This window comes from Engystomops pustulosus, chromosome 4 (assembly GCF_040894005.1).
Source record: "Engystomops pustulosus chromosome 4, aEngPut4.maternal, whole genome shotgun sequence".
Lineage (NCBI taxonomy): Eukaryota > Metazoa > Chordata > Amphibia > Anura > Leptodactylidae > Engystomops > Engystomops pustulosus.
This window is the reverse complement of record NC_092414.1, coordinates 44,706,791-44,778,879: the sequence shown is the minus strand read 5'-3', so window position 1 is coordinate 44,778,879 and position 72,089 is coordinate 44,706,791.

The following is a 72,089-nucleotide window of genomic DNA, read 5'->3' as shown; positions in this document are numbered from 1 at the left end:
TCCTCATTTCTTGCTAAAAGAGCTAAGATCGTGATTGTCTCTGTTGCTGAATGAGCTAGGACGCTATTCAACTCTAATCTAAGAGAGACTCACTAACTTCATGTAGGGACACCGTTACTTTGTCTCCTAACTCATTTTCCTAACAAGGCAACCTCAATGATAAGACGCACACTATTTTCAATGCATTTCTTGCTAAAAGAGCTAAGATCGTGATTGTCTCTGTTGCTGAATGAGCTAGGACGCTATGCAACTCTAATCTAAGAGAGACTCACTAACTTCATGTAGGAACACCGTTATTTTGTCTCCTAACTCATTTTCCTAACAAGACAACCTCAATGATAAGACGCACACTGTTTTCAATGCATTTCTTGCTAAAAGAGCTAAGATCGTGATTGTCGCTGTTGCTGAATGAGCTAGGACGCTATTCAACTTTAATCTAGGAGAGACTCACTAACTTCATGTAGGAACACCGTTACTTTGTCTCCTAACTCATTTTCCTCATTTCTTGCTAAAAGAGCTAAGATCGTGATTGTCTCTGTTGCTGAATGAGCTAGGACGCTATTCAACTCTAATCTAAGAGAGACTCACTAACTTCATGTAGGAACACCGTTACTTTGTCTCCTAACTCATTTTCCTAACAAGACAACCTCAATGATAAGACGCACACTGTTTTCAATGCATTTCTTGCTAAAAGAGCTAAGATCGTGATTGTCTCTGTTGCTGAATGAGCTAGGACGCTATTTAACTCTAATCTAAGAGAGACTCACTAACTTCATGTAGGAACACCGTTACTTTGTCTCCTAACTCATTTTCCTAACAAGACAACCTCAATGATAAGACGCACACTGTTTTCAATGCATTTCTTGCTAAAAGAGCTAAGATCGTGATTGTCTCTGTTGCTGAATGAGCTAGGACGCTATTCAACTTTAATCTAGGAGAGACTCACTAACTTCATGTAGGAACACCGTTACTTTGTCTCCTAACTCATTTTCCTCATTTCTTGCTAAAAGAGCTAAGATCGTGATTGTCTCTGTTGCTGAATGAGCTAGGACGCTATTCAACTCTAATCTAAGAGAGACTCACTAACTTCATGTAGGAACACCGTTACTTTGTCTCCTAACTCATTTTCCTAACAAGACAACCTCAATGATAAGACGCACACTGTTTTCAATGCATTTCTTGCTAAAAGAGCTAAGATCGTGATTGTCTCTGTTGCTGAATGAGCTAGGACGCTATTCAACTCTAATCTAAGAGAGACTCACTAACTTCATGTAGGAACACCGTTACTTTGTCTCCTAACTCATTTTCCTAACAAGACAACCTCAATGATAAGACGCACACTGTTTTCAATGCATTTCTTGCTAAAAGAGCTAAGATCGTGATTGTCTCTGTTGCTGAATGAGCTAGGACGCTATTCAACTTTAATCTAGGAGAGACTCACTAACTTCATGTAGGAACACCGTTACTTTGTCTCCTAACTCATTTTCCTCATTTCTTGCTAAAAGAGCTAAGATCGTGATTGTCTCTGTTGCTGAATGAGCTAGGACGCTATTCAACTCTAATCTAAGAGAGACTCACTAACTTCATGTAGGAACACCGTTACTTTGTCTCCTAACTCATTTTCCTAACAAGACAACCTCAATGATAAGACGCACACTGTTTTCAATGCATTTCTTGCTAAAAGAGCTAAGATCGTGATTGTCTCTGTTGCTGAATGAGCTAGGACGCTATTCAACTTTAATCTAGGAGAGACTCACTAACTTCATGTAGGAACACCGTTACTTTGTCTCCTAACTCATTTTCCTCATTTTTTGCTAAAAGAGCTAAGATCGTGATTGTCTCTGTTGCTGAATGAGCTAGGACGCTATTCAACTCTAATCTAAGAGAGACTCACTAACTTCATGTAGGAACACCGTTACTTTGTCTCCTAACTCATTTTCCTAACAAGACAACCTCAATGATAAGACGCACACCGTTTTCAATGCATTTCTTGCTAAAAGAGCTAAGATCGTGATTGTCTCTGTTGCTGAATGAGCTAGGACGCTATTTAACTCTAATCTAAGAGAGACTCACTAACTTCATGTAGGAACACCGTTACTTTGTCTCCTAACTCATTTTCCTAACAAGACAACCTCAATGATAAGACGCACACTGTTTTCAATGCATTTCTTGCTAAAAGAGCTAAGATCGTGATTGTCTCTGTTGCTGAATGAGCTAGGACGCTATTCAACTTTAATCTAGGAGAGACTCACTAACTTCATGTAGGAACACCGTTACTTTGTCTCCTAACTCATTTTCCTCATTTCTTGCTAAAAGAGCTAAGATCGTGATTGTCTCTGTTGCTGAATGAGCTAGGACGCTATTCAACTCTAATCTAAGAGAGACTCACTAACTTCATGTAGGAACACCGTTACTTTGTCTCCTAACTCATTTTCCTAACAAGACAACCTCAATGATAAGACGCACACTGTTTTCAATGCATTTCTTGCTAAAAGAGCTAAGATCGTGATTGTCTCTGTTGCTGAATGAGCTAGGACGCTATTCAACTTTAATCTAGGAGAGACTCACTAACTTCATGTAGGAACACCGTTACTTTGTCTCCTAACTCATTTTCCTCATTTCTTGCTAAAAGAGCTAAGATCGTGATTGTCTCTGTTGCTGAATGAGCTAGGACGCTATTCAACTCTAATCTAAGAGAGACTCACTAACTTCATGTAGGAACACCGTTACTTTGTCTCCTAACTCATTTTCCTAACAAGACAACCTCAATGATAAGACGCACACTGTTTTCAATGCATTTCTTGCTAAAAGAGCTAAGATCGTGATTGTCTCTGTTGTTGAATGAGCTAGGACGCTATTCAACTCTAATCTAGGAGAGACTCACTAACTTCATGTAGGAACACCGTTACTTTGTCTCCTAACTCATTTTCCTCATTTCTTGCTAAAAGAGCTAAGATCGTGATTGTCTCTGTTGCTGAATGAGCTAGGACGCTATTCAACTCTAATCTAAGAGAGACTCACTAACTTCATGTAGGAACACCGATACTTTGTCTCCTAACTCATTTTCCTAACAAGACAACCTCAATGATAAGACGCACACTGTTTTCAAAGCATTTCTTGCTAAAAGAGCTAAGATCGTGATTGTCTCTGTTGCTGAATGAGCTAGGACGCTATTCAACTTTAATCTAGGAGAGACTCACTAACTTCATGTAGGAACACCGTTACTTTGTCTCCTAACTCATTTTCCTCATTTCTTGCTATAGGAGCTAAGATCGTGATTGTCTCTGTTGCTGAATGAGCTAGGACGCTATTCAACTCTAATCTAAGAGAGACTCACTAACTTCATGTAGGAACACCGTTACTTTGTCTCCTAACTCATTTTCCTAACAAGACAACCTCAATGATAAGACGCACACTGTTTTCAATGCATTTCTTGCTAAAAGAGCTAAGATCGTGATTGTCTCTGTTGCTGAATGAGCTAGGACGCTATTCAACTCTAATCTAAGAGAGACTCACTAACTTCATGTAGGAACACCGTTACTTTGTCTCCTAACTCATTTTCCTCATTTCTTGCTAAAAGAGCTAAGATCGTGATTGTCTCTGTTGCTGAATGAGCTAGGACGCTATTCAACTCTAATCTAAGAGAGACTTACTAACTTCATGTAGGGACACCGTTACTTTGTCTCCTAACTCATTTTCCTAACAAGACAACCTCAATGATAAGACGCACACTGTTTTCAATGCATTTCTTGCTAAAAGAGCTAAGATCGTGATTGTCTCTGTTGCTGAATGAGCTAGGACGCTATTCAACTCTAATCTAAGAGAGACTCACTAACTTCATGTAGGAACACCGTTACTTTGTCTCCTAACTCATTTTCCTAACAAGACAACCTCAATGATAAGACGCACACTGTTTTCAATGCATTTCTTGCTAAAAGAGCTAAGATCGTGATTGTCTCTGTTGCTGAATGAGCTAGGACGCTATTCAACTCTAATCTAAGAGAGACTCACTAACTTCATGTAGGAACACCGTTACTTTGTCTCCTAACTCATTTTCCTCATTTCTTGCTAAAAGAGCTAAGATCGTGATTGTCTCTGTTGCTGAATGAGCTAGGACGCTATTCAACTCTAATCTAAGAGAGACTTACTAACTTCATGTAGGGACACCGTTACTTTGTCTCCTAACTCATTTTCCTAACAAGGCAACCTCAATGATAAGACGCACACTGTTTTCAATGCATTTCTTGCTAAAAGAGCTAAGATCGTGATTGTCTCTGTTGCTGAATGAGCTAGGACGCTATGCAACTCTTATCTAAGAGAGACTCACTAACTTCATGTAGGAACACCGTTATTTTGTCTCCTAACTCATTTTCCTAACAAGACAACCTCAATGATAAGACGCACACTGTTTTCAATGCATTTCTTGCTAAAAGAGCTAAGATCGTGATTGTCGCTGTTGCTGAATGAGCTAGGACGCTATTCAACTTTAATCTAGGAGAGACTCACTAACTTCATGTAGGAACACCGTTACTTTGTCTCCTAACTCATTTTCCTCATTTCTTGCTAAAAGAGCTAAGATCGTGATTGTCTCTGTTGCTGAATGAGCTAGGACGCTATTCAACTCTAATCTAAGAGAGACTCACTAACTTCATGTAGGAACACCGTTACTTTGTCTCCTAACTCATTTTCCTAACAAGACAACCTCAATGATAAGACGCACACTGTTTTCAATGCATTTCTTGCTAAAAGAGCTAAGATCGTGATTGTCTCTGTTGCTGAATGAGCTAGGACGCTATTTAACTCTAATCTAAGAGAGACTCACTAACTTCATGTAGGAACACCGTTACTTTGTCTCCTAACTCATTTTCCTAACAAGACAACCTCAATGATAAGACGCACACTGTTTTCAATGCATTTCTTGCTAAAAGAGCTAAGATCGTGATTGTCTCTGTTGCTGAATGAGCTAGGACGCTATTCAACTTTAATCTAGGAGAGACTCACTAACTTCATGTAGGAACACCGTTACTTTGTCTCCTAACTCATTTTCCTCATTTCTTGCTAAAAGAGCTAAGATCGTGATTGTCTCTGTTGCTGAATGAGCTAGGACGCTATTCAACTCTAATCTAAGAGAGACTCACTAACTTCATGTAGGAACACCGTTACTTTGTCTCCTAACTCATTTTCCTAACAAGACAACCTCAATGATAAGACGCACACTGTTTTCAATGCATTTCTTGCTAAAAGAGCTAAGATCGTGATTGTCTCTGTTGCTGAATGAGCTAGGACGCTATTCAACTTTAATCTAGGAGAGACTCACTAACTTCATGTAGGAACACCGTTACTTTGTCTCCTAACTCATTTTCCTCATTTCTTGCTAAAAGAGCTAAGATCGTGATTGTCTCTGTTGCTGAATGAGCTAGGACGCTATTCAACTCTAATCTAAGAGAGACTCACTAACTTCATGTAGGAACACCGATACTTTGTCTCCTAACTCATTTTCCTAACAAGACAACCTCAATGATAAGACGCACACTGTTTTCAAAGCATTTCTTGCTAAAAGAGCTAAGATCGTGATTGTCTCTGTTGCTGAATGAGCTAGGACGCTATTCAACTTTAATCTAGGAGAGACTCACTAACTTCATGTAGGAACACCGTTACTTTGTCTCCTAACTCATTTTCCACATTTCTTGCTAAAAGAGCTAAGATCGTGATTGTCTCTGTTGCTGAATGAGCTAGGACGCTATTCAACTCTAATCTAAGAGAGACTCACTAACTTCATGTAGGGACACCGTTACTTTGTCTCCTAACTCATTTTCCTAACAAGGCAACCTCAATGATAAGACGCACACTGTTTTCAATGCATTTCTTGCTAAAAGAGCTAAGATCGTGATTGTCTCTGTTGCTGAATGAGCTAGGACGCTATGCAACTCTAATCTAAGAGAGACTCACTAACTTCATGTAGGAACACCGTTAATTTGTCTCCTAACTCATTTTCCTAACAAGACAACCTCAATGATAAGGCGCACACTGTTTTCAATGCATTTCTTGCTAAAAGAGCTAAGATCGTGATTGTCTCTGTTGCTGAATGAGCTAGGACGCTATTCAACTTTAATCTAGGAGAGACTCACTAACTTCATGTAGGAACACCGTTACTTTGTCTCCTAACTCATTTTCCTCATTTCTTGCTAAAAGAGCTAAGATCGTGATTGTCTCTGTTGCTGAATGAGCTAGGACGCTATTCAACTCTAATCTAAGAGAGACTCACTAACGTCATGTAGGAACACCGTTACTTTGTCTCCTAACTCATTTTCCTAACAAGACAACCTCAATGATAAGACGCACACTGTTTTCAATGCATTTCTTGCTAAAAGAGCTAAGATCGTGATTGTCTCTGTTGCTGAATGAGCTAGGACGCTATTTAACTCTAATCTAAGAGAGACTCACTAACTTCATGTAGGAACACCGTTACTTTGTCTCCTAACTCATTTTCCTAACAAGACAACCTCAATGATAAGACGCACACTGTTTTCAATGCATTTCTTGCTAAAAGAGCTAAGATCGTGATTGTCTCTGTTGCTGAATGAGCTAGGACGCTATTCAACTTTAATCTAGGAGAGACTCACTAACTTCATGTAGGAACACCGTTACTTTGTCTCCTAACTCATTTTCCTCATTTCTTGCTAAAAGAGCTAAGATCGTGATTGTCTCTGTTGCTGAATGAGCTAGGACGCTATTCAACTCTAATCTAAGAGAGACTCACTAACTTCATGTAGGAACACCGTTACTTTGTCTCCTAACTCATTTTCCTAACAAGACAACCTCAATGATAAGACGCACACTGTTTTCAATGCATTTCTTGCTAAAAGAGCTAAGATCGTGATTGTCTCTGTTGCTGAATGAGCTAGGACGCTATTCAACTTTAATCTAGGAGAGACTCACTAACTTCATGTAGGAACACCGTTACTTTGTCTCCTAACTCATTTTCCTCATTTCTTGCTAAAAGAGCTAAGATCGTGATTGTCTCTGTTGCTGAATGAGCTAGGACGCTATTCAACTCTAATCTAAGAGAGACTCACTAACTTCATGTAGGAACACCGTTACTTTGTCTCCTAACTCATTTTCCTAACAAGACAACCTCAATGATAAGACGCACACTGTTTTCAATGCATTTCTTGCTAAAAGAGCTAAGATCGTGATTGTCTCTGTTGTTGAATGAGCTAGGACGCTATTCAACTCTAATCTAGGAGAGACTCACTAACTTCATGTAGGAACACCGTTACTTTGTCTCCTAACTCATTTTCCTCATTTCTTGCTAAAAGAGCTAAGATCGTGATTGTCTCTGTTGCTGAATGAGCTAGGACGCTATTCAACTCTAATCTAAGAGAGACTCACTAACTTCATGTAGGAACACCGTTACTTTGTCTCCTAACTCATTTTCCTAACAAGACAACCTCAATGATAAGACGCACACTGTTTTCAATGCATTTCTTGCTAAAAGAGCTAAGATCGTGATTGTCTCTGTTGCTGAATGAGCTAGGACGCTATTCAACTCTAATCTAAGAGAGACTCACTAACTTCATGTAGGAACACCGTTACTTTGTCTCCTAACTCATTTTCCTCATTTCTTGCTAAAAGAGCTAAGATCGTGATTGTCTCTGTTGCTGAATGAGCTAGGACGCTATTCAACTCTAATCTAAGAGAGACTCACTAACTTCATGTAGGGACACCGTTACTTTGTCTCCTAACTCATTTTCCTAACAAGGCAACCTCAATGATAAGACGCACACTGTTTTCAATGCATTTCTTGCTAAAAGAGCTAAGATCGTGATTGTCTCTGTTGCTGAATGAGCTAGGACGCTATGCAACTGTAATCTAAGAGAGACTCACTAACTTCATGTAGGAACACCGTTATTTTGTCTCCTAACTCATTTTCCTAACAAGACAACCTCAATGATAAGACGCACACTGTTTTCAATGCATTTCTTGCTAAAAGAGCTAAGATCGTGATTGTCTCTGTTGCTGAATGAGCTAGGACGCTATTCAACTCTAATCTAAGAGAGACTCACTAACTTCATGTAGGGACACCGTTACTTTGTCTCCTAACTCATTTTCCTAACAAGGCAACCTCAATGATAAGACGCACACTGTTTTCAATGCATTTCTTGCTAAAAGAGCTAAGATCGTGATTGTCTCTGTTGCTGAATGAGCTAGGACGCTATTCAACTCTAATCTAAGAGAGACTCACTAACTTCATGTAGGAACACCGTTACTTTGTCTCCTAACTCATTTTCCTAACAAGACAACCTCAATGATAAGACGCACACTGTTTTCAATGCATTTCTTGCTAAAAGAGCTAAGATCGTGATTGTCTCTGTTGCTGAATGAGCTATGACGCTATTCAACTTTAATCTAGGAGAGACTCACTAACTTCATGTAGGAACACCGTTACTTTGTCTCCTAACTCATTTTCCTCATTTCTTGCTAAAAGAGCTAAGATCGTGATTGTCTCTGTTGCTGAATGAGCTAGGACGCTATTCAACTCTAATCTAAGAGAGACTCACTAACTTCATGTAGGAACACCGATACTTTGTCTCCTAACTCATTTTCCTAACAAGACAACCTCAATGATAAGACGCACACTGTTTTCAAAGCATTTATTGCTAAAAGAGCTAAGATCGTGATTGTCTCTGTTGCTGAATGAGCTAGGACGCTATTCAACTTTAATCTAGGAGAGACTCACTAACTTCATGTAGGAACACCGTTACTTTGTCTCCTAACTCATTTTCCTCATTTCTTGCTATAGGAGCTAAGATCGTGATTGTCTCTGTTGCTGAATGAGCTAGGACGCTATTCAACTCTAATCTAAGAGAGACTCACTAACTTCATGTAGGAACACCGTTACTTTGTCTCCTAACTCATTTTCCTAACAAGACAACCTCAATGATAAGACGCACACTGTTTTCAATGCATTTCTTGCTAAAAGAGCTAAGATCGTGATTGTCTCTGTTGCTGAATGAGCTAGGACGCTATTCAACTTTAATCTAGGAGAGACTCACTAACTTCATGTAGGAACACCGTTACTTTGTCTCCTAACTCATTTTCCTCATTTCTTGCTAAAAGAGCTAAGATCGTGATTGTCTCTGTTGCTGAATGAGCTAGGACGCTATTCAACTCTAATCTAAGAGAGACTCACTAACTTCATGTAGGAACACCGTTACTTTGTCTCCTAACTCATTTTCCACATTTCTTGCTAAAAGAGCTAAGATCGTGATTGTCTCTGTTGCTGAATGAGCTAGGACGCTATTCAACTCTAATCTAAGAGAGACTCACTAACTTCATGTAGGGACACCGTTACTTTGTCTCCTAACTCATTTTCCTAACAAGGCAACCTCAATGATAAGACGCACACTGTTTTCAATGCATTTCTTGCTAAAAGAGCTAAGATCGTGATTGTCTCTGTTGCTGAATGAGCTAGGACGCTATGCAACTCTAATCTAAGAGAGACTCACTAACTTCATGTAGGAACACCGTTAATTTGTCTCCTAACTCATTTTCCTAACAAGACAACCTCAATGATAAGACGCACACTGTTTTCAATGCATTTCTTGCTAAAAGAGCTAAGATCGTGATTGTCTCTGTTGCTGAATGAGCTAGGACGCTATTCAACTTTAATCTAGGAGAGACTCACTAACTTCATGTAGGAACACCGTTACTTTGTCTCCTAACTCATTTTCCTCATTTCTTGCTAAAAGAGCTAAGATCGTGATTGTCTCTGTTGCTGAATGAGCTAGGACGCTATTCAACTCTAATCTAAGAGAGACTCACTAACGTCATGTAGGAACACCGTTACTTTGTCTCCTAACTCATTTTCCTAACAAGACAACCTCAATGATAAGACGCACACTGTTTTCAATGCATTTCTTGCTAAAAGAGCTAAGATCGTGATTGTCTCTGTTGCTGAATGAGCTAGGACGCTATTTAACTCTAATCTAAGAGAGACTCACTAACTTCATGTAGGAACACCGTTACTTTGTCTCCTAACTCATTTTCCTAACAAGACAACCTCAATGATAAGACGCACACTGTTTTCAATGCATTTCTTGCTAAAAGAGCTAAGATCGTGATTGTCTCTGTTGCTGAATGAGCTAGGACGCTATTCAACTTTAATCTAGGAGAGACTCACTAACTTCATGTAGGAACACCGTTACTTTGTCTCCTAACTCATTTTCCTCATTTCTTGCTAAAAGAGCTAAGATCGTGATTGTCTCTGTTGCTGAATGAGCTAGGACGCTATTCAACTCTAATCTAAGAGAGACTCACTAACTTCATGTAGGAACACCGTTACTTTGTCTCCTAACTCATTTTCCTAACAAGACAACCTCAATGATAAGACGCACACTGTTTTCAATGCATTTCTTGCTAAAAGAGCTAAGATCGTGATTGTCTCTGTTGCTGAATGAGCTAGGACGCTATTCAACTTTAATCTAGGAGAGACTCACTAACTTCATGTAGGAACACCGTTACTTTGTCTCCTAACTCATTTTCCTCATTTCTTGCTAAAAGAGCTAAGATCGTGATTGTCTCTGTTGCTGAATGAGCTAGGACGCTATTCAACTCTAATCTAAGAGAGACTCACTAACTTCATGTAGGAACACCGTTACTTTGTCTCCTAACTCATTTTCCTAACAAGACAACCTCAATGATAAGACGCACACTGTTTTCAATGCATTTCTTGCTAAAAGAGCTAAGATCGTGATTGTCTCTGTTGCTGAATGAGCTAGGACGCTATTTAACTCTAATCTAAGAGAGACTCACTAACTTCATGTAGGAACACCGTTACTTTGTCTCCTAACTCATTTTCCTAACAAGACAACCTCAATGATAAGACGCACACTGTTTTCAATGCATTTCTTGCTAAAAGAGCTATAAGATCGTGATTGTCTCTGTTGCTGAATGAGCTAGGACGCTATTTAACTCTAATCTAAGAGAGACTCACTAACTTCATGTAGGAACACCGTTACTTTGTCTCCTAACTCATTTTCCTAACAAGACAACCTCAATGATAAGACGCACACTGTTTTCAATGCATTTCTTGCTAAAAGAGCTAAGATCGTGATTGTCTCTGTTGCTGAATGAGCTAGGACGCTATTCAACTTTAATCTAGGAGAGACTCACTAACTTCATGTAGGAACACCGTTACTTTGTCTCCTAACTCATTTTCCTCATTTCTTGCTAAAAGAGCTAAGATCGTGATTGTCTCTGTTGCTGAATGAGCTAGGACGCTATTCAACTCTAATCTAAGAGAGACTCACTAACTTCATGTAGGAACACCGTTACTTTGTCTCCTAACTCATTTTCCTAACAAGACAACCTCAATGATAAGACGCACACTGTTTTCAATGCATTTCTTGCTAAAAGAGCTAAGATCGTGATTGTCTCTGTTGCTGAATGAGCTAGGACGCTATTCAACTCTAATCTAAGAGAGACTCACTAACTTCATGTAGGGACACCGTTACTTTGTCTCCTAACTCATTTTCCTAACAAGGCAACCTCAATGATAAGACGCACACTGTTTTCAATGCATTTCTTGCTAAAAGAGCTAAGATGGTGATTGTCTCTGTTGCTGAATGAGCTAGGACGCTATTCAACTCTAATCTAAGAGAGACTCACTAACTTCATGTAGGAACACCGTTACTTTGTCTCCTAACTCATTTTCCTAACAAGACAACCTCAATGATAAGACGCACACTGTTTTCAATGCATTTCTTGCTAAAAGAGCTAAGATCGTGATTGTCTCTGTTGCTGAATGAGCTAGGACGCTATTCAACTTTAATCTAGGAGAGACTCACTAACTTCATGTAGGAACACCGTTACTTTGTCTCCTAACTCATTTTCCTCATTTCTTGCTAAAAGAGCTAAGATCGTGATTGTCTCTGTTGCTGAATGAGCTAGGACGCTATTCAACTCTAATCTAAGAGAGACTCACTAACTTCATGTAGGGACACCGTTACTTTGTCTCCTAACTCATTTTCCTAACAAGACAACCTCAATGATAAGACGCACACTGTTTTCAATGCATTTCTTGCTAAAAGAGCTAAGATCGTGATTGTCTCTGTTGCTGAATGAGCTAGGACGCTATTCAACTTTAATCTAGGAGAGACTCACTAACTTCATGTAGGAACACCGTTACTTTGTCTCCTAACTCATTTTCCTCATTTCTTGCTAAAAGAGCTAAGATCGTGATTGTCTCTGTTGCTGAATGAGCTAGGACGCTATTCAACTCTAATCTAAGAGAGACTCACTAACTTCATGTAGGAACACCGTTCCTTTGTCTCCTAACTCATTTTCCTAACAAGACAACCTCAATGATAAGACGCACACTGTTTTCAATGCATTTCTTGCTAAAAGAGCTAAGATCGTGATTGTCTCTGTTGCTGAATGAGCTAGGACGCTATTCAACTCTAATCTAGGAGAGACTCACTAACTTCATGTAGGAACACCGTTACTTTGTCTCCTAACTCATTTTCCTCATTTCTTGCTAAAAGAGCTAAGATCGTGATTGTCTCTGTTGCTGAATGAGCTAGGACGCTATTCAACTCTAATCTAAGAGAGACTCACTAACTTCATGTAGGAACACCGTTACTTTGTCTCCTAACTCATTTTCCTAACAAGACAACCTCAATGATAAGACGCACACTGTTTTCAATGCATTTCTTGCTAAAAGAGCTAAGATCGTGATTGTCTCTGTTGCTGAATGAGCTAGGACGCTATTCAACTCTAATCTAGGAGAGACTCACTAACTTCATGTAGGAACACCGTTACTTTGTCTCCTAACTCATTTTCCTCATTTCTTGCTAAAAGAGCTAAGATCGTGATTGTCTCTGTTGCTGAATGAGCTAGGACGCTATTCAACTCTAATCTAAGAGAGACTCACTAACTTCATGTAGGGACACCGTTACTTTGTCTCCTAACTCATTTTCCTAACAAGACAACCTCAATGATAAGACGCACACTGTTTTCAATGCATTTCTTGCTAAAAGAGCTAAGATCGTGATTGTCTCTGTTGCTGAATGAGCTAGGACGCTATTCAACTTTAATCTAGGAGAGACTCACTAACTTCATGTAGGAACACCGTTACTTTGTCTCCTAACTCATTTTCCTCATTTCTTGCTAAAAGAGCTAAGATCGTGATTGTCTCTGTTGCTGAATGAGCTAGGACGCTATTCAACTCTAATCTAAGAGAGACTCACTAACTTCATGTAGGAACACCGTTACTTTGTCTCCTAACTCATTTTCCTAACAAGACAACCTCAATGATAAGACGCACACTGTTTTCAATGCATTTCTTGCTAAAAGAGCTAAGATCGTGATTGTCTCTGTTGCTGAATGAGCTAGGACGCTATTCAACTTTAATCTAGGAGAGACTCACTAACTTCATGTAGGAACACCGTTACTTTGTCTCCTAACTCATTTTCCTCATTTCTTGCTAAAAGAGCTAAGATCGTGATTGTCTCTGTTGCTGAATGAGCTAGGACGCTATTCAACTCTAATCTAAGAGAGACTCACTAACTTCATGTAGGAACACCGTTCCTTTGTCTCCTAACTCATTTTCCTAACAAGACAACCTCAATGATAAGACGCACACTGTTTTCAATGCATTTCTTGCTAAAAGAGCTAAGATCGTGATTGTCTCTGTTGCTGAATGAGCTAGGACGCTATTCAACTCTAATCTAGGAGAGACTCACTAACTTCATGTAGGAACACCGTTACTTTGTCTCCTAACTCATTTTCCTCATTTCTTGCTAAAAGAGCTAAGATCGTGATTGTCTCTGTTGCTGAATGAGCTAGGACGCTATTCAACTCTAATCTAAGAGAGACTCACTAACTTCATGTAGGAACACCGTTACTTTGTCTCCTAACTCATTTTCCTAACAAGACAACCTCAATGATAAGACGCACACTGTTTTCAATGCATTTCTTGCTAAAAGAGCTAAGATCGTGATTGTCTCTGTTGCTGAATGAGCTAGGACGCTATTCAACTCTAATCTAGGAGAGACTCACTAACTTCATGTAGGAACACCGTTACTTTGTCTCCTAACTCATTTTCCTCATTTCTTGCTAAAAGAGCTAAGATCGTGATTGTCTCTGTTGCTGAATGAGCTAGGACGCTATTCAACTCTAATCTAAGAGAGACTCACTAACTTCATGTAGGGACACCGTTACTTTGTCTCCTAACTCATTTTCCTAACAAGACAACCTCAATGATAAGACGCACACTGTTTTCAATGCATTTCTTGCTAAAAGAGCTAAGATCGTGATTGTCTCTGTTGCTGAATGAGCTAGGACGCTATTCAACTTTAATCTAGGAGAGACTCACTAACTTCATGTAGGAACACCGTTACTTTGTCTCCTAACTCATTTTCCTCATTTCTTGCTGTAGGAGCTAAGATCGTGATTGTCTCTGTTGCTGAATGAGCTAGGACGCTATTCAACTCCAATCTAAGAGAGACTCACTAACTTCATGTAGGAACACCGTTACTTTGTCTCCTAACTCATTATCCTAACAAGACAACCTCAATGATAAGACGCACACTGTTTTCAATGCATTTCTTGCTAAAAGAGCTAAGATCGTGATTGTCTCTGTTGCTGAATGAGCTAGGACGCTATTCAACTCTAATCTAAGAGAGACTCACTAACTTCATGTAGGAACACCGTTACTTTTTCTCCTAACTCATTTTCCTAACAAGACAACCTCAATGATAAGACGCACACTGTTTTCAATGCATTTCTTGCTAAAAGAGCTAAGATCGTGATTGTCTCTGTTGCTGAATGAGCTAGGACGCTATTCAACTTTAATCTAGGAGAGACTCACTAACTTCATGTAGGAACACCGTTACTTTGTCTCCTAACTCATTTTCCTCATTTCTTGCTAAAAGAGCTAAGATCGTGATTGTCTCTGTTGCTGAATGAGCTAGGACGCTATTCAACTCTAATCTAAGAGAGACTCACTAACTTCATGTAGGAACACCGTTACTTTGTCTCCTAACTCATTTTCCTAACAAGACAAACTCAATGATAAGACGCACACTGTTTTCAATGCATTTCTTGCTAAAAGAGCTAAGATCGTGATTGTCTCTGTTGCTGAATGAGCTAGGACGCTATTCAACTCTAATCTAGGAGAGACTCACTAACTTCATGTAGGAACACCGTTACTTTGTCTCCTAACTCATTTTCCTCATTTCTTGCTGTAGGAGCTAAGATCGTGATTGTCTCTGTTGCTGAATGAGCTAGGACGCTATTCAACTCTAATCTAAGAGAGACTCACTAACTTCATGTAGGAACACCGTTACTTTGTCTCCTAACTCATTATCCTAACAAGACAACCTCAATGATAAGACGCACACTGTTTTCAATGCATTTCTTGCTAAAAGAGCTAAGATCGTGATTGTCTCTGTTGCTGAATGAGCTAGGACGCTATTCAACTCTAATCTAAGAGAGACTCACTAACTTCATGTAGGGACACCGTTACTTTGTCTCCTAACTCATTTACCTAACAAGGCAACCTCAATGATAAGACGCACACTGTTTTCAATGCATTTCTTGCTAAAAGAGCTAAGATCGTGATTGTCTCTGTTGCTGAATGAGCTAGGACGCTATGCAACTCTAATCTAAGAGAGACTCACTAACTTCATGTAGGAACACCGTTAATTTGTCTCCTAACTCATTTTCCTAACAAGACAACCTCAATGATAAGACGCACACTGTTTTCAATGCATTTCTTGCTAAAAGAGCTAAGATCGTGATTGTCTCTGTTGCTGAATGAGCTAGGACGCTATTCAACTTTAATCTAGGAGAGACTCACTAACTTCATGTAGGAACACCGTTACTTTGTCTCCTAACTCATTTTCCTCATTTCTTGCTAAAAGAGCTAAGATCGTGATTGTCTCTGTTGCTGAATGAGCTAGGACGCTATTCAACTCTAATCTAAGAGAGACTCACTAACGTCATGTAGGAACACCGTTACTTTGTCTCCTAACTCATTTTCCTAACAAGACAACCTCAATGATAAGACGCACACTGTTTTCAATGCATTTCTTGCTAAAAGAGCTAAGATCGTGATTGTCTCTGTTGCTGAATGAGCTAGGACGCTATTTAACTCTAATCTAAGAGAGACTCACTAACTTCATGTAGGAACACCGTTACTTTGTCTCCTAACTCATTTTCCTAACAAGACAACCTCAATGATAAGACGCACACTGTTTTCAATGCATTTCTTGCTAAAAGAGCTAAGATCGTGATTGTCTCTGTTGCTGAATGAGCTAGGACGCTATTCAACTTTAATCTAGGAGAGACTCACTAACTTCATGTAGGAACACCGTTACTTTGTCTCCTAACTCATTTTCCTCATTTCTTGCTAAAAGAGCTAAGATCGTGATTGTCTCTGTTGCTGAATGAGCTAGGACGCTATTCAACTCTAATCTAAGAGAGACTCACTAACTTCATGTAGGAACACCGTTACTTTGTCTCCTAACTCATTTTCCTAACAAGACAACCTCAATGATAAGACGCACACTGTTTTCAATGCATTTCTTGCTAAAAGAGCTAAGATCGTGATTGTCTCTGTTGCTGAATGAGCTAGGACGCTATTCAACTTTAATCTAGGAGAGACTCACTAACTTCATGTAGGAACACCGTTACTTTGTCTCCTAACTCATTTTCCTCATTTCTTGCTAAAAGAGCTAAGATCGTGATTGTCTCTGTTGCTGAATGAGCTAGGACGCTATTCAACTCTAATCTAAGAGAGACTCACTAACTTCATGTAGGAACACCGTTACTTTGTCTCCTAACTCATTTTCCTAACAAGACAACCTCAATGATAAGACGCACACTGTTTTCAATGCATTTCTTGCTAAAAGAGCTAAGATCGTGATTGTCTCTGTTGCTGAATGAGCTAGGACGCTATTTAACTCTAATCTAAGAGAGACTCACTAACTTCATGTAGGAACACCGTTACTTTGTCTCCTAACTCATTTTCCTAACAAGACAACCTCAATGATAAGACGCACACTGTTTTCAATGCATTTCTTGCTAAAAGAGCTAAGATCGTGATTGTCTCTGTTGCTGAATGAGCTAGGACGCTATTTAACTCTAATCTAAGAGAGACTCACTAACTTCATGTAGGAACACCGTTACTTTGTCTCCTAACTCATTTTCCTAACAAGACAACCTCAATGATAAGACGCACACTGTTTTCAATGCATTTCTTGCTAAAAGAGCTAAGATCGTGATTGTCTCTGTTGCTGAATGAGCTAGGACGCTATTCAACTTTAATCTAGGAGAGACTCACTAACTTCATGTAGGAACACCGTTACTTTGTCTCCTAACTCATTTTCCTCATTTCTTGCTAAAAGAGCTAAGATCGTGATTGTCTCTGTTGCTGAATGAGCTAGGACGCTATTCAACTCTAATCTAAGAGAGACTCACTAACTTCATGTAGGAACACCGTTACTTTGTCTCCTAACTCATTTTCCTAACAAGACAACCTCAATGATAAGACGCACACTGTTTTCAATGCATTTCTTGCTAAAAGAGCTAAGATCGTGATTGTCTCTGTTGCTGAATGAGCTAGGACGCTATTCAACTCTAATCTAAGAGAGACTCACTAACTTCATGTAGGGACACCGTTACTTTGTCTCCTAACTCATTTTCCTAACAAGGCAACCTCAATGATAAGACGCACACTGTTTTCAATGCATTTCTTGCTAAAAGAGCTAAGATCGTGATTGTCTCTGTTGCTGAATGAGCTAGGACGCTATTCAACTCTAATCTAAGAGAGACTCACTAACTTCATGTAGGAACACCGTTACTTTGTCTCCTAACTCATTTTCCTCATTTCTTGCTAAAAGAGCTAAGATCGTGATTGTCTCTGTTGCTGAATGAGCTAGGACGCTATTCAACTCTAATCTAAGAGAGACTCACTAACTTCATGTAGGAACACCGTTACTTTGTCTCCTAACTCATTTTCCTAACAAGACAACCTCAATGATAAGACGCACACTGTTTTCAATGCATTTCTTGCTAAAAGAGCTAAGATCGTGATTGTCTCTGTTGCTGAATGAGCTAGGACGCTATTCAACTCTAATCTAGGAGAGACTCACTAACTTCATGTAGGAACACCGTTACTTTGTCTCCTAACTCATTTTCCTCATTTCTTGCTAAAAGAGCTAAGATCGTGATTGTCTCTGTTGCTGAATGAGCTAGGACGCTATTCAACTCTAATCTAAGAGAGACTCACTAACTTCATGTAGGGACACCGTTACTTTGTCTCCTAACTCATTTTCCTAACAAGACAACCTCAATGATAAGACGCACACTGTTTTCAATGCATTTCTTGCTAAAAGAGCTAAGATCGTGATTGTCTCTGTTGCTGAATGAGCTAGGACGCTATTCAACTTTAATCTAGGAGAGACTCACTAACTTCATGTAGGAACACCGTTACTTTGTCTCCTAACTCATTTTCCTCATTTCTTGCTAAAAGAGCTAAGATCGTGATTGTCTCTGTTGCTGAATGAGCTAGGACGCTATTCAACTCTATTCTAAGAGAGACTCACTAACTTCATGTAGGAACACCGTTACTTTGTCTCCTAACTCATTTTCCTAACAAGACAACCTCAATGATAAGACGCACACTGTTTTCAATGCATTTCTTGCTAAAAGAGCTAAGATCGTGATTGTCTCTGTTGCTGAATGAGCTAGGACGCTATTCAACTTTAATCTAGGAGAGACTCACTAACTTCATGTAGGAACACCGTTACTTTGTCTCCTAACTCATTTTCCTCATTTCTTGCTAAAAGAGCTAAGATCGTGATTGTCTCTGTTGCTGAATGAGCTAGGACGCTATTCAACTCTAATCTAAGAGAGACTCACTAACTTCATGTAGGAACACCGTTCCTTTGTCTCCTAACTCATTTTCCTAACAAGACAACCTCAATGATAAGACGCACACTGTTTTCAATGCATTTCTTGCTAAAAGAGCTAAGATCGTGATTGTCTCTGTTGCTGAATGAGCTAGGACGCTATTCAACTCTAATCTAGGAGAGACTCACTAACTTCATGTAGGAACACCGTTACTTTGTCTCCTAACTCATTTTCCTCATTTCTTGCTAAAAGAGCTAAGATCGTGATTGTCTCTGTTGCTGAATGAGCTAGGACGCTATTCAACTCTAATCTAAGAGAGACTCACTAACTTCATGTAGGAACACCGTTACTTTGTCTCCTAACTCATTTTCCTAACAAGACAACCTCAATGATAAGACGCACACTGTTTTCAATGCATTTCTTGCTAAAAGAGCTAAGATCGTGATTGTCTCTGTTGCTGAATGAGCTAGGACGCTATTCAACTCTAATCTAAGAGAGACTCACTAACTTCATGTAGGAACACCGTTACTTTGTCTCCTAACTCATTTTCCTAACAAGACAACCTCAATGATAAGACGCACACTGTTTTCAATGCATTTCTTGCTAAAAGAGCTAAGATCGTGATTGTCTCTGTTGCTGAATGAGCTAGGACGCTATTCAACTCTAATCTAGGAGAGACTCACTAACTTCATGTAGGAACACCGTTACTTTGTCTCCTAACTCATTTTCCTCATTTCTTGCTAAAACAGCTAAGACCGTGATTGTCTCTGTTGCTGAATGAACTAGGACGCTATTCAACTCTAATCTAAGAGAGACTCACTAACTTCATGTAGGAACACCGTTACTTTGTCTCCTAACTCATTTTCCTAACAAGACAACCTCAATGATAAGACGTACACCGTTTTCAATGCATTTCTTGCTAAAAGAGCTAAGATCGTGATTGTCTCTGTTGCTGAATGAGCTAGGACGCTATTCAACTTTAATCTAGGAGAGACTCACTAACTTCATGTAGGAACACCGTTACTTTGTCTCCTAACTCATTTTCCTCATTTCTTGCTAAAAGAGCTAAGATCGTGATTGTCTCTGTTGCTGAATGAGCTAGGACGCTATTCAACTCTAATCGAAGAGAGACTCACTAACTTCATGTAGGAACACCGTTACTTTGTCTCCTAACTCATTTTCCTAACAAGACAACCTCAATGATAAGACGCACACTGTTTTCAATGCATTTCTTGCTAAAAGAGCTAAGATCGTGATTGTCTCTGTTGCTGAATGAGCTAGGACGCTATTCAACTCTAATCTAAGAGAGACTCACTAACTTCATGTAGGGACACCGTTACTTTGTCTCCTAACTCATTTTCCTAACAAGGCAACCTCAATGATAAGACGCACACTGTTTTCAATGCATTTCTTGCTAAAAGAGCTAAGATCGTGATTGTCTCTGTTGCTGAATGAGCTAGGACGCTATTCAACTCTAATCTAAGAGAGACTCACTAACTTCATGTAGGAACACCGTTACTTTGTCTCCTAACTCATTTTCCTAACAAGACAACCTCAATGATAAGACGCACACTGTTTTCAATGCATTTCTTGCTAAAAGAGCTAAGATCGTGATTGTCTCTGTTGCTGAATGAGCTAGGACGCTATTCAACTTTAATCTAGGAGAGACTCACTAACTTCATGTAGGAACACCGTTACTTTGTCTCCTAACTCATTTTCCTCATTTCTTGCTAAAAGAGCTAAGATCGTGATTGTCTCTGTTGCTGAATGAGCTAGGACGCTATTCAACTCTAATCTAAGAGAGACTCACTAACTTCATGTAGGGACACCGTTACTTTGTCTCCTAAATCATTTTCCTAACAAGGCAACCTCAATGATAAGACGCACACTGTTTTCAATGCATTTCTTGCTAAAAGAGCTAAGATCGTGATTGTCTCTGTTGCTGAATGAGCTAGGACGCTATTCAACTCTAATCTAAGAGAGACTCACTAACTTCATGTAGGAACACCGTTACTTTGTCTCCTAACTCATTTTCCTAACAAGACAACCTCAATGATAAGACGCACACTGTTTTCAATGCATTTCTTGCTAAAAGAGCTAAGATCGTGATTGTCTCTGGTACTGAATGAGCTAGGACGCTATTCAACTTTAATCTAGGAGAGACTCACTAACTTCATGTAGGAACACCGTTACTTTGTCTCCTAACTCATTTTCCTCATTTCTTGCTAAAAGAGCTAAGATCGTGATTGTCTCTGTTGCTGAATGAGCTAGGACGCTATTCAACTCTAATCTAAGAGAGACTCACTAACTTCATGTAGGAACACCGTTACTTTGTCTCCTAACTCATTTTCCTAACAAGACAACCTCAATGATAAGACGCACACTGTTTTCAATGCATTTCTTGCTAAAAGAGCTAAGATCGTCATTGTCTCTGTTGCTGAATGAGCTAGGACGCTATTCAACTTTAATCTAGGAGAGACTCACTAACTTCATGTAGGAACACCGTTACTTTGTCTCCTAACTCATTTTCCTCATTTCTTGCTAAAAGAGCTAAGATCGTGATTGTCTCTGTTGCTGAATGAGCTAGGACGCTATTCAACTCTAATCTAAGAGAGACTCACTAACTTCATGTAGGAACACCGTTACTTTGTCTCCTAACTCATTTTCCTAACAAGACAACCTCAATGATAAGACGCACACTGTTTTCAATGCATTTCTTGCTAAAAGAGCTGAGATCGTGATTGTCTCTGTTGTTGAATGAGCTAGGACGCTATTCAACTCTAATCTAGGAGAGACTCACTAACTTCATGTAGGAACACCGTTACTTTGTCTCCTAACTCATTTTCCTCATTTCTTGCTAAAAGAGCTAAGATCGTGATTGTCTCTGTTGCTGAATGAGCTAGGACGCTATTCAACTCTAATCTAAGAGAGACTCACTAACTTCATGTAGGAACACCGTTACTTTGTCTCCTAACTCATTTTCCTAACAAGACAACCTCAATGATAAGACGCACACTGTTTTCAATGCATTTCTTGCTAAAAGAGCTAAGATCGTGATTGTCTCTGTTGCTGAATGAGCTAGGACGCTATTCAACTTTAATCTAGGAGAGACTCACTAACTTCATGTAGGAACACCGTTACTTTGTCTCCTAACTCATTTTCCTCATTTTTTGCTAAAAGAGCTAAGATCGTGATTGTCTCTGTTGCTGAATGAGCTAGGACGCTATTCAACTCTAATCTAAGAGAGACTCACTAACTTCATGTAGGAACACCGTTACTTTGTCTCCTAACTCATTTTCCTAACAAGACAACCTCAATGATAAGACGCACACCGTTTTCAATGCATTTCTTGCTAAAAGAGCTAAGATCGTGATTGTCTCTGTTGCTGAATGAGCTAGGACGCTATTTAACTCTAATCTAAGAGAGACTCACTAACTTCATGTAGGAACACCGTTACTTTGTCTCCTAACTCATTTTCCTAACAAGACAACCTCAATGATAAGACGCACACTGTTTTCAATGCATTTCTTGCTAAAAGAGCTAAGATCGTGATTGTCTCTGTTGCTGAATGAGCTAGGACGCTATTCAACTTTAATCTAGGAGAGACTCACTAACTTCATGTAGGAACACCGTTACTTTGTCTCCTAACTCATTTTCCTCATTTCTTGCTAAAAGAGCTAAGATCGTGATTGTCTCTGTTGCTGAATGAGCTAGGACGCTATTCAACTCTAATCTAAGAGAGACTCACTAACTTCATGTAGGAACACCGTTACTTTGTCTCCTAACTCATTTTCCTAACAAGACAACGTCAATGATAAGACGCACACTGTTTTCAATGCATTTCTTGCTAAAAGAGCTAAGATCGTGATTGTCTCTGTTGCTGAATGAGCTAGGACGCTATTCAACTTTAATCTAGGAGAGACTCACTAACTTCATGTAGGAACACCGTTACTTTGTCTCCTAACTCATTTTCCTCATTTCTTGCTAAAAGAGCTAAGATCGTGATTGTCTCTGTTGCTGAATGAGCTAGGACGCTATTCAACTCTAATCTAAGAGAGACTCACTAACTTCATGTAGGAACACCGTTACTTTGTCTCCTAACTCATTTTCCTAACAAGACAACCTCAATGATAAGACGCACACTGTTTTCAATGCATTTCTTGCTAAAAGAGCTAAGATCGTGATTGTCTCTGTTGTTGAATGAGCTAGGACGCTATTCAACTCTAATCTAGGAGAGACTCACTAACTTCATGTAGGAACACCGTTACTTTGTCTCCTAACTCATTTTCCTCATTTCTTGCTAAAAGAGCTAAGATCGTGATTGTCTCTGTTGCTGAATGAGCTAGGACGCTATTCAACTCTAATCTAAGAGAGACTCACTAACTTCATGTAGGAACACCGTTACTTTGTCTCCTAACTCATTTTCCTAACAAGACAACCTCAATGATAAGACGCACACTGTTTTCAATGCATTTCTTGCTAAAAGAGCTAAGATCGTGATTGTCTCTGTTGCTGAATGAGCTAGGACGCTATTCAACTCTAATCTAAGAGAGACTCACTAACTTCATGTAGGAACACCGTTACTTTGTCTCCTAACTCATTTTCCTAACAAGACAACCTCAATGATAAGACGCACACTGTTTTCAATGCATTTCTTGCTAAAAGAGCTAAGATCGTGATTGTCTCTGTTGCTGAATGAGCTAGGACGCTATTCAACTCTAATCTAGGAGAGACTCACTAACTTCATGTAGGAACACCGTTACTTTGTCTCCTAACTCATTTTCCTCATTTCTTGCTAAAAGAGCTAAGATCGTGATTGTCTCTGTTGCTGAATGAGCTAGGACGCTATTCAACTCTAATCTAAGAGAGACTCAATAACTTCATGTAGGGACACCGTTACTTTGTCTCCTAACTCATTTTCCTAAAAAGGCAACCTCAATGATAAGACGCACACTGTTTTCAATGCATTTCTTGCTAAAAGAGCTAAGATCGTGATTGTCTCTGTTGCTGAATGAGCTAGGACGCTATTTAACTCTAATCTAAGAGAGACTCACTAATTTCATGTAGGAACACCGTTACTTTGTCTCCTAACTCATTTTCCTAACAAGACAACCTCAATGATAAGACGCACACTGTTTTCAATGCATTTCTTGCTAAAAGAGCTAAGATCGTGATTGTCTCTGTTGCTGAATGAGCTAGGACGCTATTCAACTTTAATCTAGGAGAGACTCACTAACTTCATGTAGGAACACCGTTACTTTGTCTCCTAACTCATTTTCCTCATTTCTTGCTAAAAGAGCTAAGATCGTGATTGTCTCTGTTGCTGAATGAGCTAGGACGCTATTCAACTCTAATCTAAGAGAGACTCACTAACTTCATGTAGGAACACCGTTACTTTGTCTCCTAACTCATTTTCCTAACAAGACAACCTCAATGATAAGACGCACACTGTTTTCAATGCATTTCTTGCTAAAAAAACTAAGATCGTGATTGTCTCTGTTGCTGAATGAGCTAGGACGCTATTCAACTTTAATCTAGGAGAGACTCACTAACTTCATGTAGGAACACCGTTACTTTGTCTCCTAACTCATTTTCCTCATTTCTTGCTAAAAGAGCTAAGATCGTGATTGTCTCTGTTGCTGAATGAGCTAGGACGCTATTCAACTCTAATCTAAGAGAGACTCACTAACTTCATGTAGGGACACCGTTACTTTGTCTCCTAACTCATTTTCCTAACAAGGCAACCTCAATGATAAGACGCACACTGTTTTCAATGCATTTCTTGCTAAAAGAGCTAAGATCGTGATTGTCTCTGTTGCTGAATGAGCTAGGACGCTATTCAACTCTAATCTAAGAGAGACTCACTAACTTCATGTAGGAACACCGTTACTTTGTCTCCTAACTCATTTTCCTAACAAGACAACCTCAATGATAAGACGCACACTGTTTTCAATGCATTTCTTGCTAAAAGAGCTAAGATCGTGATTGTCTCTGTTGCTGAATGAGCTAGGACGCTATTCAACTCTAATCTAGGAGAGACTCACTAACTTCATGTAGGAACACCGTTACTTTGTCTCCTAACTCATTTTCCTCATTTCTTGCTAAAAGAGCTAAGATCGTGATTGTCTCTGTTGCTGAATGAGCTAGGACGCTATTCAACTCTAATCTAAGAGAGACTCAATAACTTCATGTAGGGACACCGTTACTTTGTCTCCTAACTCATTTTCCTAAAAAGGCAACCTCAATGATAAGACGCACACTGTTTTCAATGCATTTCTTGCTAAAAGAGCTAAGATCGTGATTGTCTCTGTTGCTGAATGAGCTAGGACGCTATTTAACTCTAATCTAGGAGAGACTCACTAACTTCATGTAGGAACACCGTTACTTTGTCTCCTAACTCATTTTCCTCATTTCTTGCTAAAAGAGCTAAGATCGTGATTGTCTCTGTTGCTGAATGAGCTAGGACGCTATTCAACTCTAATCTAAGAGAGACTCACTAACTTCATGTAGGGACACCGTTACTTTGTCTCCTAACTCATTTTCCTAACAAGGCAACCTCAATGATAAGACGCACACTGTTTTCAATGCATTTCTTGCTAAAAGAGCTAAGATCGTGATTGTCTCTGTTGCTGAATGAGCTAGGACGCTATTCAACTTTAATCTAGGAGAGACTCACTAACTTCATGTAGGAACACCGTTACTTTGTCTCCTAACTCATTTTCCTCATTTCTTGCTAAAAGAGCTAAGATCGTGATTGTCTCTGTTGCTGAATGAGCTAGGACGCTATTCAACTCTAATCTAAGAGAGACTCACTAACTTCATGTAGGAACACCTTTACTTTGTCTCCTAACTCATTTTCCTAACAAGACAACCTCAATGATAAGACGCACACTGTTTTCAATGCATTTCTTGCTAAAAGAGCTAAGATCGTGATTGTCTCTGTTGCTGAATGAGCTAGGACGCTATTTAACTCTAATCTAAGAGAGACTCACTAACTTCATGTAGGAACACCGTTACTTTGTCTCCAACTCATTTTCCTAACAAGACAACCTCAATGATAAGACGCACACTGTTTTCAATGCATTTCTTGCTAAAAGAGCTAAGATCGTGATTGTCTCTGTTGCTGAATGAGCTAGGACGCTATTCAACTTTAATCTAAGAGAGACTCACTAACTTCATGTAGGAACACCGTTACTTTGTCTCCTAACTCATTTTCCTCATTTCTTGCTAAAAGAGCTAAGATCGTGATTGTCTCTGTTGCTGAATGAGCTAGGACGCTATTCAACTCTAATCGAAGAGAGACTCACTAACTTCATGTAGGAACACCGTTACTTTGTCTCCTAACTCATTTTCCTAACAAGACAACCTCAATGATAAGACGCACACTGTTTTCAATGCATTTCTTGCTAAAAGAGCTAAGATCGTGATTGTCTCTGTTGCTGAATGAGCTAGGACGCTATTCAACTCTAATCTAAGAGAGACTCACTAACTTCATGTAGGAACACCGTTACTTTGTCTCCTAACTCATTTTCCTAACAAGACAACCTCAATGATAAGACGCACACTGTTTTCAATGCATTTCTTGCTAAAAGAGCTAAGATCGTGATTGTCTCTGTTGCTGAATGAGCTAGGACGCTATTCAACTTTAATCTAGGAGAGACTCACTAACTTCATGTAGGAACACCGTTACTTTGTCTCCTAACTCATTTTCCTCATTTCTTGCTAAAAGAGCTAAGATCGTGATTGTCTCTGTTGCTGAATGAGCTAGGACGCTATTCAACTCTAATCTAAGAGAGACTCACTAACTTCATGTAGGGACACCGTTACTTTGTCTCCTAAATCATTTTCCTAACAAGGCAACCTCAATGATAAGACGCACACTGTTTTCAATGCATTTCTTGCTAAAAGAGCTAAGATCGTGATTGTCTCTGTTGCTGAATGAGCTAGGACGCTATTCAACTCTAATCTAAGAGAGACTCACTAACTTCATGTAGGAACACCGTTACTTTGTCTCCTAACTCATTTTCCTAACAAGACAACCTCAATGATAAGACGCACACTGTTTTCAATGCATTTCTTGCTAAAAGAGCTAAGATCGTGATTGTCTCTGGTACTGAATGAGCTAGGACGCTATTCAACTTTAATCTAGGAGAGACTCACTAACTTCATGTAGGAACACCGTTACTTTGTCTCCTAACTCATTTTCCTCATTTCTTGCTAAAAGAGCTAAGATCGTGATTGTCTCTGTTGCTGAATGAGCTAGGACGCTATTCAACTCTAATCTAAGAGAGACTCACTAACTTCATGTAGGAACACCGTTACTTTGTCTCCTAACTCATTTTCCTAACAAGACAACCTCAATGATAAGACGCACACTGTTTTCAATGCATTTCTTGCTAAAAGAGCTAAGATCGTCATTGTCTCTGTTGCTGAATGAGCTAGGACGCTATTCAACTTTAATCTAGGAGAGACTCACTAACTTCATGTAGGAACACCGTTACTTTGTCTCCTAACTCATTTTCCTCATTTCTTGCTAAAAGAGCTAAGATCGTGATTGTCTCTGTTGCTGAATGAGCTAGGACGCTATTCAACTCTAATCTAAGAGAGACTCAATAACTTCATGTAGGGACACCGTTACTTTGTCTCCTAACTCATTTTCCTAAAAAGGCAACCTCAATGATAAGACGCACACTGTTTTCAATGCATTTCTTGCTAAAAGAGCTAAGATCGTGATTGTCTCTGTTGCTGAATGAGCTAGGACGCTATTTAACTCTAATCTAAGAGAGACTCTCTAATTTCATGTAGGAACACCGTTACTTTGTCTCCTAACTCATTTTCCTAACAAGACAACCTCAATGATAAGACGCACACTGTTTTCAATGCATTTCTTGCTAAAAGAGCTAAGATCGTGATTGTCTCTGTTGTTGAATGAGCTAGGACGCTATTCAACTCTAATCTAGGAGAGACTCACTAACTTCATGTAGGAACACCGTTACTTTGTCTCCTAACTCATTTTCCTCATTTCTTGCTAAAAGAGCTAAGATCGTGATTGTCTCTGTTGCTGAATGAGCTAGGACGCTATTCAACTCTAATCTAAGAGAGACTCACTAACTTCATGTAGGAACACCGTTACTTTGTCTCCTAACTCATTTTCCTAACTAGACAACCTCAATGATAAGACGCACACTGTTTTCAATGCATTTCTTGCTAAAAGAGCTAAGATCGTGATTGTCTCCGTTGCTGAATGAGCTAGGACGCTATTCAACTTTAATCTAGGAGAGACTCACTAACTTCATGTAGGAACACCGTTACTTTGTCTCCTAACTCATTTTCCTCATTTTTTGCTAAAAGAGCTAAGATCGTGATTGTCTCTGTTGCTGAATGAGCTAGGACGCTATTCAACTCTAATCTAAGAGAGACTCACTAACTTCATGTAGGAACACCGTTACTTTGTCTCCTAACTCATTTTCCTAACAAGACAACCTCAATGATAAGACGCACACCGTTTTCAATGCATTTCTTGCTAAAAGAGCTAAGATCGTGATTGTCTCTGTTGCTGAATGAGCTAGGACGCTATTTAACTCTAATCTAAGAGAGACTCACTAACTTCATGTAGGAACACCGTTACTTTGTCTCCTAACTCATTTTCCTAACAAGACAACCTCAATGATAAGACGCACACTGTTTTCAATGCATTTCTTGCTAAAAGAGCTAAGATCGTGATTGTCTCTGTTGCTGAATGAGCTAGGACGCTATTCAACTTTAATCTAGGAGAGACTCACTAACTTCATGTAGGAACACCGTTACTTTGTCTCCTAACTCATTTTCCTCATTTCTTGCTAAAAGAGCTAAGATCGTGATTGTCTCTGTTGCTGAATGAGCTAGGACGCTATTCAACTCTAATCTAAGAGAGACTCACTAACTTCATGTAGGAACACCGTTACTTTGTCTCCTAACTCATTTTCCTAACAAGACAACCTCAATGATAAGACGCACACTGTTTTCAATGCATTTCTTGCTAAAAGAGCTAAGATCGTGATTGTCTCTGTTGCTGAATGAGCTAGGACGCTATTCAACTTTAATCTAGGAGAGACTCACTAACTTCATGTAGGAACACCGTTACTTTGTCTCCTAACTCATTTTCCTCATTTCTTGCTAAAAGAGCTAAGATCGTGATTGTCTCTGTTGCTGAATGAGCTAGGACGCTATTCAACTCTAATCTAAGAGAGACTCACTAACTTCATGTAGGAACACCGTTACTTTGTCTCCTAACTCATTTTCCTAACAAGACAACCTCAATGATAAGACGCACACTGTTTTCAATGCATTTCTTGCTAAAAGAGCTAAGATCGTGATTGTCTCTGTTGTTGAATGAGCTAGGACGCTATTCAACTCTAATCTAGGAGAGACTCACTAACTTCATGTAGGAACACCGTTACTTTGTCTCCTAACTCATTTTCCTAACAAGACAACCTCAATGATAAGACGCACACTGTTTTCAATGCATTTCTTGCTAAAAGAGCTAAGATCGTGATTGTCTCTGTTGCTGAATGAGCTAGGACGCTATTCAACTTTAATCTAGGAGAGACTCACTAACTTCATGTAGGAACACCGTTACTTTGTCTCCTAACTCATTTTCCTCATTTCTTGCTAAAAGAGCTAAGATCGTGATTGTCTCTGTTGCTGAATGAGCTAGGACGCTATTCAACTCTAATCTAAGAGAGACTCACTAACTTCATGTAGGAACACCGTTACTTTGTCTCCTAACTCATTTTCCTAACAAGACAACCTCAATGATAAGACGCACACTGTTTTCAATGCATTTCTTGCTAAAAGAGCTAAGATCGTGATTGTCTCTGTTGTTGAATGAGCTAGGACGCTATTCAACTCTAATCTAGGAGAGACTCACTAACTTCATGTAGGAACACCGTTACTTTGTCTCCTAACTCATTTTCCTAACAAGACAACCTCAATGATAAGACGCACACTGTTTTCAATGCATTTCTTGCTAAAAGAGCTAAGATCGTGATTGTCTCTGTTGCTGAATGAGCTAGGACGCTATTCAACTTTAATCTAGGAGAGACTCACTAACTTCATGTAGGAACACCGTTACTTTGTCTCCTAACTCATTTTCCTCATTTCTTGCTAAAAGAGCTAAGATCGTGATTGTCTCTGTTGCTGAATGAGCTAGGACGCTATTCAACTCTAATCTAAGAGAGACTAACTAACTTCATGTAGGGACACCGTTACTTTGTCTCCTAACTCATTTTCCTAACAAGGCAACCTCAATGATAAGACGCACACTGTTTTCAATGCATTTCTTGCTAAAAGAGCTAAGATCGTGATTGTCTCTGTTGCTGAATGAGCTAGGACGCTATTCAACTCTAATCTAAGAGAGACTCACTAACTTCATGTAGGAACACCGTTACTTTGTCTCCTAACTCATTTTCCTAACAAGACAACCTCAATGATAAGACGCACACTGTTTTCAATGCATTTCTTGCTAAAAGAGCTAAGATCGTGATTGTCTCTGTTGCTGAATGAGCTAGGACGCTATTCAACTCTAATCTAGGAGAGACTCACTAACTTCATGTAGGAACACCGTTACTTTGTCTCCTAACTCATTTTCCTCATTTCTTGCTAAAAGAGCTAAGATCGTGATTGTCTCTGTTGCTGAATGAGCTAGGACGCTATTCAACTCTAATCTAAGAGAGACTCAATAACTTCATGTAGGGACACCGTTACTTTGTCTCCTAACTCATTTTCCTAAAAAGGCAACCTCAATGATAAGACGCACACTGTTTTCAATGCATTTCTTGCTAAAAGAGCTAAGATCGTGATTGTCTCTGTTGCTGAATGAGCTAGGACGCTATTTAACTCTAATCTAGGAGAGACTCACTAACTTCATGTAGGAACACCGTTACTTTGTCTCCTAACTCATTTTCCTCATTTCTTGCTAAAAGAGCTAAGATCGTGATTGTCTCTGTTGCTGAATGAGCTAGGACGCTATTCAACTCTAATCTAAGAGAGACTCACTAACTTCATGTAGGGACACCGTTACTTTGTCTCCTAACTCATTTTCCTAACAAGGCAACCTCAATGATAAGACGCACACTGTTTTCAATGCATTTCTTGCTAAAAGAGCTAAGATCGTGATTGTCTCTGTTGCTGAATGAGCTAGGACGCTATGCAACTCTAATCTAAGAGAGACTCACTAACTTCATGTAGGAACACCGTTACTTTGTCTCCTAACTCATTTTCCTAACAAGACAACCTCAATGATAAGACGCACACTGTTTTCAATGCATTTCTTGCTAAAAGAGCTAAGATCGTGATTGTCTCTGTTGCTGAATGAGCTAGGACGCTATTCAACTTTAATCTAGGAGAGACTCACTAACTTCATGTAGGAACACCGTTACTTTGTCTCCTAACTCATTTTCCTCATTTCTTGCTAAAAGAGCTAAGATCGTGATTGTCTCTGTTGCTGAATGAGCTAGGACGCTATTCAACTCTAATCTAAGAGAGACTCACTAACTTCATGTAGGAACACCGTTACTTTGTCTCCTAACTCATTTTCCTAACAAGACAACCTCAATGATAAGACGCACACTGTTTTCAATGCATTTCTTGCTAAAAGAGCTAAGATCGTGATTGTCTCTGTTGTTGAATGAGCTAGGACGCTATTCAACTCTAATCTAGGAGAGACTCACTAACTTCATGTAGGAACACCGTTACTTTGTCTCCTAACTCATTTTCCTAACAAGACAACCTCAATGATAAGACGCACACTGTTTTCAATGCATTTCTTGCTAAAAGAGCTAAGATCGTGATTGTCTCTGTTGCTGAATGAGCTAGGACGCTATTCAACTTTAATCTAGGAGAGACTCACTAACTTCATGTAGGAACACCGTTACTTTGTCTCCTAACTCATTTTCCTCATTTCTTGCTAAAAGAGCTAAGATCGTGATTGTCTCTGTTGCTGAATGAGCTAGGACGCTATTCAACTCTAATCTAAGAGAGACTAACTAACTTCATGTAGGGACACCGTTACTTTGTCTCCTAACTCATTTTCCTAACAAGGCAACCTCAATGATAAGACGCACACTGTTTTCAATGCATTTCTTGCTAAAAGAGCTAAGATCGTGATTGTCTCTGTTGCTGAATGAGCTAGGACGCTATTCAACTCTAATCTAAGAGAGACTCACTAACTTCATGTAGGAACACCGTTACTTTGTCTCCTAACTCATTTTCCTAACAAGACAACCTCAATGATAAGACGCACACTGTTTTCAATGCATTTCTTGCTAAAAGAGCTAAGATCGTGATTGTCTCTGTTGCTGAATGAGCTAGGACGCTATTCAACTCTAATCTAGGAGAGACTCACTAACTTCATGTAGGAACACCGTTACTTTGTCTCCTAACTCATTTTCCTCATTTCTTGCTAAAAGAGCTAAGATCGTGATTGTCTCTGTTGCTGAATGAGCTAGGACGCTATTCAACTCTAATCTAAGAGAGACTCAATAACTTCATGTAGGGACACCGTTACTTTGTCTCCTAACTCATTTTCCTAAAAAGGCAACCTCAATGATAAGACGCACACTGTTTTCAATGCATTTCTTGCTAAAAGAGCTAAGATCGTGATTGTCTCTGTTGCTGAATGAGCTAGGACGCTATTTAACTCTAATCTAGGAGAGACTCACTAACTTCATGTAGGAACACCGTTACTTTGTCTCCTAACTCATTTTCCTCATTTCTTGCTAAAAGAGCTAAGATCGTGATTGTCTCTGTTGCTGAATGAGCTAGGACGCTATTCAACTCTAATCTAAGAGAGACTCACTAACTTCATGTAGGGACACCGTTACTTTGTCTCCTAACTCATTTTCCTAACAAGGCAACCTCAATGATAAGACGCACACTGTTTTCAATGCATTTCTTGCTAAAAGAGCTAAGATCGTGATTGTCTCTGTTGCTGAATGAGCTAGGACGCTATGCAACTCTAATCTAAGAGAGACTCACTAACTTCATGTAGGAACACCGTTACTTTGTCTCCTAACTCATTTTCCTAACAAGACAACCTCAATGATAAGACGCACACTGTTTTCAATGCATTTCTTGCTAAAAGAGCTAAGATCGTGATTGTCTCTGTTGCTGAATGAGCTAGGACGCTATTCAACTTTAATCTAGGAGAGACTCACTAACTTCATGTAGGAACACCGTTACTTTGTCTCCTAACTCATTTTCCTCATTTCTTGCTAAAAGAGCTAAGATCGTGATTGTCTCTGTTGCTGAATGAGCTAGGACGCTATTCAACTCTAATCTAAGAGAGACTCACTAACTTCATGTAGGAACACCTTTACTTTGTCTCCTAACTCATTTTCCTAACAAGACAACCTCAATGATAAGACGCACACTGTTTTCAATGCATTTCTTGCTAAAAGAGCTAAGATCGTGATTGTCTCTGTTGCTGAATGAGCTAGGACGCTATTTAACTCTAATCTAAGAGAGACTCACTAACTTCATGTAGGAACACCGTTACTTTGTCTCCAACTCATTTTCCTAACAAGACAACCTCAATGATAAGACGCACACTGTTTTCAATGCATTTCTTGCTAAAAGAGCTAAGATCGTGATTGTCTCTGTTGCTGAATGAGCTAGGACGCTATTCAACTTTAATCTAAGAGAGACTCACTAACTTCATGTAGGAACACCGTTACTTTGTCTCCTAACTCATTTTCCTCATTTCTTGCTAAAAGAGCTAAGATCGTGATTGTCTCTGTTGCTGAATGAGCTAGGACGCTATTCAACTCTAATCGAAGAGAGACTCACTAACTTCATGTAGGAACACCGTTACTTTGTCTCCTAACTCATTTTCCTAACAAGACAACCTCAATGATAAGACGCACACTGTTTTCAATGCATTTCTTGCTAAAAGAGCTAAGATCGTGATTGTCTCTGTTGCTGAATGAGCTAGGACGCTATTCAACTCTAATCTAAGAGAGACTCACTAACTTCATGTAGGGACACCGTTACTTTGTCTCCTAACTCATTTTCCTAACAAGGCAACCTCAATGATAAGACGCACACTGTTTTCAATGCATTTCTTGCTAAAAGAGCTAAGATCGTGATTGTCTCTGTTGCTGAATGAGCTAGGACGCTATTCAACTCTAATCTAAGAGAGACTCACTAACTTCATGTAGGAACACCGTTACTTTGTCTCCTAACTCATTTTCCTAACAAGACAACCTCAATGATAAGACGCACACTGTTTTCAATGCATTTCTTGCTAAAAGAGCTAAGATCGTGATTGTCTCTGTTGCTGAATGAGCTAGGACGCTATTCAACTTTAATCTAGGAGAGACTCACTAACTTCATGTAGGAACACCGTTACTTTGTCTCCTAACTCATTTTCCTCATTTCTTGCTAAAAGAGCTAAGATCGTGATTGTCTCTGTTGCTGAATGAGCTAGGACGCTATTCAACTCTAATCTAAGAGAGACTCACTAACTTCATGTAGGGACACCGTTACTTTGTCTCCTAAATCATTTTCCTAACAAGGCAACCTCAATGATAAGACGCACACTGTTTTCAATGCATTTCTTGCTAAAAGAGCTAAGATCGTGATTGTCTCTGTTGCTGAATGAGCTAGGACGCTATTCAACTCTAATCTAAGAGAGACTCACTAACTTCATGTAGGAACACCGTTACTTTGTCTCCTAACTCATTTTCCTAACAAGACAACCTCAATGATAAGACGCACACTGTTTTCAATGCATTTCTTGCTAAAAGAGCTAAGATCGTGATTGTCTCTGGTACTGAATGAGCTAGGACGCTATTCAACTTTAATCTAGGAGAGACTCACTAACTTCATGTAGGAACACCGTTACTTTGTCTCCTAACTCATTTTCCTCATTTCTTGCTAAAAGAGCTAAGATCGTGATTGTCTCTGTTGCTGAATGAGCTAGGACGCTATTCAACTCTAATCTAAGAGAGACTCACTAACTTCATGTAGGAACACCGTTACTTTGTCTCCTAACTCATTTTCCTAACAAGACAACCTCAATGATAAGACGCACACTGTTTTCAATGCATTTCTTGCTAAAAGAGCTAAGATCGTCATTGTCTCTGTTGCTGAATGAGCTAGGACGCTATTCAACTTTAATCTAGGAGAGACTCACTAACTTCATGTAGGAACACCGTTACTTTGTCTCCTAACTCATTTTCTCATTTCTTGCTAAAAGAGCTAAGATCGTGATTGTCTCTGTTGCTGAATGAGCTAGGACGCTATTCAACTCTAATCTAAGAGAGACTCACTAACTTCATGTAGGAACACCGTTACTTTGTCTCCTAACTCATTTTCCTAACAAGACAACCTCAATGATAAGACGCACACTGTTTTCAATGCATTTCTTGCTAAAAGAGCTAAGATCGCGATTGTCTCTGTTGTTGAATGAGCTAGGACGCTATTCAACTCTAATCTAGGAGAGACTCACTAACTTCATGTAGGAACACCGTTACTTTGTCTCCTAACTCATTTTCCTCATTTCTTGCTAAAAGAGCTAAGATCGTGATTGTCTCTGTTGCTGAATGAGCTAGGACGCTATTCAACTCTAATCTAAGAGAGACTCACTAACTTCATGTAGGAACACCGTTACTTTGTCTCCTAACTCATTTTCCTAACTAGACAACCTCAATGATAAGACGCACACTGTTTTCAATGCATTTCTTGCTAAAAGAGCTAAGATCGTGATTGTCTCTGTTGCTGAATGAGCTAGGACGCTATTCAACTTTAATCTAGGAGAGACTCACTAACTTCATGTAGGAACACCGTTACTTTGTCTCCTAACTCATTTTCCTCATTTTTTGCTAAAAGAGCTAAGATCGTGATTGTCTCTGTTGCTGAATGAGCTAGGACGCTATTCAACTCTAATCTAAGAGAGACTCACTAACTTCATGTAGGAACACCGTTACTTTGTCTCCTAACTCATTTTCCTAACAAGACAACCTCAATGATAAGACGCACACCGTTTTCAATGCATTTCTTGCTAAAAGAGCTAAGATCGTGATTGTCTCTGTTGCTGAATGAGCTAGGACGCTATTTAACTCTAATCTAAGAGAGACTCACTAACTTCATGTAGGAACACCGTTACTTTGTCTCCTAACTCATTTTCCTAACAAGACAACCTCAATGATAAGACGCACACTGTTTTCAATGCATTTCTTGCTAAAAGAGCTAAGATCGTGATTGTCTCTGTTGCTGAATGAGCTAGGACGCTATTCAACTTTAATCTAGGAGAGACTCACTAACTTCATGTAGGAACACCGTTACTTTGTCTCCTAACTCATTTTCCTCATTTCTTGCTAAAAGAGCTAAGATCGTGATTGTCTCTGTTGCTGAATGAGCTAGGACGCTATTCAACTCTAATCTAAGAGAGACTCACTAACTTCATGTAGGAACACCGTTACTTTGTCTCCTAACTCATTTTCCTAACAAGACAACCTCAATGATAAGACGCACACTGTTTTCAATGCATTTCTTGCTAAAAGAGCTAAGATCGTGATTGTCTCTGTTGTTGAATGAGCTAGGACGCTATTCAACTCTAATCTAGGAGAGACTCACTAACTTCATGTAGGAACACCGTTACTTTGTCTCCTAACTCATTTTCCTCATTTCTTGCTAAAAGAGCTAAGATCGTGATTGTCTCTGTTGCTGAATGAGCTAGGACGCTATTCAACTCTAATCTAAGAGAGACTCACTAACTTCATGTAGGAACACCGTTACTTTGTCTCCTAACTCATTTTCCTAACAAGACAACCTCAATGATAAGACGCACACTGTTTTCAATGCATTTCTTGCTAAAAGAGCTAAGATCGTGATTGTCTCTGTTGCTGAATGAGCTAGGACGCTATTCAACTCTAATCTAAGAGAGACTCACTAACTTCATGTAGGAACACCGTTACTTTGTCTCCTAACTCATTTTCCTAACAAGACAACCTCAATGATAAGACGCACACTGTTTTCAATGCATTTCTTGCTAAAAGAGCTAAGATCGTGATTGTCTCTGTTGCTGAATGAGCTAGGACGCTATTCAACTCTAATCTAGGAGAGACTCACTAACTTCATGTAGGAACACCGTTACTTTGTCTCCTAACTCATTTTCCTCATTTCTTGCTAAAAGAGCTAAGATCGTGATTGTCTCTGTTGCTGAATGAGCTAGGACGCTATTCAACTCTAATCTAAGAGAGACTCAATAACTTCATGTAGGGACACCGTTACTTTGTCTCCTAACTCATTTTCCTAAAAAGGCAACCTCAATGATAAGACGCACACTGTTTTCAATGCATTTCTTGCTAAAAGAGCTAAGATCGTGATTGTCTCTGTTGCTGAATGAGCTAGGACGCTATTCAACTCTAATCTAAGAGAGACTCACTAACTTCATGTAGGAACACCGTTACTTTGTCTCCTAACTCATTTTCCTAACAAGACAACCTCAATGATAAGACGCACACTGTTTTCAATGCATTTCTTGCTAAAAGAGCTAAGATCGTGATTGTCTCTGTTGCTGAATGAGCTAGGACGCTATTCAACTCTAATCTAGGAGAGACTCACTAACTTCATGTAGGAACACCGTTACTTTGTCTCCTAACTCATTTTCCTCATTTCTTGCTAAAAGAGCTAAGATCGTGATTGTCTCTGTTGCTGAATGAGCTAGGACGCTATTCAACTCTAATCTAAGAGAGACTCAATAACTTCATGTAGGGACACCGTTACTTTGTCTCCTAACTCATTTTCCTAAAAAGGCAACCTCAATGATAAGACGCACACTGTTTTCAATGCATTTCTTGCTAAAAGAGCTAAGATCGTGATTGTCTCTGTTGCTGAATGAGCTAGGACGCTATTTAACTCTAATCTAAGAGAGACTCACTAACTTCATGTAGGAACACCGTTACTTTGTCTCCTAACTCATTTTCCTAACAAGACAACCTCAATGATAAGACGCACACTGTTTTCAATGCATTTCTTGCTAAAAGAGCTAAGATCGTGATTGTCTCTGTTGCTGAATGAGCTAGGACGCTATTCAACTTTAATCTAGGAGAGACTCACTAACTTCATGTAGGAACACCGTTACTTTGTCTCCTAACTCATTTTCCTCATTTCTTGCTAAAAGAGCTAAGATCGTGATTGTCTCTGTTGCTGAATGAGCTAGGACGCTATTCAACTCTAATCTAAGAGAGACTCACTAACTTCATGTAGGAACACCGTTACTTTGTCTCCTAACTCATTTTCCTAACAAGACAACCTCAATGATAAGACGCACACTGTTTTCAATGCATTTCTTGCTAAAAGAGCTAAGATCGTGATTGTCTCTGTTGCTGAATGAGCTAGGACGCTATTCAACTTTAATCTAGGAGAGACTCACTAACTTCATGTAGGAACACCGTTACTTTGTCTCCTAACTCATTTTCCTCATTTCTTGCTAAAAGAGCTAAGATCGTGATTGTCTCTGTTGCTGAATGAGCTAGGACGCTATTCAACTCTAATCTAAGAGAGACTCACTAACTTCATGTAGGGACACCGTTACTTTGTCTCCTAACTCATTTTCCTAACAAGGCAACCTCAATGATAAGACGCACACTGTTTTCAATGCATTTCTTGCTAAAAGAGCTAAGATCGTGATTGTCTCTGTTGCTGAATGAGCTAGGACGCTATTCAACTCTAATCTAAGAGAGACTCACTAACTTCATGTAGGAACACCGTTACTTTGTCTCCTAACTCATTTTCCTAACAAGACAACCTCAATGATAAGACGCACACTGTTTTCAATGCATTTCTTGCTAAAAGAGCTAAGATCGTGATTGTCTCTGTTGCTGAATGAGCTAGGACGCTATTCAACTCTAATCTAGGAGAGACTCACTAACTTCATGTAGGAACACCGTTACTTTGTCTCCTAACTCATTTTCCTCATTTCTTGCTAAAAGAGCTAAGATCGTGATTGTCTCTGTTGCTGAATGAGCTAGGACGCTATTCAACTCTAATCTAAGAGAGACTCAATAACTTCATGTAGGGACACCGTTACTTTGTCTCCTAACTCATTTTCCTAAAAAGGCAACCTCAATGATAAGACGCACACTGTTTTCAATGCATTTCTTGCTAAAAGAGCTAAGATCGTGATTGTCTCTGTTGCTGAATGAGCTAGGACGCTATTTAACTCTAATCTAAGAGAGACTCACTAACTTCATGTAGGAACACCGTTACTTTGTCTCCTAACTCATTTTCCTAACAAGACAACCTCAATGATAAGACGCACACTGTTTTCAATGCATTTCTTGCTAAAAGAGCTAAGATCGTGATTGTCTCTGTTGCTGAATGAGCTAGGACGCTATTCAACTTTAATCTAGGAGAGACTCACTAACTTCATGTAGGAACACCGTTACTTTGTCTCCTAACTCATTTTCCTCATTTCTTGCTAAAAGAGCTAAGATCGTGATTGTCTCTGTTGCTGAATGAGCTAGGACGCTATTCAACTCTAATCTAAGAGAGACTCACTAACTTCATGTAGGAACACCGTTACTTTGTCTCCTAACTCATTTTCCTAACAAGACAACCTCAATGATAAGACGCACACTGTTTTCAATGCATTTCTTGCTAAAAGAGCTAAGATCGTGATTGTCTCTGTTGCTTAATGAGCTAGGACGCTATTCAACTTTAATCTAGGAGAGACTCACTAACTTCATGTAGGAACACCGTTACTTTGTCTCCTAACTCATTTTCCTCATTTTTTGCTAAAACAGCTAAGACCGTGATTGTCTCTGTTGCTGAATGAGCTAGGACGCTATTCAACTCTAATCTAAGAGAGACTCACTAACTTCATGTAGGAACACCGTTACTTTGTCTCCTAACTCATTTTCCTAACAAGACAACCTCAATGATAAGACGCACACCGTTTTCAATGCATTTCTTGCTAAAAGAGCTAAGATCGTGATTGTCTCTGTTGCTGAATGAGCTAGGACGCTATTCAACTCCAATCTAGGAGAGACTCACTAACTTCATGTAGGAACACCGTTACTTTGTCTCCTAACTCATTTTCCTCATTTCTTGCTAAAAGAGCTAAGATCGTGATTGTCTCTGTTGCTGAATGAGCTAGGACGCTATTCAACTCTAATCTAAGAGTGACTCACTAACTTCATGTAGGGACACCGTTACTTTGTCTCCTAACTCATTTTCCTAACAAGACAACCTCAATGATAAGACGCACACTGTTTTCAATGCATTTCTTGCTAAAAGAGCTAAGATCGTGATTGTCTCTGTTGCTGAATGAGCTAGGACGCTATTCAACTTTAATCTAGGAGAGACTCACTAACTTCATGTAGGAACACCGTTACTTTGTCTCCTAACTCATTTTTCTCATTTCTTGCTAAAAGAGCTAAGATCGTGATTGTCTCTGTTGCTGAATGAGCTAGGACGCTATTCAACTCTAATCTAAGAGAGACTCACTAACTTCATGTAGGAACACCGTTACTTTGTCTCCTAACTCATTTTCCTAACAAGACAACCTCAATGATAAGACGCACACTGTTTTCAATGCATTTCTTGCTAAAAGAGCTAAGATCGTGATTGTCTCTGTTGCTGAATGAGCTAGGACGCTATTTAACTCTAATCTAAGAGAGACTCACTAACTTCATGTAGGAACACCGTTACTTTGTCTCCTAACTCATTTTCCTAACAAGACAACCTCAATGATAAGACGCACACTGTTTTCAATGCATTTCTTGCTAAAAGAGCTAAGATCGTGATTGTCTCTGTTGCTGAATGAGCTAGGACGCTATTCAACTTTAATCTAGGAGAGACTCACTAACTTCATGTAGGAACACCGTTACTTTGTCTCCTAACTCATTTTCCTCATTTCTTGCTAAAAGAGCTAAGATCGTGATTGTCTCTGTTGCTGAATGAGCTAGGACGCTATTCAACTCTAATCTAAGAGAGACTCACTAACTTCATGTAGGAACACCGTTACTTTGTCTCCTAACTCATTTTCCTAACAAGACAACCTCAATGATAAGACGCACACTGTTTTCAATGCATTTCTTGCTAAAAGAGCTAAGATCGTGATTGTCTCTGTTGCTGAATGAGCTAGGACGCTATTCAACTCTAATCTAAGAGAGACTCACTAACTTCATGTAGGAACACCGTTACTTTGTCTCCTAACTCATTTTCCTCATTTCTTGCTAAAAGAGCTAAGATCGTGATTGTCTCTGTTGCTGAATGAGCTAGGACGCTATTCAACTCTAATCTAAGAGAGACTCACTAACTTCATGTAGGGACACCGTTACTTTGTCTCCTAACTCATTTTCCTAACAAGGCAACCTCAATGATAAGACGCACACTATTTTCAATGCATTTCTTGCTAAAAGAGCTAAGATCGTGATTGTCTCTGTTGCTGAATGAGCTAGGACGCTATGCAACTCTAATCTAAGAGAGACTCACTAACTTCATGTAGGAACACCGTTATTTTGTCTCCTAACTCATTTTCCTAACAAGACAACCTCAATGATAAGACGCACACTGTTTTCAATGCATTTCTTGCTAAAAGAGCTAAGATCGTGATTGTCGCTGTTGCTGAATGAGCTAGGACGCTATTCAACTTTAATCTAGGAGAGACTCACTAACTTCATGTAGGAACACCGTTACTTTGTCTCCTAACTCATTTTCCTCATTTCTTGCTAAAAGAGCTAAGATCGTGATTGTCTCTGTTGCTGAATGAGCTAGGACGCTATTCAACTCTAATCTAAGAGAGACTCACTAACTTCATGTAGGAACACCGTTACTTTGTCTCCTAACTCATTTTCCTCATTTCTTGCTAAAAGAGCTAAGATCGTGATTGTCTCTGTTGCTGAATGAGCTAGGACGCTATTCAACTCTAATCTAAGAGAGACTCACTAACTTCATGTAGGAACACCGTTACTTTGTCTCCTAACTCATTTTCCTAACAAGACAACCTCAATGATAAGACGCACACTGTTTTCAATGCATTTCTTGCTAAAAGAGCTAAGATCGTGATTGTCTCTGTTGCTGAATGAGCTAGGACGCTATTCAACTCTAATCTAAGAGAGACTCACTAACTTCATGTAGGAACACCGTTACTTTGTCTCCTAACTCATTTTCCTAACAAGACAACCTCAATGATAAGACGCACACTGTTTTCAATGCATTTCTTGCTAAAAGAGCTAAGATCGTGATTGTCTCTGTTGCTGAATGAGCTAGGACGCTATTCAACTTTAATCTAGGAGAGACTCACTAACTTCATGTAGGAACACCGTTACTTAGTCTCCTAACTCATTTTCCTCATTTTTTGCTAAAACAGCTAAGACCGTGATTGTCTCTGTTGCTGAATGAGCTAGGACGCTATTCAACTCTAATCTAAGAGAGACTCACTAACTTCATGTAGGAACACCGTTACTTTGTCTCCTAACTCATTTTCCTAACAAGACAACCTCAATGATAAGACGCACACCGTTTTCAATGCATTTCTTGCTAAAAGAGCTAAGATCGTGATTGTCTCTGTTGCTGAATGAGCTAGGACGCTATTCAACTTTAATCTAGGAGAGACTCACTAACTTCATGTAGGAACACCGTTACTTTGTCTCCTAACTCATTTTCCTAACAAGACAACCTCAATGATAAGACGCACACTGTTTTCAATGCATTTCTTGCTAAAAGAGCTAAGATCGTGATTGTCTCTGTTGCTTAATGAGCTAGGACGCTATTCAACTTTAATCTAGGAGAGACTCACTAACTTCATGTAGGAACACCGTTACTTTGTCTCCTAACTCATTTTCCTCATTTTTTGCTAAAACAGCTAAGACCGTGATTGTCTCTGTTGCTGAATGAGCTAGGACGCTATTCAACTCTAATCTAAGAGAGACTCACTAACTTCATGTAGGAACACCGTTACTTTGTCTCCTAACTCATTTTCCTAACAAGACAACCTCAATGATAAGACGCACACCGTTTTCAATGCATTTCTTGCTAAAAGAGCTAAGATCGTGATTGTCTCTGTTGCTGAATGAGCTAGGACGCTATTCAACTCCAATCTAGGAGAGACTCACTAACTTCATGTAGGAACACCGTTACTTTGTCTCCTAACTCATTTTCCTCATTTCTTGCTAAAAGAGCTAAGATCGTGATTGTCTCTGTTGCTGAATGAGCTAGGACGCTATTCAACTCTAATCTAAGAGTGACTCACTAACTTCATGTAGGGACACCGTTACTTTGTCTCCTAACTCATTTTCCTAACAAGACAACCTCAATGATAAGACGCACACTGTTTTCAATGCATTTCTTGCTAAAAGAGCTAAGATCGTGATTGTCTCTGTTGCTGAATGAGCTAGGACGCTATTCAACTTTAATCTAGGAGAGACTCACTAACTTCATGTAGGAACACCGTTACTTTGTCTCCTAACTCATTTTTCTCATTTCTTGCTAAAAGAGCTAAGATCGTGATTGTCTCTGTTGCTGAATGAGCTAGGACGCTATTCAACTCTAATCTAAGAGAGACTCACTAACTTCATGTAGGAACACCGTTACTTTGTCTCCTAACTCATTTTCCTAACAAGACAACCTCAATGATAAGACGCACACTGTTTTCAATGCATTTCTTGCTAAAAGAGCTAAGATCGTGATTGTCTCTGTTGCTGAATGAGCTAGGACGCTATTTAACTCTAATCTAAGAGAGACTCACTAACTTCATGTAGGAACACCGTTACTTTGTCTCCTAACTCATTTTCCTAACAAGACAACCTCAATGATAAGACGCACACTGTTTTCAATGCATTTCTTGCTAAAAGAGCTAAGATCGTGATTGTCTCTGTTGCTGAATGAGCTAGGACGCTATTCAACTTTAATCTAGGAGAGACTCACTAACTTCATGTAGGAACACCGTTACTTTGTCTCCTAACTCATTTTCCTCATTTCTTGCTAAAAGAGCTAAGATCGTGATTGTCTCTGTTGCTGAATGAGCTAGGACGCTATTCAACTCTAATCTAAGAGAGACTCACTAACTTCATGTAGGAACACCGTTACTTTGTCTCCTAACTCATTTTCCTAACAAGACAACCTCAATGATAAGACGCACACTGTTTTCAATGCATTTCTTGCTAAAAGAGCTAAGATCGTGATTGTCTCTGTTGCTGAATGAGCTAGGACGCTATTCAACTCTAATCTAAGAGAGACTCACTAACTTCATGTAGGAACACCGTTACTTTGTCTCCTAACTCATTTTCCTCATTTCTTGCTAAAAGAGCTAAGATCGTGATTGTCTCTGTTGCTGAATGAGCTAGGACGCTATTCAACTCTAATCTAAGAGAGACTCACTAACTTCATGTAGGGACACCGTTACTTTGTCTCCTAACTCATTTTCCTAACAAGGCAACCTCAATGATAAGACGCACACTATTTTCAATGCATTTCTTGCTAAAAGAGCTAAGATCGTGATTGTCTCTGTTGCTGAATGAGCTAGGACGCTATGCAACTCTAATCTAAGAGAGACTCACTAACTTCATGTAGGAACACCGTTATTTTGTCTCCTAACTCATTTTCCTAACAAGACAACCTCAATGATAAGACGCACACTGTTTTCAATGCATTTCTTGCTAAAAGAGCTAAGATCGTGATTGTCGCTGTTGCTGAATGAGCTAGGACGCTATTCAACTTTAATCTAGGAGAGACTCACTAACTTCATGTAGGAACACCGTTACTTTGTCTCCTAACTCATTTTCCTCATTTCTTGCTAAAAGAGCTAAGATCGTGATTGTCTCTGTTGCTGAATGAGCTAGGACGCTATTCAACTCTAATCTAAGAGAGACTCACTAACTTCATGTAGGAACACCGTTACTTTGTCTCCTAACTCATTTTCCTAACAAGACAACCTCAATGATAAGACGCACACTGTTTTCAATGCATTTCTTGCTAAAAGAGCTAAGATCGTGATTGTCTCTGTTGCTGAATGAGCTAGGACGCTATTTAACTCTAATCTAAGAGAGACTCACTAACTTCATGTAGGAACACCGTTACTTTGTCTCCTAACTCATTTTCCTAACAAGACAACCTCAATGATAAGACGCACACTGTTTTCAATGCATTTCTTGCTAAAAGAGCTAAGATCGTGATTGTCTCTGTTGCTGAATGAGCTAGGACGCTATTCAACTTTAATCTAGGAGAGACTCACTAACTTCATGTAGGAACACCGTTACTTTGTCTCCTAACTCATTTTCCTCATTTCTTGCTAAAAGAGCTAAGATCGTGATTGTCTCTGTTGCTGAATGAGCTAGGACGCTATTCAACTCTAATCTAAGAGAGACTCACTAACTTCATGTAGGAACACCGTTACTTTGTCTCCTAACTCATTTTCCTAACAAGACAACCTCAATGATAAGACGCACACTGTTTTCAATGCATTTCTTGCTAAAAGAGCTAAGATCGTGATTGTCTCTGTTGCTGAATGAGCTAGGACGCTATTCAACTCTAATCTAAGAGAGACTCACTAACTTCATGTAGGAACACCGTTACTTTGTCTCCTAACTCATTTTCCTAACAAGACAACCTCAATGATAAGACGCACACTGTTTTCAATGCATTTCTTGCTAAAAGAGCTAAGATCGTGATTGTCTCTGTTGCTGAATGAGCTAGGACGCTATTCAACTTTAATCTAGGAGAGACTCACTAACTTCATGTAGGAACACCGTTACTTTGTCTCCTAACTCATTTTCCTCATTTCTTGCTAAAAGAGCTAAGATCGTGATTGTCTCTGTTGCTGAATGAGCTAGGACGCTATTCAACTCTAATCTAAGAGAGACTCACTAACTTCATGTAGGAACACCGTTACTTTGTCTCCTAACTCATTTTCCTAACAAGACAACCTCAATGATAAGACGCACACTGTTTTCAATGCATTTCTTGCTAAAAGAGCTAAGATCGTGATTGTCTCTGTTGCTGAATGAGCTAGGACGCTATTCAACTTTAATCTAGGAGAGACTCACTAACTTCATGTAGGAACACCGTTACTTTGTCTCCTAACTCATTTTCCTCATTTTTTGCTAAAAGAGCTAAGATCGTGATTGTCTCTGTTGCTGAATGAGCTAGGACGCTATTCAACTCTAATCTAAGAGAGACTCACTAACTTCATGTAGGAACACCGTTACTTTGTCTCCTAACTCATTTTCCTAACAAGACAACCTCAATGATAAGACGCACACCGTTTTCAATGCATTTCTTGCTAAAAGAGCTAAGATCGTGATTGTCTCTGTTGCTGAATGAGCTAGGACGCTATTTAACTCTAATCTAAGAGAGACTCACTAACTTCATGTAGGAACACCGTTACTTTGTCTCCTAACTCATTTTCCTAACAAGACAACCTCAATGATAAGACGCACACTGTTTTCAATGCATTTCTTGCTAAAAGAGCTAAGATCGTGATTGTCTCTGTTGCTGAATGAGCTAGGACGCTATTCAACTTTAATCTAGGAGAGACTCACTAACTTCATGTAGGAACACCGTTACTTTGTCTCCTAACTCATTTTCCTCATTTCTTGCTAAAAGAGCTAAGATCGTGATTGTCTCTGTTGCTGAATGAGCTAGGACGCTATTCAACTCTAATCTAAGAGAGACTCACTAACTTCATGTAGGAACACCGTTACTTTGTCTCCTAACTCATTTTCCTAACAAGACAACCTCAATGATAAGACGCACACTGTTTTCAATGCATTTCTTGCTAAAAGAGCTAAGATCGTGATTGTCTCTGTTGCTGAATGAGCTAGGACGCTATTCAACTTTAATCTAGGAGAGACTCACTAACTTCATGTAGGAACACCGTTACTTTGTCTCCTAACTCATTTTCCTCATTTCTTGCTAAAAGAGCTAAGATCGTGATTGTCTCTGTTGCTGAATGAGCTAGGACGCTATTCAACTCTAATCTAAGAGAGACTCACTAACTTCATGTAGGAACACCGTTACTTTGTCTCCTAACTCATTTTCCTAACAAGACAACCTCAATGATAAGACGCACACTGTTTTCAATGCATTTCTTGCTAAAAGAGCTAAGATCGTGATTGTCTCTGTTGTTGAATGAGCTAGGACGCTATTCAACTCTAATCTAGGAGAGACTCACTAACTTCATGTAGGAACACCGTTACTTTGTCTCCTAACTCATTTTCCTCATTTCTTGCTAAAAGAGCTAAGATCGTGATTGTCTCTGTTGCTGAATGAGCTAGGACGCTATTCAACTCTAATCTAAGAGAGACTCACTAACTTCATGTAGGAACACCGATACTTTGTCTCCTAACTCATTTTCCTAACAAGACAACCTCAATGATAAGACGCACACTGTTTTCAAAGCATTTCTTGCTAAAAGAGCTAAGATCGTGATTGTCTCTGTTGCTGAATGAGCTAGGACGCTATTCAACTTTAATCTAGGAGAGACTCACTAACTTCATGTAGGAACACCGTTACTTTGTCTCCTAACTCATTTTCCTCATTTCTTGCTATAGGAGCTAAGATCGTGATTGTCTCTGTTGCTGAATGAGCTAGGACGCTATTCAACTCTAATCTAAGAGAGACTCACTAACTTCATGTAGGAACACCGTTACTTTGTCTCCTAACTCATTTTCCTAACAAGACAACCTCAATGATAAGACGCACACTGTTTTCAATGCATTTCTTGCTAAAAGAGCTAAGATCGTGATTGTCTCTGTTGCTGAATGAGCTAGGACGCTATTCAACTCTAATCTAAGAGAGACTCACTAACTTCATGTAGGAACACCGTTACTTTGTCTCCTAACTCATTTTCCTAACAAGACAACCTCAATGATAAGACGCACACTGTTTTCAATGCATTTCTTGCTAAAAGAGCTAAGATCGTGATTGTCTCTGTTGCTGAATGAGCTAGGACGCTATTCAACTCTAATCTAAGAGAGACTCACTAACTTCATGTAGGAACACCGTTACTTTGTCTCCTAACTCATTTTCCTCATTTCTTGCTAAAAGAGCTAAGATCGTGATTGTCTCTGTTGCTGAATGAGCTAGGACGCTATTCAACTCTAATCTAAGAGAGACTTACTAACTTCATGTAGGGACACCGTTACTTTGTCTCCTAACTCATTTTCCTAACAAGGCAACCTCAATGATAAGACGCACACTGTTTTCAATGCATTTCTTGCTAAAAGAGCTAAGATCGTGATTGTCTCTGTTGCTGAATGAGCTAGGACGCTATGCAACTCTTATCTAAGAGAGACTCACTAACTTCATGTAGGAACACCGTTATTTTGTCTCCTAACTCATTTTCCTAACAAGACAACCTCAATGATAAGACGCACACTGTTTTCAATGCATTTCTTGCTAAAAGAGCTAAGATCGTGATTGTCGATGTTGCTGAATGAGCTAGGACGCTATTCAACTTTAATCTAGGAGAGACTCACTAACTTCATGTAGGAACACCGTTACTTTGTCTCCTAACTCATTTTCCTCATTTCTTGCTAAAAGAGCTAAGATCGTGATTGTCTCTGTTGCTGAATGAGCTAGGACGCTATTCAACTCTAATCTAAGAGAGACTCACTAACTTCATGTAGGAACACCGTTACTTTGTCTCCTAACTCATTTTCCTAACAAGACAACCTCAATGATAAGACGCACACTGTTTTCAATGCATTTCTTGCTAAAAGAGCTAAGATCGTGATTGTCTCTGTTGCTGAATGAGCTAGGACGCTATTTAACTCTAATCTAAGAGAGACTCACTAACTTCATGTAGGAACACCGTTACTTTGTCTCCTAACTCATTTTCCTAACAAGACAACCTCAATGATAAGACGCACACTGTTTTCAATGCATTTCTTGCTAAAAGAGCTAAGATCGTGATTGTCTCTGTTGCTGAATGAGCTAGGACGCTATTCAACTTTAATCTAGGAGAGACTCACTAACTTCATGTAGGAACACCGTTACTTTGTCTCCTAACTCATTTTCCTCATTTCTTGCTAAAAGAGCTAAGATCGTGATTGTCTCTGTTGCTGAATGAGCTAGGACGCTATTCAACTCTAATCTAAGAGAGACTCACTAACTTCATGTAGGAACACCGTTACTTTGTCTCCTAACTCATTTTCCTAACAAGACAACCTCAATGATAAGACGCACACTGTTTTCAATGCATTTCTTGCTAAAAGAGCTAAGATCGTGATTGTCTCTGTTGCTGAATGAGCTAGGACGCTATTCAACTTTAATCTAGGAGAGACTCACTAACTTCATGTAGGAACACCGTTACTTTGTCTCCTAACTCATTTTCCTCATTTCTTGCTAAAAGAGCTAAGATCGTGATTGTCTCTGTTGCTGAATGAGCTAGGACGCTATTCAACTCTAATCTAAGAGAGACTCACTAACTTCATGTAGGAACACCGATACTTTGTCTCCTAACTCATTTTCCTAACAAGACAACCTCAATGATAAGACGCACACTGTTTTCAAAGCATTTCTTGCTAAAAGAGCTAAGATCGTGATTGTCTCTGTTGCTGAATGAGCTAGGACGCTATTCAACTTTAATCTAGGAGAGACTCACTAACTTCATGTAGGAACACCGTTACTTTGTCTCCTAACTCATTTTCCACATTTCTTGCTAAAAGAGCTAAGATCGTGATTGTCTCTGTTGCTGAATGAGCTAGGACGCTATTCAACTCTAATCTAAGAGAGACTCACTAACTTCATGTAGGGACACCGTTACTTTGTCTCCTAACTCATTTTCCTAACAAGGCAACCTCAATGATAAGACGCACACTGTTTTCAATGCATTTCTTGCTAAAAGAGCTAAGATCGTGATTGTCTCTGTTGCTGAATGAGCTAGGACGCTATGCAACTCTAATCTAAGAGAGACTCACTAACTTCATGTAGGAACACCGTTAATTTGTCTCCTAACTCATTTTCCTAACAAGACAACCTCAATGATAAGGCGCACACTGTTTTCAATGCATTTCTTGCTAAAAGAGCTAAGATCGTGATTGTCTCTGTTGCTGAATGAGCTAGGACGCTATTCAACTTTAATCTAGGAGAGACTCACTAACTTCATGTAGGAACACCGTTACTTTGTCTCCTAACTCATTTTCCTCATTTCTTGCTAAAAGAGCTAAGATCGTGATTGTCTCTGTTGCTGAATGAGCTAGGACGCTATTCAACTCTAATCTAAGAGAGACTCACTAACGTCATGTAGGAACACCGTTACTTTGTCTCCTAACTCATTTTCCTAACAAGACAACCTCAATGATAAGACGCACACTGTTTTCAATGCATTTCTTGCTAAAAGAGCTAAGATCGTGATTGTCTCTGTTGCTGAATGAGCTAGGACGCTATTTAACTCTAATCTAAGAGAGACTCACTAACTTCATGTAGGAACACCGTTACTTTGTCTCCTAACTCATTTTCCTAACAAGACAACCTCAATGATAAGACGCACACTGTTTTCAATGCATTTCTTGCTAAAAGAGCTAAGATCGTGATTGTCTCTGTTGCTGAATGAGCTAGGACGCTATTCAACTTTAATCTAGGAGAGACTCACTAACTTCATGTAGGAACACCGTTACTTTGTCTCCTAACTCATTTTCCTCATTTCTTGCTAAAAGAGCTAAGATCGTGATTGTCTCTGTTGCTGAATGAGCTAGGACGCTATTCAACTCTAATCTAAGAGAGACTCACTAACTTCATGTAGGAACACCGTTACTTTGTCTCCTAACTCATTTTCCTAACAAGACAACCTCAATGATAAGACGCACACTGTTTTCAATGCATTTCTTGCTAAAAGAGCTAAGATCGTGATTGTCTCTGTTGCTGAATGAGCTAGGACGCTATTCAACTTTAATCTAGGAGAGACTCACTAACTTCATGTAGGAACACCGTTACTTTGTCTCCTAACTCATTTTCCTCATTTCTTGCTAAAAGAGCTAAGATCGTGATTGTCTCTGTTGCTGAATGAGCTAGGACGCTATTCAACTCTAATCTAAGAGAGACTCACTAACTTCATGTAGGAACACCGTTACTTTGTCTCCTAACTCATTTTCCTAACAAGACAACCTCAATGATAAGACGCACACTGTTTTCAATGCATTTCTTGCTAAAAGAGCTAAGATCGTGATTGTCTCTGTTGTTGAATGAGCTAGGACGCTATTCAACTCTAATCTAGGAGAGACTCACTAACTTCATGTAGGAACACCGTTACTTTGTCTCCTAACTCATTTTCCTCATTTCTTGCTAAAAGAGCTAAGATCGTGATTGTCTCTGTTGCTGAATGAGCTAGGACGCTATTCAACTCTAATCTAAGAGAGACTCACTAACTTCATGTAGGAACACCGTTACTTTGTCTCCTAACTCATTTTCCTAACAAGACAACCTCAATGATAAGACGCACACTGTTTTCAATGCATTTCTTGCTAAAAGAGCTAAGATCGTGATTGTCTCTGTTGCTGAATGAGCTAGGACGCTATTCAACTCTAATCTAAGAGAGACTCACTAACTTCATGTAGGAACACCGTTACTTTGTCTCCTAACTCATTTTCCTCATTTCTTGCTAAAAGAGCTAAGATCGTGATTGTCTCTGTTGCTGAATGAGCTAGGACGCTATTCAACTCTAATCTAAGAGAGACTCACTAACTTCATGTAGGGACACCGTTACTTTGTCTCCTAACTCATTTTCCTAACAAGGCAACCTCAATGATAAGACGCACACTGTTTTCAATGCATTTCTTGCTAAAAGAGCTAAGATCGTGATTGTCTCTGTTGCTGAATGAGCTAGGACGCTATTCAACTCTAATCTAAGAGAGACTCACTAACTTCATGTAGGAACACCGTTACTTTGTCTCCTAACTCATTTTCCTAACAAGACAACCTCAATGATAAGACGCACACTGTTTTCAATGCATTTCTTGCTAAAAGAGCTAAGATCGTGATTGTCTCTGTTGCTGAATGAGCTAGGACGCTATTCAACTCTAATCTAGGAGAGACTCACTAACTTCATGTAGGAACACCGTTACTTTGTCTCCTAACTCATTTTCCTCATTTCTTGCTAAAAGAGCTAAGATCGTGATTGTCTCTGTTGCTGAATGAGCTAGGACGCTATTCAACTCTAATCTAAGAGAGACTCACTAACTTCATGTAGGGACACCGTTACTTTGTCTCCTAACTCATTTTCCTAACAAGACAACCTCAATGATAAGACGCACACTGTTTTCAATGCATTTCTTGCTAAAAGAGCTAAGATCGTGATTGTCTCTGTTGCTGAATGAGCTAGGACGCTATTCAACTTTAATCTAGGAGAGACTCGCTAACTTCATGTAGGAACACCGTTACTTTGTCTCCTAACTCATTTTCCTCATTTCTTGCTGTAGGAGCTAAGATCGTGATTGTCTCTGTTGCTGAATGAGCTAGGACGCTATTCAACTCTAATCTAAGAGAGACTCACTAACTTCATGTAGGAACACCGTTACTTTGTCTCCTAACTCATTATCCTAACAAGACAACCTCAATGATAAGACGCACACTGTTTTCAATGCATTTCTTGCTAAAAGAGCTAAGATCGTGATTGTCTCTGTTGCTGAATGAGCTAGGACGCTATTCAACTCTAATCTAAGAGAGACTCACTAACTTCATGTAGGAACACCGTTACTTTTTCTCCTAACTCATTTTCCTAACAAGACAACCTCAATGATAAGACGCACACTGTTTTCAATGCATTTCTTGCTAAAAGAGCTAAGATCGTGATTGTCTCTGTTGCTGAATGAGCTAGGACGCTATTCAACTTTAATCTAGGAGAGACTCACTAACTTCATGTAGGAACACCGTTACTTTGTCTCCTAACTCATTTTCCTCATTTCTTGCTAAAAGAGCTAAGATCGTGATTGTCTCTGTTGCTGAATGAGCTAGGACGCTATTCAACTCTAATCTAAGAGAGACTCACTAACTTCATGTAGGAACACCGTTACTTTGTCTCCTAACTCATTTTCCTAACAAGACAACCTCAATGATAAGACGCACACTGTTTTCAATGCATTTCTTGCTAAAAGAGCTAAGATCGTGATTGTCTCTGTTGCTGAATGAGCTAGGACGCTATTCAACTCTAATCTAGGAGAGACTCACTAACTTCATGTAGGAACACCGTTACTTTGTCTCCTAACTCATTTTCCTCATTTCTTGCTAAAAGAGCTAAGATCGTGATTGTCTCTGTTGCTGAATGAGCTAGGACGCTATTCAACTCTAATCTAAGAGAGACTCACTAACTTCATGTAGGAACACCGTTACTTTGTCTCCTAACTCATTTTCCTAACAAGACAACCTCAATGATAAGACGCACACTGTTTTCAATGCATTTCTTGCTAAAAGAGCTAAGATCGTGATTGTCTCTGTTGCTGAATGAGCTAGGACGCTATTCAACTCTAATCTAAGAGAGACTCACTAACTTCATGTAGGAACACCGTTACTTTGTCTCCTAACTCATTTTCCTAACAAGACAACCTCAATGATAAGACGCACACTGTTTTCAATGCATTTCTTGCTAAAAGAGCTAAGATCGTGATTGTCTCTGTTGCTGAATGAGCTAGGACGCTATTCAACTTTAATCTAGGAGAGACTCACTAACTTCATGTAGGAACACCGTTACTTAGTCTCCTAACTCATTTTCCTCATTTTTTGCTAAAACAGCTAAGACCGTGATTGTCTCTGTTGCTGAATGAGCTAGGACGCTATTCAACTCTAATCTAAGAGAGACTCACTAACTTCATGTAGGAACACCGTTACTTTGTCTCCTAACTCATTTTCCTAACAAGACAACCTCAATGATAAGACGCACACCGTTTTCAATGCATTTCTTGCTAAAAGAGCTAAGATCGTGATTGTCTCTGTTGCTGAATGAGCTAGGACGCTATTCAACTTTAATCTAGGAGAGACTCACTAACTTCATGTAGGAACACCGTTACTTTGTCTCCTAACTCATTTTCCTAACAAGACAACCTCAATGATAAGACGCACACTGTTTTCAATGCATTTCTTGCTAAAAGAGCTAAGATCGTGATTGTCTCTGTTGCTTAATGAGCTAGGACGCTATTCAACTTTAATCTAGGAGAGACTCACTAACTTCATGTAGGAACACCGTTACTTTGTCTCCTAACTCATTTTCCTCATTTTTTGCTAAAACAGCTAAGACCGTGATTGTCTCTGTTGCTGAATGAGCTAGGACGCTATTCAACTCTAATCTAAGAGAGACTCACTAACTTCATGTAGGAACACCGTTACTTTGTCTCCTAACTCATTTTCCTAACAAGACAACCTCAATGATAAGACGCACACCGTTTTCAATGCATTTCTTGCTAAAAGAGCTAAGATCGTGATTGTCTCTGTTGCTGAATGAGCTAGGACGCTATTCAACTCCAATCTAGGAGAGACTCACTAACTTCATGTAGGAACACCGTTACTTTGTCTCCTAACTCATTTTCCTCATTTCTTGCTAAAAGAGCTAAGATCGTGATTGTCTCTGTTGCTGAATGAGCTAGGACGCTATTCAACTCTAATCTAAGAGTGACTCACTAACTTCATGTAGGGACACCGTTACTTTGTCTCCTAACTCATTTTCCTAACAAGACAACCTCAATGATAAGACGCACACTGTTTTCAATGCATTTCTTGCTAAAAGAGCTAAGATCGTGATTGTCTCTGTTGCTGAATGAGCTAGGACGCTATTCAACTTTAATCTAGGAGAGACTCACTAACTTCATGTAGGAACACCGTTACTTTGTCTCCTAACTCATTTTTCTCATTTCTTGCTAAAAGAGCTAAGATCGTGATTGTCTCTGTTGCTGAATGAGCTAGGACGCTATTCAACTCTAATCTAAGAGAGACTCACTAACTTCATGTAGGAACACCGTTACTTTGTCTCCTAACTCATTTTCCTAACAAGACAACCTCAATGATAAGACGCACACTGTTTTCAATGCATTTCTTGCTAAAAGAGCTAAGATCGTGATTGTCTCTGTTGCTGAATGAGCTAGGACGCTATTTAACTCTAATCTAAGAGAGACTCACTAACTTCATGTAGGAACACCGTTACTTTGTCTCCTAACTCATTTTCCTAACAAGACAACCTCAATGATAAGACGCACACTGTTTTCAATGCATTTCTTGCTAAAAGAGCTAAGATCGTGATTGTCTCTGTTGCTGAATGAGCTAGGACGCTATTCAACTTTAATCTAGGAGAGACTCACTAACTTCATGTAGGAACACCGTTACTTTGTCTCCTAACTCATTTTCCTCATTTCTTGCTAAAAGAGCTAAGATCGTGATTGTCTCTGTTGCTGAATGAGCTAGGACGCTATTCAACTCTAATCTAAGAGAGACTCACTAACTTCATGTAGGAACACCGTTACTTTGTCTCCTAACTCATTTTCCTAACAAGACAACCTCAATGATAAGACGCACACTGTTTTCAATGCATTTCTTGCTAAAAGAGCTAAGATCGTGATTGTCTCTGTTGCTGAATGAGCTAGGACGCTATTCAACTCTAATCTAAGAGAGACTCACTAACTTCATGTAGGAACACCGTTACTTTGTCTCCTAACTCATTTTCCTCATTTCTTGCTAAAAGAGCTAAGATCGTGATTGTCTCTGTTGCTGAATGAGCTAGGACGCTATTCAACTCTAATCTAAGAGAGACTCACTAACTTCATGTAGGGACACCGTTACTTTGTCTCCTAACTCATTTTCCTAACAAGGCAACCTCAATGATAAGACGCACACTATTTTCAATGCATTTCTTGCTAAAAGAGCTAAGATCGTGATTGTCTCTGTTGCTGAATGAGCTAGGACGCTATGCAACTCTAATCTAAGAGAGACTCACTAACTTCATGTAGGAACACCGTTATTTTGTCTCCTAACTCATTTTCCTAACAAGACAACCTCAATGATAAGACGCACACTGTTTTCAATGCATTTCTTGCTAAAAGAGCTAAGATCGTGATTGTCGCTGTTGCTGAATGAGCTAGGACGCTATTCAACTTTAATCTAGGAGAGACTCACTAACTTCATGTAGGAACACCGTTACTTTGTCTCCTAACTCATTTTCCTCATTTCTTGCTAAAAGAGCTAAGATCGTGATTGTCTCTGTTGCTGAATGAGCTAGGACGCTATTCAACTCTAATCTAAGAGAGACTCACTAACTTCATGTAGGAACACCGTTACTTTGTCTCCTAACTCATTTTCCTCATTTCTTGCTAAAAGAGCTAAGATCGTGATTGTCTCTGTTGCTGAATGAGCTAGGACGCTATTCAACTCTAATCTAAGAGAGACTCACTAACTTCATGTAGGAACACCGTTACTTTGTCTCCTAACTCATTTTCCTAACAAGACAACCTCAATGATAAGACGCACACTGTTTTCAATGCATTTCTTGCTAAAAGAGCTAAGATCGTGATTGTCTCTGTTGCTGAATGAGCTAGGACGCTATTCAACTCTAATCTAAGAGAGACTCACTAACTTCATGTAGGAACACCGTTACTTTGTCTCCTAACTCATTTTCCTAACAAGACAACCTCAATGATAAGACGCACACTGTTTTCAATGCATTTCTTGCTAAAAGAGCTAAGATCGTGATTGTCTCTGTTGCTGAATGAGCTAGGACGCTATTCAACTTTAATCTAGGAGAGACTCACTAACTTCATGTAGGAACACCGTTACTTAGTCTCCTAACTCATTTTCCTCATTTTTTGCTAAAACAGCTAAGACCGTGATTGTCTCTGTTGCTGAATGAGCTAGGACGCTATTCAACTCTAATCTAAGAGAGACTCACTAACTTCATGTAGGAACACCGTTACTTTGTCTCCTAACTCATTTTCCTAACAAGACAACCTCAATGATAAGACGCACACCGTTTTCAATGCATTTCTTGCTAAAAGAGCTAAGATCGTGATTGTCTCTGTTGCTGAATGAGCTAGGACGCTATTCAACTTTAATCTAGGAGAGACTCACTAACTTCATGTAGGAACACCGTTACTTTGTCTCCTAACTCATTTTCCTAACAAGACAACCTCAATGATAAGACGCACACTGTTTTCAATGCATTTCTTGCTAAAAGAGCTAAGATCGTGATTGTCTCTGTTGCTTAATGAGCTAGGACGCTATTCAACTTTAATCTAGGAGAGACTCACTAACTTCATGTAGGAACACCGTTACTTTGTCTCCTAACTCATTTTCCTCATTTTTTGCTAAAACAGCTAAGACCGTGATTGTCTCTGTTGCTGAATGAGCTAGGACGCTATTCAACTCTAATCTAAGAGAGACTCACTAACTTCATGTAGGAACACCGTTACTTTGTCTCCTAACTCATTTTCCTAACAAGACAACCTCAATGATAAGACGCACACCGTTTTCAATGCATTTCTTGCTAAAAGAGCTAAGATCGTGATTGTCTCTGTTGCTGAATGAGCTAGGACGCTATTCAACTCCAATCTAGGAGAGACTCACTAACTTCATGTAGGAACACCGTTACTTTGTCTCCTAACTCATTTTCCTCATTTCTTGCTAAAAGAGCTAAGATCGTGATTGTCTCTGTTGCTGAATGAGCTAGGACGCTATTCAACTCTAATCTAAGAGTGACTCACTAACTTCATGTAGGGACACCGTTACTTTGTCTCCTAACTCATTTTCCTAACAAGACAACCTCAATGATAAGACGCACACTGTTTTCAATGCATTTCTTGCTAAAAGAGCTAAGATCGTGATTGTCTCTGTTGCTGAATGAGCTAGGACGCTATTCAACTTTAATCTAGGAGAGACTCACTAACTTCATGTAGGAACACCGTTACTTTGTCTCCTAACTCATTTTTCTCATTTCTTGCTAAAAGAGCTAAGATCGTGATTGTCTCTGTTGCTGAATGAGCTAGGACGCTATTCAACTCTAATCTAAGAGAGACTCACTAACTTCATGTAGGAACACCGTTACTTTGTCTCCTAACTCATTTTCCTAACAAGACAACCTCAATGATAAGACGCACACTGTTTTCAATGCATTTCTTGCTAAAAGAGCTAAGATCGTGATTGTCTCTGTTGCTGAATGAGCTAGGACGCTATTTAACTCTAATCTAAGAGAGACTCACTAACTTCATGTAGGAACACCGTTACTTTGTCTCCTAACTCATTTTCCTAACAAGACAACCTCAATGATAAGACGCACACTGTTTTCAATGCATTTCTTGCTAAAAGAGCTAAGATCGTGATTGTCTCTGTTGCTGAATGAGCTAGGACGCTATTCAACTTTAATCTAGGAGAGACTCACTAACTTCATGTAGGAACACCGTTACTTTGTCTCCTAACTCATTTTCCTCATTTCTTGCTAAAAGAGCTAAGATCGTGATTGTCTCTGTTGCTGAATGAGCTAGGACGCTATTCAACTCTAATCTAAGAGAGACTCACTAACTTCATGTAGGAACACCGTTACTTTGTCTCCTAACTCATTTTCCTAACAAGACAACCTCAATGATAAGACGCACACTGTTTTCAATGCATTTCTTGCTAAAAGAGCTAAGATCGTGATTGTCTCTGTTGCTGAATGAGCTAGGACGCTATTCAACTCTAATCTAAGAGAGACTCACTAACTTCATGTAGGAACACCGTTACTTTGTCTCCTAACTCATTTTCCTCATTTCTTGCTAAAAGAGCTAAGATCGTGATTGTCTCTGTTGCTGAATGAGCTAGGACGCTATTCAACTCTAATCTAAGAGAGACTCACTAACTTCATGTAGGGACACCGTTACTTTGTCTCCTAACTCATTTTCCTAACAAGGCAACCTCAATGATAAGACGCACACTATTTTCAATGCATTTCTTGCTAAAAGAGCTAAGATCGTGATTGTCTCTGTTGCTGAATGAGCTAGGACGCTATGCAACTCTAATCTAAGAGAGACTCACTAACTTCATGTAGGAACACCGTTATTTTGTCTCCTAACTCATTTTCCTAACAAGACAACCTCAATGATAAGACGCACACTGTTTTCAATGCATTTCTTGCTAAAAGAGCTAAGATCGTGATTGTCGCTGTTGCTGAATGAGCTAGGACGCTATTCAACTTTAATCTAGGAGAGACTCACTAACTTCATGTAGGAACACCGTTACTTTGTCTCCTAACTCATTTTCCTCATTTCTTGCTAAAAGAGCTAAGATCGTGATTGTCTCTGTTGCTGAATGAGCTAGGACGCTATTCAACTCTAATCTAAGAGAGACTCACTAACTTCATGTAGGAACACCGTTACTTTGTCTCCTAACTCATTTTCCTAACAAGACAACCTCAATGATAAGACGCACACTGTTTTCAATGCATTTCTTGCTAAAAGAGCTAAGATCGTGATTGTCTCTGTTGCTGAATGAGCTAGGACGCTATTTAACTCTAATCTAAGAGAGACTCACTAACTTCATGTAGGAACACCGTTACTTTGTCTCCTAACTCATTTTCCTAACAAGACAACCTCAATGATAAGACGCACACTGTTTTCAATGCATTTCTTGCTAAAAGAGCTAAGATCGTGATTGTCTCTGTTGCTGAATGAGCTAGGACGCTATTCAACTTTAATCTAGGAGAGACTCACTAACTTCATGTAGGAACACCGTTACTTTGTCTCCTAACTCATTTTCCTCATTTCTTGCTAAAAGAGCTAAGATCGTGATTGTCTCTGTTGCTGAATGAGCTAGGACGCTATTCAACTCTAATCTAAGAGAGACTCACTAACTTCATGTAGGAACACCGTTACTTTGTCTCCTAACTCATTTTCCTAACAAGACAACCTCAATGATAAGACGCACACTGTTTTCAATGCATTTCTTGCTAAAAGAGCTAAGATCGTGATTGTCTCTGTTGCTGAATGAGCTAGGACGCTATTCAACTCTAATCTAAGAGAGACTCACTAACTTCATGTAGGAACACCGTTACTTTGTCTCCTAACTCATTTTCCTAACAAGACAACCTCAATGATAAGACGCACACTGTTTTCAATGCATTTCTTGCTAAAAGAGCTAAGATCGTGATTGTCTCTGTTGCTGAATGAGCTAGGACGCTATTCAACTTTAATCTAGGAGAGACTCACTAACTTCATGTAGGAACACCGTTACTTTGTCTCCTAACTCATTTTCCTCATTTCTTGCTAAAAGAGCTAAGATCGTGATTGTCTCTGTTGCTGAATGAGCTAGGACGCTATTCAACTCTAATCTAAGAGAGACTCACTAACTTCATGTAGGAACACCGTTACTTTGTCTCCTAACTCATTTTCCTAACAAGACAACCTCAATGATAAGACGCACACTGTTTTCAATGCATTTCTTGCTAAAAGAGCTAAGATCGTGATTGTCTCTGTTGCTGAATGAGCTAGGACGCTATTCAACTTTAATCTAGGAGAGACTCACTAACTTCATGTAGGAACACCGTTACTTTGTCTCCTAACTCATTTTCCTCATTTTTTGCTAAAAGAGCTAAGATCGTGATTGTCTCTGTTGCTGAATGAGCTAGGACGCTATTCAACTCTAATCTAAGAGAGACTCACTAACTTCATGTAGGAACACCGTTACTTTGTCTCCTAACTCATTTTCCTAACAAGACAACCTCAATGATAAGACGCACACCGTTTTCAATGCATTTCTTGCTAAAAGAGCTAAGATCGTGATTGTCTCTGTTGCTGAATGAGCTAGGACGCTATTTAACTCTAATCTAAGAGAGACTCACTAACTTCATGTAGGAACACCGTTACTTTGTCTCCTAACTCATTTTCCTAACAAGACAACCTCAATGATAAGACGCACACTGTTTTCAATGCATTTCTTGCTAAAAGAGCTAAGATCGTGATTGTCTCTGTTGCTGAATGAGCTAGGACGCTATTCAACTTTAATCTAGGAGAGACTCACTAACTTCATGTAGGAACACCGTTACTTTGTCTCCTAACTCATTTTCCTCATTTCTTGCTAAAAGAGCTAAGATCGTGATTGTCTCTGTTGCTGAATGAGCTAGGACGCTATTCAACTCTAATCTAAGAGAGACTCACTAACTTCATGTAGGAACACCGTTACTTTGTCTCCTAACTCATTTTCCTAACAAGACAACCTCAATGATAAGACGCACACTGTTTTCAATGCATTTCTTGCTAAAAGAGCTAAGATCGTGATTGTCTCTGTTGCTGAATGAGCTAGGACGCTATTCAACTTTAATCTAGGAGAGACTCACTAACTTCATGTAGGAACACCGTTACTTTGTCTCCTAACTCATTTTCCTCATTTCTTGCTAAAAGAGCTAAGATCGTGATTGTCTCTGTTGCTGAATGAGCTAGGACGCTATTCAACTCTAATCTAAGAGAGACTCACTAACTTCATGTAGGAACACCGTTACTTTGTCTCCTAACTCATTTTCCTAACAAGACAACCTCAATGATAAGACGCACACTGTTTTCAATGCATTTCTTGCTAAAAGAGCTAAGATCGTGATTGTCTCTGTTGTTGAATGAGCTAGGACGCTATTCAACTCTAATCTAGGAGAGACTCACTAACTTCATGTAGGAACACCGTTACTTTGTCTCCTAACTCATTTTCCTCATTTCTTGCTAAAAGAGCTAAGATCGTGATTGTCTCTGTTGCTGAATGAGCTAGGACGCTATTCAACTCTAATCTAAGAGAGACTCACTAACTTCATGTAGGAACACCGATACTTTGTCTCCTAACTCATTTTCCTAACAAGACAACCTCAATGATAAGACGCACACTGTTTTCAAAGCATTTCTTGCTAAAAGAGCTAAGATCGTGATTGTCTCTGTTGCTGAATGAGCTAGGACGCTATTCAACTTTAATCTAGGAGAGACTCACTAACTTCATGTAGGAACACCGTTACTTTGTCTCCTAACTCATTTTCCTCATTTCTTGCTATAGGAGCTAAGATCGTGATTGTCTCTGTTGCTGAATGAGCTAGGACGCTATTCAACTCTAATCTAAGAGAGACTCACTAACTTCATGTAGGAACACCGTTACTTTGTCTCCTAACTCATTTTCCTAACAAGACAACCTCAATGATAAGACGCACACTGTTTTCAATGCATTTCTTGCTAAAAGAGCTAAGATCGTGATTGTCTCTGTTGCTGAATGAGCTAGGACGCTATTCAACTCTAATCTAAGAGAGACTCACTAACTTCATGTAGGAACACCGTTACTTTGTCTCCTAACTCATTTTCCTCATTTCTTGCTAAAAGAGCTAAGATCGTGATTGTCTCTGTTGCTGAATGAGCTAGGACGCTATTCAACTCTAATCTAAGAGAGACTTACTAACTTCATGTAGGGACACCGTTACTTTGTCTCCTAACTCATTTTCCTAACAAGACAACCTCAATGATAAGACGCACACTGTTTTCAATGCATTTCTTGCTAAAAGAGCTAAGATCGTGATTGTCTCTGTTGCTGAATGAGCTAGGACGCTATTCAACTCTAATCTAAGAGAGACTCACTAACTTCATGTAGGAACACCGTTACTTTGTCTCCTAACTCATTTTCCTAACAAGACAACCTCAATGATAAGACGCACACTGTTTTCAATGCATTTCTTGCTAAAAGAGCTAAGATCGTGATTGTCTCTGTTGCTGAATGAGCTAGGACGCTATTCAACTCTAATCTAAGAGAGACTCACTAACTTCATGTAGGAACACCGTTACTTTGTCTCCTAACTCATTTTCCTCATTTCTTGCTAAAAGAGCTAAGATCGTGATTGTCTCTGTTGCTGAATGAGCTAGGACGCTATTCAACTCTAATCTAAGAGAGACTTACTAACTTCATGTAGGGACACCGTTACTTTGTCTCCTAACTCATTTTCCTAACAAGGCAACCTCAATGATAAGACGCACACTGTTTTCAATGCATTTCTTGCTAAAAGAGCTAAGATCGTGATTGTCTCTGTTGCTGAATGAGCTAGGACGCTATGCAACTCTTATCTAAGAGAGACTCACTAACTTCATGTAGGAACACCGTTATTTTGTCTCCTAACTCATTTTCCTAACAAGACAACCTCAATGATAAGACGCACACTGTTTTCAATGCATTTCTTGCTAAAAGAGCTAAGATCGTGATTGTCGCTGTTGCTGAATGAGCTAGGACGCTATTCAACTTTAATCTAGGAGAGACTCACTAACTTCATGTAGGAACACCGTTACTTTGTCTCCTAACTCATTTTCCTCATTTCTTGCTAAAAGAGCTAAGATCGTGATTGTCTCTGTTGCTGAATGAGCTAGGACGCTATTCAACTCTAATCTAAGAGAGACTCACTAACTTCATGTAGGAACACCGTTACTTTGTCTCCTAACTCATTTTCCTAACAAGACAACCTCAATGATAAGACGCACACTGTTTTCAATGCATTTCTTGCTAAAAGAGCTAAGATCGTGATTGTCTCTGTTGCTGAATGAGCTAGGACGCTATTTAACTCTAATCTAAGAGAGACTCACTAACTTCATGTAGGAACACCGTTACTTTGTCTCCTAACTCATTTTCCTAACAAGACAACCTCAATGATAAGACGCACACTGTTTTCAATGCATTTCTTGCTAAAAGAGCTAAGATCGTGATTGTCTCTGTTGCTGAATGAGCTAGGACGCTATTCAACTTTAATCTAGGAGAGACTCACTAACTTCATGTAGGAACACCGTTACTTTGTCTCCTAACTCATTTTCCTCATTTCTTGCTAAAAGAGCTAAGATCGTGATTGTCTCTGTTGCTGAATGAGCTAGGACGCTATTCAACTCTAATCTAAGAGAGACTCACTAACTTCATGTAGGAACACCGTTACTTTGTCTCCTAACTCATTTTCCTAACAAGACAACCTCAATGATAAGACGCACACTGTTTTCAATGCATTTCTTGCTAAAAGAGCTAAGATCGTGATTGTCTCTGTTGCTGAATGAGCTAGGACGCTATTCAACTTTAATCTAGGAGAGACTCACTAACTTCATGTAGGAACACCGTTACTTTGTCTCCTAACTCATTTTCCTCATTTCTTGCTAAAAGAGCTAAGATCGTGATTGTCTCTGTTGCTGAATGAGCTAGGACGCTATTCAACTCTAATCTAAGAGAGACTCACTAACTTCATGTAGGAACACCGATACTTTGTCTCCTAACTCATTTTCCTAACAAGACAACCTCAATGATAAGACGCACACTGTTTTCAAAGCATTTCTTGCTAAAAGAGCTAAGATCGTGATTGTCTCTGTTGCTGAATGAGCTAGGACGCTATTCAACTTTAATCTAGGAGAGACTCACTAACTTCATGTAGGAACACCGTTACTTTGTCTCCTAACTCATTTTCCACATTTCTTGCTAAAAGAGCTAAGATCGTGATTGTCTCTGTTGCTGAATGAGCTAGGACGCTATTCAACTCTAATCTAAGAGAGACTCACTAACTTCATGTAGGGACACCGTTACTTTGTCTCCTAACTCATTTTCCTAACAAGGCAACCTCAATGATAAGACGCACACTGTTTTCAATGCATTTCTTGCTAAAAGAGCTAAGATCGTGATTGTCTCTGTTGCTGAATGAGCTAGGACGCTATGCAACTCTAATCTAAGAGAGACTCACTAACTTCATGTAGGAACACCGTTAATTTGTCTCCTAACTCATTTTCCTAACAAGACAACCTCAATGATAAGGCGCACACTGTTTTCAATGCATTTCTTGCTAAAAGAGCTAAGATCGTGATTGTCTCTGTTGCTGAATGAGCTAGGACGCTATTCAACTTTAATCTAGGAGAGACTCACTAACTTCATGTAGGAACACCGTTACTTTGTCTCCTAACTCATTTTCCTCATTTCTTGCTAAAAGAGCTAAGATCGTGATTGTCTCTGTTGCTGAATGAGCTAGGACGCTATTCAACTCTAATCTAAGAGAGACTCACTAACGTCATGTAGGAACACCGTTACTTTGTCTCCTAACTCATTTTCCTAACAAGACAACCTCAATGATAAGACGCACACTGTTTTCAATGCATTTCTTGCTAAAAGAGCTAAGATCGTGATTGTCTCTGTTGCTGAATGAGCTAGGACGCTATTTAACTCTAATCTAAGAGAGACTCACTAACTTCATGTAGGAACACCGTTACTTTGTCTCCTAACTCATTTTCCTAACAAGACAACCTCAATGATAAGACGCACACTGTTTTCAATGCATTTCTTGCTAAAAGAGCTAAGATCGTGATTGTCTCTGTTGCTGAATGAGCTAGGACGCTATTCAACTTTAATCTAGGAGAGACTCACTAACTTCATGTAGGAACACCGTTACTTTGTCTCCTAACTCATTTTCCTCATTTCTTGCTAAAAGAGCTAAGATCGTGATTGTCTCTGTTGCTGAATGAGCTAGGACGCTATTCAACTCTAATCTAAGAGAGACTCACTAACTTCATGTAGGAACACCGTTACTTTGTCTCCTAACTCATTTTCCTAACAAGACAACCTCAATGATAAGACGCACACTGTTTTCAATGCATTTCTTGCTAAAAGAGCTAAGATCGTGATTGTCTCTGTTGCTGAATGAGCTAGGACGCTATTCAACTTTAATCTAGGAGAGACTCACTAACTTCATGTAGGAACACCGTTACTTTGTCTCCTAACTCATTTTCCTCATTTCTTGCTAAAAGAGCTAAGATCGTGATTGTCTCTGTTGCTGAATGAGCTAGGACGCTATTCAACTCTAATCTAAGAGAGACTCACTAACTTCATGTAGGAACACCGTTACTTTGTCTCCTAACTCATTTTCCTAACAAGACAACCTCAATGATAAGACGCACACTGTTTTCAATGCATTTCTTGCTAAAAGAGCTAAGATCGTGATTGTCTCTGTTGTTGAATGAGCTAGGACGCTATTCAACTCTAATCTAGGAGAGACTCACTAACTTCATGTAGGAACACCGTTACTTTGTCTCCTAACTCATTTTCCTCATTTCTTGCTAAAAGAGCTAAGATCGTGATTGTCTCTGTTGCTGAATGAGCTAGGACGCTATTCAACTCTAATCTAAGAGAGACTCACTAACTTCATGTAGGAACACCGTTACTTTGTCTCCTAACTCATTTTCCTAACAAGACAACCTCAATGATAAGACGCACACTGTTTTCAATGCATTTCTTGCTAAAAGAGCTAAGATCGTGATTGTCTCTGTTGCTGAATGAGCTAGGACGCTATTCAACTCTAATCTAAGAGAGACTCACTAACTTCATGTAGGAACACCGTTACTTTGTCTCCTAACTCATTTTCCTCATTTCTTGCTAAAAGAGCTAAGATCGTGATTGTCTCTGTTGCTGAATGAGCTAGGACGCTATTCAACTCTAATCTAAGAGAGACTCACTAACTTCATGTAGGGACACCGTTACTTTGTCTCCTAACTCATTTTCCTAACAAGGCAACCTCAATGATAAGACGCACACTGTTTTCAATGCATTTCTTGCTAAAAGAGCTAAGATCGTGATTGTCTCTGTTGCTGAATGAGCTAGGACGCTATGCAACTGTAATCTAAGAGAGACTCACTAACTTCATGTAGGAACACCGTTATTTTGTCTCCTAACTCATTTTCCTAACAAGACAACCTCAATGATAAGACGCACACTGTTTTCAATGCATTTCTTGCTAAAAGAGCTAAGATCGTGATTGTCTCTGTTGCTGAATGAGCTAGGACGCTATTCAACTCTAATCTAAGAGAGACTCACTAACTTCATGTAGGGACACCGTTACTTTGTCTCCTAACTCATTTTCCTAACAAGGCAACCTCAATGATAAGACGCACACTGTTTTCAATGCATTTCTTGCTAAAAGAGCTAAGATCGTGATTGTCTCTGTTGCTGAATGAGCTAGGACGCTATTCAACTCTAATCTAAGAGAGACTCACTAACTTCATGTAGGAACACCGTTACTTTGTCTCCTAACTCATTTTCCTAACAAGACAACCTCAATGATAAGACGCACACTGTTTTCAATGCATTTCTTGCTAAAAGAGCTAAGATCGTGATTGTCTCTGTTGCTGAATGAGCTATGACGCTATTCAACTTTAATCTAGGAGAGACTCACTAACTTCATGTAGGAACACCGTTACTTTGTCTCCTAACTCATTTTCCTCATTTCTTGCTAAAAGAGCTAAGATCGTGATTGTCTCTGTTGCTGAATGAGCTAGGACGCTATTCAACTCTAATCTAAGAGAGACTCACTAACTTCATGTAGGAACACCGATACTTTGTCTCCTAACTCATTTTCCTAACAAGACAACCTCAATGATAAGACGCACACTGTTTTCAAAGCATTTATTGCTAAAAGAGCTAAGATCGTGATTGTCTCTGTTGCTGAATGAGCTAGGACGCTATTCAACTTTAATCTAGGAGAGACTCACTAACTTCATGTAGGAACACCGTTACTTTGTCTCCTAACTCATTTTCCTCATTTCTTGCTATAGGAGCTAAGATCGTGATTGTCTCTGTTGCTGAATGAGCTAGGACGCTATTCAACTCTAATCTAAGAGAGACTCACTAACTTCATGTAGGAACACCGTTACTTTGTCTCCTAACTCATTTTCCTAACAAGACAACCTCAATGATAAGACGCACACTGTTTTCAATGCATTTCTTGCTAAAAGAGCTAAGATCGTGATTGTCTCTGTTGCTGAATGAGCTAGGACGCTATTCAACTTTAATCTAGGAGAGACTCACTAACTTCATGTAGGAACACCGTTACTTTGTCTCCTAACTCATTTTCCTCATTTCTTGCTAAAAGAGCTAAGATCGTGATTGTCTCTGTTGCTGAATGAGCTAGGACGCTATTCAACTCTAATCTAAGAGAGACTCACTAACTTCATGTAGGAACACCGTTACTTTGTCTCCTAACTCATTTTCCACATTTCTTGCTAAAAGAGCTAAGATCGTGATTGTCTCTGTTGCTGAATGAGCTAGGACGCTATTCAACTCTAATCTAAGAGAGACTCACTAACTTCATGTAGGGACACCGTTACTTTGTCTCCTAACTCATTTTCCTAACAAGGCAACCTCAATGATAAGACGCACACTGTTTTCAATGCATTTCTTGCTAAAAGAGCTAAGATCGTGATTGTCTCTGTTGCTGAATGAGCTAGGACGCTATGCAACTCTAATCTAAGAGAGACTCACTAACTTCATGTAGGAACACCGTTAATTTGTCTCCTAACTCATTTTCCTAACAAGACAACCTCAATGATAAGACGCACACTGTTTTCAATGCATTTCTTGCTAAAAGAGCTAAGATCGTGATTGTCTCTGTTGCTGAATGAGCTAGGACGCTATTCAACTTTAATCTAGGAGAGACTCACTAACTTCATGTAGGAACACCGTTACTTTGTCTCCTAACTCATTTTCCTCATTTCTTGCTAAAAGAGCTAAGATCGTGATTGTCTCTGTTGCTGAATGAGCTAGGACGCTATTCAACTCTAATCTAAGAGAGACTCACTAACGTCATGTAGGAACACCGTTACTTTGTCTCCTAACTCATTTTCCTAACAAGACAACCTCAATGATAAGACGCACACTGTTTTCAATGCATTTCTTGCTAAAAGAGCTAAGATCGTGATTGTCTCTGTTGCTGAATGAGCTAGGACGCTATTTAACTCTAATCTAAGAGAGACTCACTAACTTCATGTAGGAACACCGTTACTTTGTCTCCTAACTCATTTTCCTAACAAGACAACCTCAATGATAAGACGCACACTGTTTTCAATGCATTTCTTGCTAAAAGAGCTAAGATCGTGATTGTCTCTGTTGCTGAATGAGCTAGGACGCTATTCAACTTTAATCTAGGAGAGACTCACTAACTTCATGTAGGAACACCGTTACTTTGTCTCCTAACTCATTTTCCTCATTTCTTGCTAAAAGAGCTAAGATCGTGATTGTCTCTGTTGCTGAATGAGCTAGGACGCTATTCAACTCTAATCTAAGAGAGACTCACTAACTTCATGTAGGAACACCGTTACTTTGTCTCCTAACTCATTTTCCTAACAAGACAACCTCAATGATAAGACGCACACTGTTTTCAATGCATTTCTTGCTAAAAGAGCTAAGATCGTGATTGTCTCTGTTGCTGAATGAGCTAGGACGCTATTCAACTTTAATCTAGGAGAGACTCACTAACTTCATGTAGGAACACCGTTACTTTGTCTCCTAACTCATTTTCCTCATTTCTTGCTAAAAGAGCTAAGATCGTGATTGTCTCTGTTGCTGAATGAGCTAGGACGCTATTCAACTCTAATCTAAGAGAGACTCACTAACTTCATGTAGGAACACCGTTACTTTGTCTCCTAACTCATTTTCCTAACAAGACAACCTCAATGATAAGACGCACACTGTTTTCAATGCATTTCTTGCTAAAAGAGCTAAGATCGTGATTGTCTCTGTTGCTGAATGAGCTAGGACGCTATTTAACTCTAATCTAAGAGAGACTCACTAACTTCATGTAGGAACACCGTTACTTTGTCTCCTAACTCATTTTCCTAACAAGACAACCTCAATGATAAGACGCACACTGTTTTCAATGCATTTCTTGCTAAAAGAGCTATAAGATCGTGATTGTCTCTGTTGCTGAATGAGCTAGGACGCTATTTAACTCTAATCTAAGAGAGACTCACTAACTTCATGTAGGAACACCGTTACTTTGTCTCCTAACTCATTTTCCTAACAAGACAACCTCAATGATAAGACGCACACTGTTTTCAATGCATTTCTTGCTAAAAGAGCTAAGATCGTGATTGTCTCTGTTGCTGAATGAGCTAGGACGCTATTCAACTTTAATCTAGGAGAGACTCACTAACTTCATGTAGGAACACCGTTACTTTGTCTCCTAACTCATTTTCCTCATTTCTTGCTAAAAGAGCTAAGATCGTGATTGTCTCTGTTGCTGAATGAGCTAGGACGCTATTCAACTCTAATCTAAGAGAGACTCACTAACTTCATGTAGGAACACCGTTACTTTGTCTCCTAACTCATTTTCCTAACAAGACAACCTCAATGATAAGACGCACACTGTTTTCAATGCATTTCTTGCTAAAAGAGCTAAGATCGTGATTGTCTCTGTTGCTGAATGAGCTAGGACGCTATTCAACTCTAATCTAAGAGAGACTCACTAACTTCATGTAGGGACACCGTTACTTTGTCTCCTAACTCATTTTCCTAACAAGGCAACCTCAATGATAAGACGCACACTGTTTTCAATGCATTTCTTGCTAAAAGAGCTAAGATGGTGATTGTCTCTGTTGCTGAATGAGCTAGGACGCTTTTCAACTCTAATCTAAGAGAGACTCACTAACTTCATGTAGGAACACCGTTACTTTGTCTCCTAACTCATTTTCCTAACAAGACAACCTCAATGATAAGACGCACACTGTTTTCAATGCATTTCTTGCTAAAAGAGCTAAGATCGTGATTGTCTCTGTTGCTGAATGAGCTAGGACGCTATTCAACTTTAATCTAGGAGAGACTCACTAACTTCATGTAGGAACACCGTTACTTTGTCTCCTAACTCATTTTCCTCATTTCTTGCTAAAAGAGCTAAGATCGTGATTGTCTCTGTTGCTGAATGAGCTAGGACGCTATTCAACTCTAATCTAAGAGAGACTCACTAACTTCATGTAGGGACACCGTTACTTTGTCTCCTAACTCATTTTCCTAACAAGACAACCTCAATGATAAGACGCACACTGTTTTCAATGCATTTCTTGCTAAAAGAGCTAAGATCGTGATTGTCTCTGTTGCTGAATGAGCTAGGACGCTATTCAACTTTAATCTAGGAGAGACTCACTAACTTCATGTAGGAACACCGTTACTTTGTCTCCTAACTCATTTTCCTCATTTCTTGCTAAAAGAGCTAAGATCGTGATTGTCTCTGTTGCTGAATGAGCTAGGACGCTATTCAACTCTAATCTAAGAGAGACTCACTAACTTCATGTAGGAACACCGTTCCTTTGTCTCCTAACTCATTTTCCTAACAAGACAACCTCAATGATAAGACGCACACTGTTTTCAATGCATTTCTTGCTAAAAGAGCTAAGATCGTGATTGTCTCTGTTGCTGAATGAGCTAGGACGCTATTCAACTCTAATCTAGGAGAGACTCACTAACTTCATGTAGGAACACCGTTACTTTGTCTCCTAACTCATTTTCCTCATTTCTTGCTAAAAGAGCTAAGATCGTGATTGTCTCTGTTGCTGAATGAGCTAGGACGCTATTCAACTCTAATCTAAGAGAGACTCACTAACTTCATGTAGGAACACCGTTACTTTGTCTCCTAACTCATTTTCCTAACAAGACAACCTCAATGATAAGACGCACACTGTTTTCAATGCATTTCTTGCTAAAAGAGCTAAGATCGTGATTGTCTCTGTTGCTGAATGAGCTAGGACGCTATTCAACTCTAATCTAGGAGAGACTCACTAACTTCATGTAGGAACACCGTTACTTTGTCTCCTAACTCATTTTCCTCATTTCTTGCTAAAAGAGCTAAGATCGTGATTGTCTCTGTTGCTGAATGAGCTAGGACGCTATTCAACTCTAATCTAAGAGAGACTCACTAACTTCATGTAGGAACACCGTTACTTTGTCTCCTAACTCATTTTCCTAACAAGACAACCTCAATGATAAGACGCACACTGTTTTCAATGCATTTCTTGCTAAAAGAGCTAAGATCGTGATTGTCTCTGTTGCTGAATGAGCTAGGACGCTATTCAACTTTAATCTAGGAGAGACTCACTAACTTCATGTAGGAACACCGTTACTTTGTCTCCTAACTCATTTTCCTCATTTCTTGCTAAAAGAGCTAAGATCGTGATTGTCTCTGTTGCTGAATGAGCTAGGACGCTATTCAACTCTAATCTAAGAGAGACTCACTAACTTCATGTAGGAACACCGTTACTTTGTCTCCTAACTCATTTTCCTAACAAGACAACCTCAATGATAAGACGCACACTGTTTTCAATGCATTTCTTGCTAAAAGAGCTAAGATCGTGATTGTCTCTGTTGCTGAATGAGCTAGGACGCTATTCAACTTTAATCTAGGAGAGACTCACTAACTTCATGTAGGAACACCGTTACTTTGTCTCCTAACTCATTTTCCT